At 43.5% G+C, this 71,859-nt stretch overlaps 3 protein-coding genes across 3 annotated transcripts in view; 1 reads left to right on the top strand and 2 right to left on the bottom strand.

Annotated features, from left to right (window-relative positions):
* The window catches only part of LOC146207640 (solute carrier organic anion transporter family member 74D-like), an 18,752-nt gene extending 13,204 nt beyond the window's left edge, over positions 1-5,548 (bottom strand). The window contains exons 1-3 of the mRNA XM_084587130.1: positions 4,834-5,548; positions 4,092-4,178; positions 1,346-1,552 (exon numbers count right to left, since the gene is read on the bottom strand). Coding sequence (XP_084443256.1) covers positions 1,346-1,552; positions 4,092-4,178; positions 4,834-5,548 — 1,009 coding nt within the window. The remainder of the gene's footprint in view (positions 1-1,345; positions 1,553-4,091; positions 4,179-4,833) is intronic.
* Positions 5,549-14,938: 9,390 nt separating this feature from the next.
* LOC146207639 (solute carrier organic anion transporter family member 74D-like) lies at positions 14,939-29,762 on the bottom strand. Its single transcript, XM_084587129.1, has 9 exons — positions 29,035-29,762; positions 28,585-28,671; positions 28,103-28,312; positions 27,529-27,693; positions 26,000-26,198; positions 23,131-23,260; positions 20,500-20,669; positions 18,769-18,833; positions 14,939-15,334 (listed from the first exon to the last, which is right to left on the bottom strand). The coding sequence occupies exons 1-9, from the start codon at positions 29,717-29,719 to the stop codon at positions 14,988-14,990; spliced, it is 2,058 nt and encodes a 685-aa protein (XP_084443255.1). The 5' UTR covers positions 29,720-29,762; the 3' UTR covers positions 14,939-14,987.
* Positions 29,763-39,932: 10,170 nt separating this feature from the next.
* LOC146207638 (solute carrier organic anion transporter family member 74D-like) lies at positions 39,933-67,719 on the top strand. Its single transcript, XM_084589369.1, has 12 exons — positions 39,933-40,130; positions 46,923-47,050; positions 50,826-51,225; positions 54,101-54,429; positions 54,931-55,017; positions 56,153-56,329; positions 57,335-57,499; positions 58,077-58,272; positions 60,383-60,527; positions 61,890-62,065; positions 66,070-66,134; positions 66,228-67,719. The coding sequence occupies exons 3-12, from the start codon at positions 50,933-50,935 to the stop codon at positions 66,596-66,598; spliced, it is 2,004 nt and encodes a 667-aa protein (XP_084445495.1). The 5' UTR covers positions 39,933-40,130; positions 46,923-47,050; positions 50,826-50,932; the 3' UTR covers positions 66,599-67,719.
* The last annotated feature ends 4,140 nt before the right edge of the window (positions 67,720-71,859 follow it).

Below are 71,859 nucleotides of genomic sequence, written 5' to 3'. Positions count from 1 at the left end.
GTGTTTTTTTTTTTTTTGCAACTTTTGCGCCATCCTAAATAATTACAGGTATCTTTCCGGGAGTCGTAATGCGCGCCAGTAAGTAATGAAGTCGAACAGGCTCGTCATGCCGCTTTTTTTTTAACGTCAGCAACCCTTTCAATGAACTCAGTATACCAAGCTTCAATTGGCCGTAGAGAGTATAAAGTGTGCAGCGTTACCAAGTGGAACACGGAATTGCGGGTCACTTAATCTGAACTTCATATGGAAATGGCGTCACCGACATTTATTCCTTGATCCGCCGTGGTGGCTTAGCGGCCACTGCGGTCGACAGCCGGTCCCAAAGACGCCTGATACGCGCACGCACAACACGATGCCATACCATACCATACCGTACCGTGCCTTGCTCATGCTGTGTACAGACTTTCCGAAAGTGTGCTAATGTGAGGTGACAGACTATGGGGAGAGTGTACCACGGTGGTAGAGCTCATATGCCTGGAGACAATACTTAGCATTTAATTCATTAATCCCAACTCTTGGCATTTTGCTTCAAACCGTATGGGCAGTGGCTTAATCGCCACGGGCTTGTAGCTGAAGAGTACTCGGGATGGGCATTTTTTCACGAGAGAACAGAGATATTTAGGGTGCGAACGGGTATTGAGGACGAATGTACAAGCTAGTGCAGTTCTTTTTATCTTCTAAGGCAAATTCATTGGTCTCTACATACAAGGTGGCTATTGCGGTGTGTTGATACCATACCATACCATACCGTACCACAAAGATTGCGAAGTTGTAGCGTATCACAAAGGTGCTATCGCAAGAGAGATCGTTGAAGTTTCAGAGATTGCGAAGATATAGATCCGACATGTGTTAGCACGCTGTACATCACATTATTAAAAAAAGAACATGAGTGTTTCGTGTCATCCTAGAATTCATTTTCTTTTGAATAGTCAGTGTCTGTCATGTTTTTTCCGTGTTTTTTTTTTCTTGTTTATCAGTGGTGGCCGCTTCTACTTAGACAGAGGTGCTCTGAATAAGACAATCAGTTGTTAGCGCTGTGTCTTGTCCCTTCTTCCCTCGTGTTTGTGCTGGTCCTATAATGCCATACCAACTAGCCCACCAGTCTGTGCTATTCCGGAGTGGAGTGTCTCTAGTCATCTGTATTAATTATTTATTTTAGGCATACTTGTTGCTATGACATTTTGCTCGTTAGCAATATGTTCTCGGCACCTCTCTGCATTATTCCGTTTTTTGTGAGTTTTAAATCGACACGTTTTCTGGCACGAACTGTATAAATTTGTTTGACTTTTTCGGCAAACACAAAAGCTTGTATAAGACTGACTGTGATACTGACAAGACTTCTCACCTTTTGCGTCTCTGGCGATCTTTTCACGAAGAGACTTTGGCTCCGACTTTTCAATTTCAGGCCGAGTATAGACTGAGCTCCTGCGGATGTGCTTGGGGAATAGCGACATGGGCAAAGACACCAGCGCCATGGCGCCGCCCCAAATGACGAAGCCCAGCCACCAGGCTCCGATCCAATTCGGATGGGTCTGCTTGATGCCCGGGTTCTCTGTTGTGAGCACGACATGCAAGAAGAAAAGGATTACAGAGAAGAACAAAGAGTGGTGAGGCGATAGTGCTTTGGTTTGGGTGTGTACGTTAGCCAGATGGATACAAAAGACTTTAGCACACCGAAAAGAAACGCTTATCGCTACCCGCCCTCATTTCGAAACGCGAATTGTTACCCGAGCGTTTTAACAGAGATATTCAGTTAAACGAGGCGGAAAGGTTGACGTAGCGGTAAGGGCGTTCCCGTAACAGCGCTAAAAAATAGGACGAGGAAGAGTAATAGGGACGCCATGATCATTGATTGTGTTTCTGTTTCAAAAATCAACTTTCCCTTTATAATTTTTTTTTCTTATTCTCTACTGTATTTATTTTCCTCTTATCAGCGAAGGAAATATTTCGAATTAGGACTAGCTATCGAAGCCGCGTTAATGCTAAACCATATCAAACTATAGCAGCGCCGCGTAGACGTAGCGTGAGCCGGTTAGCGTCAGTTTCGCCAACGTACTTGCGCGTGAGCGACGCGTGAACTTATTCGCCTCAGTCGGGTGGGCTTCGCTCGCAACTGCCATTCACGAGTGCAGGTAACAGCCAATCAATGAACTTGTCCTTTAATGCAGCAACTTTGCGAGCTGGCGAGCGCTCATCGTTGTCTGAAACAACAAGCACTCCGCAGCATTTTATTGAAGCACACATTCTCAAAAAAGCACTCGCTTAGGAAGCGTAGGTTTCAGGATAACATACAAGCGTCTTCTAAAAAGATGCTTGTGAAGGGAGGCGTGTGGGGCTAGTTAGTGCATGAGGTCATTTTAGTCATTTTAACAGTGCTGGGATCAGCCTGCCCAGAGAGATCCATGGTAGGGCAAAGGGATGAAGATCGAACACTTGAAGAACACAAATAAAATTAAGCTCGTTCTTGTCCATATGTTTTTCTCACCATTGATTTCGGCGATGTTTTATGCACGCTTAAAGCTCAGGCTTTTTGGAAGGCACTATTTCCAAAGTTCGCTTTTGTTTTTGTTTTTTCATGACAAGTATCATCTCTATATTTCTTGTGAATTTTATCACCTCTTTGCAATGTTTTACGACCTCACTTTTGTATTTTGTGTTGTTTATTTCGTAAATCACTTCCGGTGTTACGTAAACCTCTGTTTCAGAAAATAATGTCTACATAGCTTGTACAGCTTGAACAACTATATCCGACCGGAAGTCCTCAAGTTTTTCTATATTTTAATTTGCCTTTCCTGCAATTAATTGACCTATCACACTTTTTCTGAGGGTCAAAATTCGCGACGCTGCTATTTCCTCTACTATCATCAGTAACTACCGACCGCTCACCGTCAAGGCAACAGTTTGTTGCTTCTTTTATTTATTATTTTATTTTTTTTTTTTTTTGCATTGGCTCACAGCATCCAGAAACGGTGCGTAAAAAGGTGAGCTTAAACTAATGCTGCGTATAGCTGTGAGTCAAATGTAGAAACAACCGAGAAATCATGGTAGGCAGTGTTGTCTTTCGGGGAGTTCAAGGCGGCTATCGTTAAACAATAAAATGTGCATAGAGAACCCCAATGATATTGCTGTGATGGCCACCACCTGCGCTCTTTTGACAAGGAACCGCTAAAAATGGAGTGCACGTGTTGTCAGCTATAAGCAAAGTGCACAGGAAGAACCTCCCTCATTTCTTTACAATTGTTTCATAAGAGCACGACACCAACTTCGCTTCCAGCTTTGTAATCAAGGCTCCCTCAGTTCAGTACTGGTATAGTATTCACGTTGAGTATAACGGAAACTAATATTTTGTAATACCAGGTCTTTATAATTTAAAAATATGCATCTTTATTTTTCTCTCTCTCTAATCTTCCTTACAACAGTATCGCTTTCAAATCAGCAATATGCTCCGAAAGAAGTTCTGAGAAAAATATGCAAATTGGCTTTCCTTCAACAGAGAAATGTTCAACCGAAACTTATTGCAAGACATACCCATTTTCAAGACTCTTTCAATCGCCTCTACCAAGTGCAGCATCTGGGTGACAGCATACTGCGCAATTAGCCCCCGAATGATTGAACGCGGCGTACACATTAGGCTTCAAGTTTTTATAACAGTCCTACAGCGTCTGAAGGCCTTATTTCTAGGAGAAGATGGAAGAAAATGTTGGTGTGAATTCCGTGCAAAAAATAAAAAAAGAACAACGGAACAGGCGAAGTAGAATACAGATTACAATCGTTCGTCCCAACGTCATTCAAAGTTTTGAAAAGAGGATCAATGTAGTCGAATTACCTCTTCAAATTATTGCACTTCTATTTACCGCCCCGACAACACCCGACATACAATTTCTATTCAACTGGTTGATTTGCTTTGCTTAAATGGCAGTGTCAGCTTTCTTCTTTTTTTTTTTTTTTAACTATTCCCAGGCGTTATATTTTTGCGACTTCCGCAGCTCCCTTCTATAGAGCTCACATAAGCAGGAATGTATCAAAACTTCCAACATACTGAAAAACGAGACTATGAAGACATGGACTGATGATTCAATAGGTTTGCTTACCTAGCGGTGACTCGTAGATGCTTAGGCAAACCGACGCCGACACGTAGCCCAACATGGGACCGACCAGCCGGAGAGACATGATTAAACCTGTGCATAACAAATATGACCCTATTTAATATTTGTTCTGCATCTGAAATTAAATAATTAAAACATTTCTAGGGACGGAGACTGCTTGTTTTCGCTCAAAACAACGTTTATTAACATAACCACACCGCTGCTCTACCGAAATTCCTTAAGAGTTGTCCAGTGACTGGCACCGATACCTTAACTTGCTTTCTAATGTGACGAAGACACATACGCGAGCTTCTAGGACTGATAGTAAGAGCGCATCAAACGTGAGCGAAAGTATATTTAGTTTTGTATGATATTACACTCTAGCTCAATTTCTCTTCACCAGAATATTTTGCATTCTCTACGGTAGAAAAATAAAAAGCGCAGTCTCTCCGTGGAGCCTACAATGCACACAAAAACGCTAAGAAGACATTCTTTACCTAATATTATGAAAACCTATAACTGTAATTGATTGCGCGTATTGGCGCGGCATATCAGCTATAGAAACACAGCAAAACACTAGGAAAAATACGATAACGGCACAGAAAGGGTAGCGGGTTTGCAGTCTTACTGTGTTTTCTGCTTATGCGTTATTATCAGTGCGTAAAATACTAAAAGCACGCTGACCGTTCCTACTTTTGGCCCGACTATCGAGCTCAGTGCGTTATAGAAATAAGGCTTGTGGACTTACTGAAGTACACTGGAGAGTTCTTCTTCTTCACGTTGTCGTCTGTGTACGTTGCCCCAGAAATGTAGAACGCCGTGCCACCGATACCATTGAGGAAGAGAGCCAGGAATAGAAAGAAGACGGCCACGATGGCAGTCGGAGCAGGCGTCTCGTCTTTGACAACGCCTGGACCTTCGCTTTCTTCGGCATGTGTCTGTGTGCAGAACTTGAGTTGACTCGTCGGACTCTGGATTCCGTTCAGAGATACCGCATTTGTCTCCGTTTCAAATGCAGGTTCACCACGGTTAATGAATCCCGGCCCGTAGATGAGGTAAGGCATCACGCTACAGAAGCATCCGAGAACGGAGATCCACACACCAAAGCCGATGATCTTGGGCCGGCTGATCTTCGTGGCATAGTAACCTATCAGCAGGCTGGCGAAGAGCGCGCTAATGTTGTCCGCGATGAGAATGACGCCGAAGGTTTTTCCAGTCAGTCCGAACTTCCTTTCAATCGTGGAAATGCAACCGTTAAGGTAGGCCTTCAGCGCTCCTTGAAAGATGCCGAAGAGTGTGTAGAACAGAAGAAAGTAGTAAGCCTTGGTGAACCGCTGGAGCCAAGCCGGCCTGTATCCTAAGAAGCCACACATGAAATCCGGATCAGTCTCTTCCTTTTCATTAGTGTCATATCCAGGATCCTTTGTCGGAACCACTTCGAACTTGGGCTTCTTGGAAGACATGGTCTTCTAGCTAGCTTGGTCGCCACAAACTGAACACGGTGACCGCTAGTCGAAGACTGCAGAGTGCTGGTCGCAGACTCGGAGCACAAGGCTGAAGAGGCCGTTACGAATGCTCCCAGGCGCAGCCTGGTGGGCGATATTGGCAGCGTCGCGCCGATGAATACGCTGCAAATCTTTGACGGGGTGGCTTTGAAGGGTCCGGTAAATCTTCCGGCGCTGTGTTTTCCGATAGCGACAAAGTAAAGCTTCTCGCTGATAAGATCTAAATACATGTTTCGGCGATAAGCAACTGACTCCTCTTGGTGGAAAGGAGATATCGAAGCACGCGACGACATCGGCAGCTTCTGTTTGGGGGATCGCCTGTGGACGTGTTTCTCCTAATAGTTTATTTTTGTCCCATTGTGACTATCTTGCCTTCAGAAGGTTACACTCGACTGCATTAGGCTCCCCCTGTGTTTAAACACTCACTCGTAAGCGTGTTTGCAAACGTACACACTAAGCTATTATGCCAGTGATCACCTGCCTTCCACGTGACTTCTAGCTTTGTTAACGGGACTGTTTAGACTCCATCACATTTTTGCAATCCGTTAAAGAGGAACGCAGCTTTCTGTGCCTCTTTTGTGCTGTCTCTCAGGAGGAGTTTCATATTGAGTTTTAAGGAATCCGTAGTACAAAAAGAGTGTTTTCTTGCCATTCGATTCAAACTTGCCACTTTGGCGTCGAGAAATTATCAGCTCCGTGAGCATGTGGAGAGCGTTACGGTCTAGCCCCACAGATTTGCAAAGAAAAAACATGATTCCAAGGGTTCTTCTTGTGCGCCTGTGTGAGAGAAAATGACTCTAGGCGGCGTAGGCTGCATTTGATTATTTTTGCCTTTCTCAGCCGAAGTTTTCTTTTTGCAGCTATAATGCAGCATTAGATCTATAGAGGCTGCAGGTATAACTTTTCTGCGGTATGCCATGTAAAACAAGTTTTGATTTATAGCGCCCTGTATATACATCTTAATGATTAATGTCAAACGAAAAGAACCCTGTGCTTTTGAAAATGTTCTTTCTACTAAGGTATTGGATACGTTTCCGCTTTCAATTCATGCCAGCCTCCTGAAAAACGATTAGGCGTTCCTTTAACCCGCATACAGTTACTTAAAGACTCCTTATGCTGTTCACATGTCACTGACACTAAATACTGCAATCGTTGTTGAAACTGTATCTGCACTCAAAAGTTTGTTCTTAGCCGCTTGCTTGCATTGGTTCGAGATCTCGCCCACCCTAACACTGGCTTGCTGAAGGCATGTAAAGCTTACAAGGAAACGCGGTGTGCTACTTCCTCTCTTGCGCAGCAAGGATCTCCGTTACAAAGGTAATGATAAGGTGCACGCACAATGTGTTTGCATATATTCGCACCTCTCTTCTGTTCACATGCCGCTCGTCTTTCGTTTCCCTCTTTTCCTTCTCTGAGTGCGGAGGAGCACGCCAGGCTCAGTTCCAAGATCGATGCGAGTTTCCATTTCTTTCTGCATTTTGCTTCTGTCAAGAATGAGCTTTCATGCTCAAGTACAATACCAACTACGGTGTGCTCAACTGCTAGCCCCGAGATCGTATTGTTATCAGGGCGTTTAGCGTACCGTACTTATCCTTTTGTCCAATAGGGGGCCTCGCTTCTCAATTATGCACTTGAGATGCGTGCAATCCACCGAACTAGGCTAGTCAAACACGATGCCAAGCGGCTCCGAGGGCGCTTTATATCTTTGAGATAAGGCTCTTTCAGTGCGGCCGACATATGAAAAAGCGCGTCCTTTAATCATGTTCGAGCCTTGCTCAGTCGATTTCGCATATTGCACGGGACAGTTGTCCGTGTTTGCAAAACTCTCAGCGGCTCCATGTTACGCAGATCAAAGATGAGCCGGGAACTAAGATAAGTATTCACGAGTCATTCTTGTAAGACCATTTTTCTCAAGGGTCCTTCTTGTTGCTGTTATCTTCGTCTTAAGCGGTTGAAGGTGCTCGCGGAACATGCCATTTCAGAGCTCGAACCTTCTTCTCGTGGTGAAAGTTCAAGTTAAATCTTCGTACTAATCATAATTCAAGAGAGTCTTCATTATTATTTAGACTTCTTTTTCGTCGATCGACGCCACTGACTTCTGAAAAAGAAATAGTGTTGCTGAATGAGCGAGCGTGGTTTGAGGCCATTTAATGTGGCTCGGAAAATTTTCACGGAACGTTAACGGAAAATTTTCAAAGTATTCTTCCGTTTGAGTCTTTATGCTAGGAACAGTAGAGCAACTCTTCATGGAGATGGGGAACGTAAGAGACGGAAGCTTTGAAAGGATTTTGCACAGTATATAGTCACATAAGGCATAAGGCAATTTTTAAAAAATGGACAAATAACTGCTTCACGGCAGTTTGTTCATAATATTCGTGTTTAGAGTTTATTGTAATACCAAATGAACAGTTGTTAATATCTGTGTGCAGGAAACTCTCCGAGCAACCTGTCGTAGCATGCGTTTATGCTTAAAGTGATAAGGAATCGAACTGGGGCTTTTCTTAATGTATGCATCGCAGTGGTCAGGTAGGTACGTAGTCCCTTTTGCAGCCTTATACAATGACTGCAGCTACAGCCTTCCTTCTCTGGTTAGGCTTTGCCCTCAGCGTGAAACGGGCGTCCTCAATGCAAGTTTACTATAAGAATTAAGCTATACGGGTTACGATTCTCATTTTCAGAAAGCTAGTATGGAAGAGAGTCATAGTTTCGATTAAATTTGAGATCCCAACTGATGTCACTATTCAACTGCGAATGGTCTCAAAACGCGAATGTAAAAACAGTAATAGAAGTATTGCAACGTAAGAAAATAATGTTGTAGCAAAATCAACAAATACGTCAGTTTTTAAGACAATATAAGCCAGCCGGTTTGAACAACCACAATAAGCACAGCTTTTATGAATACAATTTTTTCTTGCCCGTGCCTATATATCTATATATTCTAATTCAGAAATACATTTCTTTCCATTCATCCGTCCATGCACGCTACAAGAAAATGAATCGCTCTATGTCACAATCACTGTTACATCTCGCCAGAACAAAAATGACTCTTCGTAGCGTGAGCATCCACCATAGTGATAGCTGTAACAGATGCCCCTAATAAACCCAAAGTTTAAACTGCGTTGCGCTATCATCACCGCGTTCAGACAGCAAAGATTTGATAGCAATAGATGAGAAAAACAAAACTCAGAATGCGGTCTGCTGTACCAACCAGGCGACTGCTTCAGCAGCAGACACTTTCAAGGGTTGCAAAATAGAAAAAAAAAAAACGAGAAATCGACAACATTGTATTGCCCATTTTATTTGCCGCGTACGCCGTAAACTGCTACAGTATATCTACATCTTTCAGATGTTCCTTTTCTTTTTTTTTTTTTTCATTTACTGTGCCACTCATTCGCACGATCCCGCCACTGATATCTGACGCGGCTCTAAAGTTCAACAAGTAAATGTACTGAAACGTGCAACATCCGCGTACAATTTTTTCTCCCAATATTTTTGGATGCGAAAGCCTAAGATTAGAGGAAAAGTTAGTAGCTCGTTTCTTTTGGTTTTAGTTTATCTCATTTAGCATTTGCGCAGGAGTGGTATGTGACCAAAATTGCAAGGAGGCTGCGGATGTACCGTAATGGAAGGATGCAGGTTAGGTTCGAGCAAACCACATTTTCTTAACATCTACATGTAATGCATAGCACTGGAATGATTTTGCGATTGACTTCCGTCCGAATGAGGTTGAGCGCTCAGAGTTTGATCCCACGAACTTGGGTTCAGTAGCCAAACCCTCCAAGAGAAAGCGGTGACCAATTTTCGCGCGTTTATTAGTCTCCTTAAAAATGGTGGTGGTCTCTAAATTTATAACGGGAAAAAGCGAGGTTTCTAGCTAACATTTCTTTAATTATCGAATGTCAAGAGCTCAGCGCACAATTAAGCTAAATTGCTGAATTTGTAGACAAATACTCCCAAATTAAAACCTCTCAAACGTGTCAAGCGAAGCTCAATCATTCAGAGGATTTGGTATCTTTTCACTAAAATTGTGTCCGCGGACAAACGCTCTAGTGGATTAGTCAGGAGGTCACAACGCTACTAGCTAAGGGTGTATATCTCAAGACGTATCTTATTACCATCAGTTTATTTTTGCGATATTTTCAATCATTCCAACTATGGGAAAGGAAAAAAAAAAAGATGCTAGATGCTTCGCAATGTTCCGGTCAGCTGTGCTGTTAGACATGTCTAATCTCGATATCATATCGCAGAGATTTCGGAAACGAGCACGTCTGATGCTTTCTGTGCTGGAGTTCTAAATTCTGTTGTGAAGGCGATTATTTTCCCTTCATACGCCTTTGTGGTTTTTGCCCAGGAGTTACCCAGTTACGATGGAGAGCAACCAAAGATTTATAAAAAAAAAATTGTCAACGAAAAATTGTTACTAACCGTATGCAAAGGCGAGTTTTCTGCATTCAGGGGGTAATTTATTGAAATGGCTTTCAACTTTCTTTAAAAATTTGACATACAATAGTCCGCACTCCGTTTCGGTTGGTTGCTGTATCCAGAAGTCTTCGACATTGACATAACATGTAGAGGATTCTCAGCCTTAGCTGCCGCATACTTGCTTCGTTTGGAATTAAGTTCAAAAAGAAAGTAACTACAATCAACAGCACTTCGCAGTCGGGTGCCGTCGCTTTTTCGGAAGCACCTAGTTAGCGCACACATGCACACACTGTTTTCATCCTGCAGCAGCAACGTCCAATGGACAAGAATGTTTTCAGACCACCAATCGCCTTCCAGATCTCTTTTCACTACAGCTATAGAAACGTTCTTCACTGAAACACGAAAAAAGTAATTTGCGCCGCTGTTTAGAGGCGCTGTGAAAGCGATAAGGTGGCAGCGTGGACAGCAAAAGCGCGCCAAAAAGAGGCACTGTGAAAGCGATAAGGCGGCAGCGTGGACAGCAAAAGCGCGCCAAAAAGAGGCACTGTGAAAGCAACAAGGCGGCAGCGTGGACAGCAAAAGTGCGCCAAAAGCAAACAGCACTGCCCCGGTACTGATTTCAGAAACAGTGACAAGAAGGATTTGCTGCCCCTTCCTGCAGCTCGTGCGCAATGCGCCTAGAGTCTCGTTAAAATTGCGTGTTTTAAGGGAAAATGTTGAGAGCATTAGCACATTTAATAGATTGCAAACAGTGCGGCAGTGAACATGGTTGCTTGAATCTGGGGCTAATTACGGATGAAGCGAAGTGAGATGGGGAAACCAAAGAAATGTACATAGACCTTACACGAGAGAGACATTTCAAACTCTTACGAAGGCACAATGTATTCGCGAGATGGCCAAATAGAGACCTTTTCAAGAAATTGAAGCTTTTTTATGTGTTTGGATCGAGCTCTTTCTTTGTGATGGGCTTTCTGTTGCGTACGAGCAAACGTTCGTAGCCTCCCTTACAATTCATATTTGCGCTAATGTTTTCGAGTGTGACAATTGTGATGATATAGCGTTAAGTCTTCCCTTCAGCGGAGAACCCGAATAGAAGATCCTGATTGGTTGAAAAAGTGAATGTCACATCTGGAGTGGCGGTATTCGAAAGCAAATGAAGTGCGCTGAAAAGGAAACTTTAGGGGCCCTAGCTGCACGCTAATAAAATAATTAGATCAGTATGTTGGCTAAAATAGCTCACAAATAAATCTTATTTTGGCGAAATAAAAAAAAATTATAGGAAAAATGCAGCGCAACAAACCTACAGCGATATTGTTGCAGGTTTAAACACAACCGCCAGCTTCTTACTGAATTTCACCTTGGCGTTACCCATTTTTTTTTTTCGAATTTAAAACCACATCGCACATTGACTTTAAAAGCAGCAACAAGTTTTTATTGTTAAAAGTATTGCGTCAAATTTTCGGGTTGACAGTTTTCGTTCGTAGAATAAGCATCGCTGGCGACTGTTGTGCTGGGGTACCTCACTGTGAGAGCACAGGGCGAAGGATTTTGCGTAACTGTAACCGCAGTCTCCTTCCAGCCTGCCAGCTTTGGGGAGTTTCCACCAGCCGTAACACAACTGCCACTTGAAATTGTCTGAGTTCTCTCTGTCACCTCTATCTAAAGGCGCGACGTTTTCCGCAAGAAAAATGATAATTTAGATAACCAAACGCAGTTTCTTTATGTTTGAATCGCCGATACCATTCGGTATCAGCGCAAAGCATATTTAAAGAAACACGAATAGTATACTTTTGAAGCTGATCAATATTGGCAGATGGTTGCACTCTTGAAAACACGATAATATTTATTAAAACAGAGCTTTGGTAAGATAGAAAAGACCAGAAAATAGTCATGACCAACACTGACCGTTTAAGCAAGTACAATACGACAACACAAAAATGTTTCTTTTGTTCCGATGTCTGACGGCCATTCACTTCCCTGCCGTGACCACAGAACACCCTTCGACGCAGACGGCGAAAAGAAATGCGAGAAGTTAAAATATTCAATTTTTTGTTAGCAGGAAATGCATCATTTCTTGTTCACGCAGTTACAGCATACTAGAAAAAGCAAGAAAATTTTTCAATTTTTACTATGCCCAACAATTGCAATGTAGTGGTTCCCAGCGTCTATTTTTCCAGCGGTAAATACATCATTTCTTGGGTATACAAAGTTAAAGCATACTAAGAAAAAGTAAGAAAATTTTTTAACTTTTATAAAGCCCAACAACTGTAGTGCAGTGGTCCCCAGTGCCTATTAGTACGGCAGTGGCTCAGCACAATTCATGTCGGCATTGTCGGCGTCGGTGTTGCGAGTGAAACATCACGAGCATGGATCTTGAACGTACTATGTGGCAGCTGACCTGGCCGGCACTGATTGGACGTAGGGCTGTGTGAGGTCACGCGACCACGTGGCACGGAGGATCTCTGTGGACCTGCCAACTCTGGCTCCTCATTTCAGATGGGAGCGTGAAGGGAGTCGAACCCTTCATGTCTCTTGCATTCCTAGTCAGACCTACAGGCTCTGTATCCACGTTCGTACTTCTTCGTTAAGCGGGGCTTTATGCCCGTGTCCGGTGATTTATTTATGAGATAATACGGGCACGGATTATGGGATTAGGGATTACGTGAGTGAAGGAGTGTATGGGCGCGAACGACTATTCGCAAGGTGGGCCGCGGACGGGATAACGCTATAGCGTCAATGGTAGCTGTAACGTTCTGTCACGTAGTACTTTTACAACGTTCGTGTTCCGAGTACGCGTGTTGCAGCCTTCAATTTAAAGGTCAGGTCACGTGTATGTTTTAGGCTGAACGTAGCAACACACCTTTAATACTTGAACTCGAGTGCGCAAAATAGAATAAGGAGGAGGAGGAAGATGAGGAGGAAAGGCAGGGAGGTTAATCAGTAAAAGCAACCGGTTTGCTACCCTGCACAGGGGGAAGGGGATGAAGGGATATAAAAGTTGTGAGAGGGGGATAGTTGAAGTTAGTACAATCACGTAACAGACACGCCACATCGCATCACGTCACAGTCATGTCATAACAAACTCGCAGTCTTTCGATTAGGCCTGTGGTTCCCATAAAGCGGAGCAGTGCCTGGGAGGCCTTCACCGCAGACGACCGCCGTGGCCAGGGACCTAAAATCTTAGTTTCACTCAATGGGCGTCCATCTAGATGCTGCCTTTCCTCACTGTATATCGGGCACTCACAAATAATGTGGCCTATAGACTCGTCGCATCCACAGTTTGTACATGAAGGGCTGTTTGCCATGCCTATCATAAAGGAATACGAGTGTGTGAAAAAATAGAATAAAGTGGTTAAACTCTGCCGTGCGATATCCATGGCGCTAAACAACTAATGTTTCTATAGACGTGCGCTGCTTTCACAGAATACGAACTTTCTTGGAGATCGAGAATGACCCGGCTGGCTATCAGTAATCAGTAACGCTAATAGCAACAGTAATCGAGACTGAACGAGATGAATTCGCACTCTCAAGCAATAACCTGTAAAAACATTTGTGTCCTAAAGTGAAAAAAAAAAATTTTTTTCTGTAATTTTATCTAAAATTCTCATTTTTTCATAAACACTCGCAAAAAAACTTTTTTTTTTCAAGCCATTACAAACCGTGTGCCTGAACGAGCAAATTTTTCGACTTTTATACATGGTTCGCACTATTCGTTAACAACAGTATTTCCGTGGGCGCAAGCTACCTTCGCTATTCGAAGATTCAAGGGGAGGATTGGCTTGGCCTGTACGAGAATATAGAGTGTTTTTATCTTCACGTGCCCTGTATGAATCAGCAGTGATCAGAAACTTCAACCGCACAATAAACTGTGAACAGCTGTCCTTGATCTATTGATACATTTTGCAACAGATAGCCATCTGACTGTCAGACGAAGTGGCTTCGTCCTCGCTCCATTTCCTCTGGTTCGCCGAGAGCCCAGAGATCTAACTAGTTAAAAACCGGCCTTGCTGAGTTAGGTGAAAATAGGGGCAGAAACAGAAGTAATGTTTCATTGATTTTTCTCGGCATCGCCTTGCTATTAAAAAAAGAAAAATGTCTTCGTATCGGAAAAACACCAGAGTGCGTGTTCCCAAATAACTCTCTATCTGGCTATAGGTCATCTACTGCACCCTTTATCGCTCCTTAATGCAATCAGTCATCTTTGTGGGATCTCTCGGGAGTGGTTGATCGGTGAGTTGATCTTTATTCGATCTGTGTCTAGTACTGAAAAAAGCTTTCTTTCTTTGTTTGTTTCTTTCTTTTTCTTTTTTTTTTTTTTTTTTACAACTGGTGTTCGAGTTTTTTATCTATTTCGTGTAGGTCGAGAAAACATGGTTTCACGATTATTTGTGTAAAATATTCACTTATTGTAATTGCGCACTCTTCCTTATGTCAATCTGTCACCCCTTTGCGAAAACTTTGGAGTTCAATGCTCAGCACAAATTCCACTAAATAGCTATTGGCGCGTTCACCCGTCCAATTTTGTATTCGCCCCGTGAACGAGGTGAGTTCGGAAGAAATTAACTTTTGATTCCTGGCTGTATAAGTGTAAGAACTTTGAAGGCGGCTGTGCTCTAATTGCTTGCCAAATTGTCGCCTTTCAACAGCAATGTGCTGCATGTTATGGTCGATACAGTGAAACAGAACCGTGAGTCGAAAAGGAGTAAGCACTTAGAACAGGCAGTCCGTAAAGTGCAGCCTCAGCCTGCGAAATCTGGAAAAAGACTATGCACACTTCGAGAACGATAACTGCGAATTCAACCATGTTCGTGAAATGTAAGGTAAAAAATATATATATATTTAGTCGTTTATTGTATTGTTCGGGCATAGCCGTCTCCAGTCACATGATGTGTCTTCCCAGCATCTCAGATTCCACCCGGCACGTAGCACCGATTTAAGAGTTGAGATTTTTCCCAACGATTCCCCGGCGAAGTTTCTAGTAAACTGGCTTTTCGCCGTCGGCCGTCATTTTGCGCATGGCGTCTTCGTTGAGGTCCACCATACGCAAGCAGTTGCCGTCCCACACGGAGGCAGCGGCCGCGGACTCCTCGACACGTGCGTCGGCTTCGCCGTAAAGGTTGGTGACACGCTTGCTGTAGTAGGACATAATGAGGTTGCTGACTAAGCTCAGGCTCAGGAACGCGATGGTGACGCCGTGGAAGATGACTCGTAGCTTGTCGGCGTCGTAGAAAGAGCAGCTTCCTCGGTGGCCACCTCTCTCGTCCCACACCAGGCAGGTCGCGTCGAACAATGCCGAGTAGATGAGTGGGTAAGGTATGGCCGCTGCGATGGGCAAACAGAGGCTTAGCCTAGATGCCAAGGTAAACACTTTGTCAAGGGCGCCAAACTGTCGGAGCACTCGAATAACGCGATGATAATTACTCAACCGTGAGGCAAGACTATTCCCCCCCCCCCCCCCCCCCCCCCCCTCTGTCAGATGCACGTGTGGCAATCTGTTGATACCTCCGAGCGCACTGATTGCTATGGCGTTGTCGGCTAGGTGATAAGCGTCTAGCAGCGAACTTTTAAGTAACTTTTTTTTCTTTGATGCGACTGCTAGACAAATGCTGGGATAATGATTTGCATTTTGATGTGGGTTTTTTTTTATAGCGCAAACAAAGACAAAGACAAAGACAAGAAAGGCGAGACGTACACACACAAGCGCTGTGTGTGTGTACTTGTCGCCTTTCTTATCTTTGTTTTTGTTTGCGCTATAAAAAAAAACCCACATCAAGATGAACTACCAACTCGCCCAGCAGGAAGTTTTAATGATTTGCATTATTCGTGCGCATGTTATTTCCGACCACCCTTTATCTGAAAAGCACACAGGAGTGCGTATTACTGATAAAGTATCAGAGCAGGGGGTACATATGTCGCAAATAAATGACACTTGCAGTGGGTTTTCCCAACAGGGGTTGTCAAGACACACTCCGTCCTCCATACTGTTGTATTATATCCGAAGACAGTGAAATATTCTCACTTGTAGTGCTGTGGTTCTGCGTGCTATAATATTTCGGGTGTCTGTGCTCAGCTTCCGATGACTGCTTGAAACATATGTGAACGGAAAGTATAGACTCAAATGAAATGCATGGAATGCGAAGATGCCCCAAAGCAAGGGTGTCAAGAAAGGTGCAGATTCCGGCGACGACAGCAAAAGGGCGGATGTCTCGGCTAAATGCTGTCGACCTTGCCTTGTAACATATTTTATTGAGTTAAAACTGTTAATCACCCGACGAAGTTACGTTAAAGCTGTAAATAAAATGAAATGAGGAGCCGCTAAAAGGAAACATCTGTAGTATGCATATATATATATATATATATATATATATATATATATATATATATATATATATATATATATATATATATATATATATATATATATATATATATATATATATTCTGAACTGAAACTTCTCACTGCGTTCTCCGCTTTTTAAAGAAACTTCTGATGCGTCAGAAAACAATATGTCATGTCGGCCTTGTTCAAGCTCTGGCTGCGTGAAATCATGCACCTAGACACATTCAAACGAAGGCTTGTCTCATAAACCTACGAGTTTAGCGATTCCTTGAGAGTGCAGTATTCATGCTGTAAATCTATTTGCAGAATATACCTACTTTATTTGCGTATTTTGCCGGCCAACTATAACTTATTATCTTTGCGCATCTTTTTACAACGAAAAAGAGCACAGCAGACTACGCTTCTACGGTTACCAGTAAATGCGCCCTTCAATGCTTCTTATCTGATAACACATTAAGAGCCATCAAGCTGCTAGATCTCATCATGTAGATATTTCGTGCAACACGGAACATGAACTGTACCACGCATGCTTTTTTTTAAAGCTTCACATCGCATTCTTTGTTTCGACATATCCCTTAACATTCTTTTCTCGTGAGTACTCCTACGTCTCCAATGAATTGGGCGTGCCAGAATCTCCAGGCACGGACAAATCAGCTTTTATCTTTTTCCAGAGAGTAGTGGAATCTCCAAGGCTACTTTTGTTCGATAAGCTTTAGAAGCCATAAATTTCACGCACTCTAAAAACGTGAAAAAAAAAAAAAACCAAAACAAACAAACTGCGATGAGAAGTTAGTGACACATAATTGCTTCATAAGCGCGGGTCACTTCCCCGTTTACTATCGCCTCTGTTCATTGTAAAGAACAGTCAGGAAACTTCGTTTAAAGTACTGAACCTCGGGTAGCGTTTCCTCCTGACTTACTTGTCATTGATCGAACGGCGTACGCTGGCTTATTACTACTAGCTGTTCGGACGTGAGAATTGAAAGGTACGGCGAACACATTTGTGCAAGCACTACAGTGTACCCGGATACATCGAATAACTTGTGTTCATGCCAGTGACGCATTTTCGCAACGTCGTTCCGCCTGACAGTGCAGAGCTCACTGGTCGGAGTAAACGAGGTCAAATATCCTTCGAACTTAACCCACTCCAACCGGTGCTCTGGAACTGTGTATCTTAGCATGTCTACTACTGTTATCAGTACAACGTGCACAGGATAATAGCTGATTAAAATTAAGGTACATGAGATTTTGAGTCCATTTCAGAATCTAGGCAAGAAAATTGGAAAGAAGAGGTGGTTAGTTTAGCCATGGTTTGAACCTATTGATAGAGTGAAAGCTGTGATTGTTGCAGCGATAGCTTCTGTAACGCCATCTTTTCAATCAGCGTTTTTTAATATGTAAAATGGCAAATTGGTTGACCATTAATTTGCTACTTGCCTATATATAATCACTTTGTGCGTTCCTCTAACATCTCCCACGAACACACTCTTTAGCTTGTAGTAGTTGAGAAGCCATCCAAAATAGTAATAGTAAAGGCCCGCTCAACCAAGCCTTAGCAGTTTGGCCGCGTGTCCTATTTGTAGCATGTCTGACTCAGAATACAATGTCCCGGAAAGCTGGACTCTGATCCTACCCTCCCAATCGAGTTGGTAGCCAAATCGGCCGACTCATGTGGTTGTGTGACGTCAGACAACCTCACAACCAATCAGCGCATGACCAGGCCTGTCACCTGCTACCACTTCGCAACACCGACGATTCCAGATTTTAAGGGGAACGGGGCTGCGAACGGGGGAACGAGTTTATCGCCTTAATGTGCAATTAGTTCTGTGAACATGACTCACGGTTACGCACGAAGTCGCCTGACTAGGCTTAGCGTGGGCGCTTGTTTCCTACCGCCGTCGGCACCTGCCGTGTATAGTGCCATTGGGCAGGGGAGGAGGAGAAGGCGGGCCACAGGATAGGTTTCCAAGCTCACCACGCTAGAGCTGCTGCCTCGTTTCAGTTAGGTTGGCTTCATCGCTTTTATAGTAACGAGATGTATAAATGACCACAAAAGACCGAAGACCCCCTTCAATCATAGCAAAAATGTACCCCGTCACAGGTTTCTCATAACGAGCGATGCCAGCATGCAGAGGCCGACGGCTGCGCAGCCGACCCGCATCTACACATGGAAAGTCATCGAATAATATTTTTAGAAGCGCCGTTTGAACAGACACCGCAAGCAGTTAGATATATCGAATGACCAACGAAATTACATTTCTATACAGAGCACGACTTTCCTATAGTTATACACAGGGATTTCAAGAAGGTAAATGATATAAGAAAAACAAATAAATATTTGGGTTTCATAAATGAGGGCTCAAATTTGTGCCCTTCACGCAACGTTTCCCAAAAAGGTCAACAAAAGGGCACCAACCTAGCAAATTAAAGGCGGCTCCCATCAATCCCACGGCGAGGCCCTTGTCAGCTGGGTCTACACACCTGAGAGAAAAGGAGATGTTTGTGAACACCTTTATTAGACATCAAGTACTTTGAAGAGGTGACATATACTGCATACTATGCCCGCAAGGCGCTGACTCCTGCACTGGTGGGTAAGGCAGTAACCAACCAGATAGTTAATGAAACACAACATATCCTTCAATTTAAAGCCATTTTACGTGCTTGAACTGAGCGTTTTCATGTTTCCTACAGCAGCAAGTTGCCTGACGAAGCATAGTAGAGAAGAAATAGCTTGGAGTACGGTGTATGCTGATGTTATCTCACTGTAAACAAGGACCGAAGAGAATGGATATGCTAAACTGGAGACGTGGAGAAAAACACTAGAGGAGTGAGCTTTGATAATCAGCACGCGCAAGGAGAGTGCCCTGTAATCTCGGAGACTTGCATGCGGAGAACCGGACACCATAGTCAAGAGAACAAAGCATTTTAATTGACTTGGCTTTACAACCGATGGAGAGGAAGACACAATAGTCACTCGTGTATAAGGTTCATGTAGAATGGAAGAAATGAATTGCCTTTCATGTGTACTTTGTGATAAGATATCTGTTCAGCTGAAGGCGAAGTATATAATAGTGGTGAGGCCATAAATGCTACTTGAAAATTACGCAGTAGCCCTAAAGAATGTAAGCACGCAAAAGATGAAAACTTTCGAGATGGATGCTTGGAACGATGAGAAAGAACATGATCTGAATGAGCACACACGAGGGACAATTTAAGTGACAACATAAACTTCAAGAGAGAAGGACATAAATCATGATGATTATGTTATAAAATAAAGAATGACGACAAATGCATTGGAAAGACACAGGAATAGGTGGCAGGCTGATGTGGAGGAAGATGTAAGGGTGAACAAGCTCAAAAGAATTTAATAATTACACAGTTTTGTCGCACAGGGCTCATCACAAACAAAAATCCGAATATGAAACCCTGTAGAGGAGTTGTGGAGAAGCATTGAGCTGGGTTGGTACATTTATCTATACATATCTGTATACACAGTACCTATCTGCAACCTTGCAAGCACTACGAAGAGTTATATCAATTCTCCTCAGTTCCGAAAACGTTTAAGTAAATATTGGCAGCAAAACGTTAGATGTCGCTACAGAAAGTATATTGGGAGAATGCGAAAGCGTTAGCGCTGACGCGACGTTTTTTGTAATTTTTAATTGGTAATGTGTTTATTTTTATTTCATAGTTTTGTACTATTATTCCGCCATATTTGTTTTGTTGTTTTATTTGCTTTTTATTATTATTTTGTTTGGTTTTTACTTTTTACTCACCCCTATCAGTTATTATTATTAGTTTTTATATTATTATAATTATTAACAATTACCATAACCGTGAATTATCATTACTTAATGTTACACAGGTTACTCATGCTTTCGTAATTGGTTTACAGGAAAAGAAAGGCGCAGTATCTATCCCACTTTCTTGTTGAACAGTGAACACCTCAACCACGCCGTAAGAGAAATTCATACTTCTACACCGCTCAAGCCTCACATTTTGCGTCCATTTTATGCCTCCCTGTTTTGCCCTCACGAACATAGCCCATTATGGTTTTTGCCTTAATAATCTAAAATGTGTACATCCTAATCCATATTTAGACGCTTAGAGGGTCATTATTTTTGTAGCTTTACAATAAAAAGCTGACCTGAAGCTGACGATCATTCCGCCGACCCTTGGGAGTTGAGAAAACAGTTTGCTGATGCAGGTCAGTGCGACGAGGATGTAGAGACTGCTACAGCCAAACTCGCAGAAGCCGTCCATCACCTCGGCTTCACTGCTCTTGTTTCCCTCTAAACAGCTGCAGTGAATTGTTCCCTGTGCAAAGCAGGCATCCCGTTTTGATGACAGTAAATTGTGACAATCAAATGTACAATCATTTGCGTTTGCGTTATCAAGTACGAGAAAATTATGGAATACTCGAAAAGCTGTCCGTTCACGGGTCTACATCTGTGAAATCATGGACTGCGACATGGTCAAGCGTTATCAAGTATAAATTTAAATGGTGGTTTCACCCCAACGCGATAAACGTACCAGCAAAACCAAATTTCATTTTCGCAATAATTCAGCGTTAAATGTTTCGGCATATTCACAGACTGTGTCTTCTTAATTTCCTTTTAGACTTATCGTGCGTGAACTTTTCCATGAATGTTAAGCTCGTAAGATGACTAAGAGGGGTTTTTAATTCACAATCATTGCTGTTGTTTTATGCATTGCTAAGGCAATATAAGGCTATTGCCATATTGTCATTTTATACATGCGCAAACAAGTCCCGTCCAGCGAAAGAAAAAAATAAGCTTTGCTGTTTGCTGGGCTTAACGTTGCGGGGTCTACATGTGTGAAATCATGGACTGCGACATGGTCAAGCGTTATCAAGTATAAATTGAAATGGTGGTTTCACCCCAACGCGATAAACTTACCAGCAAAACCAAATTTCATCACGGTGGTCAAATGAATCAATCCTCTGCAAACAATTTTGTTAGTGTTGTGGCCGAAAGATAACGAGATTGTCGCAGCCTATTCATTTACTGGTTTTCAGTCAGCGACTCAGCGATAATGGTTTTACGCTGTTCTAGCATTTACAAGGTACGTGTAAGATGTCACTTATCCTTGGGGTTTCACGAGAGTATCCGATATATTCGTTCGGTATATCATGGCCACCCCAGGTGGTTTAAGTTATTTCGAAACGTTCTTCTTCTGTGTATATGACGATCCTCGTTCAGCACCAGTGCGCGGAATCCCAGAGCTTTTCTTTGAGTTACCTAGATGAAAAACTGGCCCTGCGGTATAGTTCATCCCGCGGCGAAAGGAGAAGGAATGCAAGAAAGATGTGGTTTAGAAATTGACTTGGCTATTGTTGAATAGAAAGCGTAGTGTCAATTCTGAACATCCATTATTATTCTCAAGGTAAACCTCTAATATTAGTTACTGAATGTTTCAGCACAGGTTTAACATCGGGCATTCACTCACACATCACTTTTTGAAAGAAAAATTCTAAACTGAAATAACTTTATCAGTGGGCCTAGGAGCTGAGGAAAACGTCCTCTGCTCCCAATAGCTACCAATTACCAGGCCGGATCTAGTTTTTCGGTCAAACGCTAACCAAAGCGGATACGAAACCGCATCTTTTAGGCATTGTCATGGTGGATGCATGAGTGGCGCCTCTGTTCTCTTTAAGTAAGTCTGAGAAATTCTATAGTAATCCCTACATACCCTGTCTTGTCATGTGCTGTTATGAGAACCCCTGCAAAATATTCGTCTATCCAGTGACTAATGCATTTGCGGACGCAAAGTACGTGTTGCATATTGTGACTGTGTGCCGTTTTCAGAAGTGTCGTTATCTCCCGGACCGCGAGTGATCTGATTGATGGAAACGCCGGAACCAGAAGTGGCAGTGACATTCGGTTTCGTTTTTCCACGAATCAGATGAATCGAGGTCAGAGAGATAGCCTGGTGGACCTATGTAGGACACAACAAAATCAACTTATTCTTTGCAAGAGATCACGATGTGTAATACGTCTCACACCTACAGATGCAGGCAAGAGAGAAAAGATGCAGACAAAAAAGACGGTGAAAGTATCCAAATATTTCACCGTCCGAAGGAAAGCGTAGTTATCGTAAATGGCAGCCTTCCAAGGCATTGCGTAAGAGCGGCCCGGGCGGCTGCTGAACTATCTAGCGCCGTCGCTTATCAGTCAAAGGAGTCGAGTAGCCCGGACACTCGAAGACAATGTCTTGCAGGAGACGGAGTTTCGGCGCTCGCCTACCACCAAGTCGCTGCGCGGTTATCAAAACACGCGGATGAGAGAGTCACATGCAGCCCTTCTACAGCGCTGTGACGACATCAGCCGCGACCTTGTATTGGTATCATCGAACGCTAGGCTGGTCGCTGCCTCGTTGCTATAGTAACGGTGTAAGTGATGTCTGTAATTCTTTGGCATGGCACATAAAGCGCACTCGATCTTTGGCATGGCACACAATGCGCATTCGAGTTGCTGTGGCTGTCTGGACAATTCGAGCGCTAAACATGTCGCGATATCACTACAGTCACGAATAGCTTTCTGTGGCTATGCAATGGAGGCTATGTGCGCCAAGCACTGGCTTCCACAAGCGAGGCAGAGACAAAAGTATGTAAGTTGGCGATGCGCGCTCTTAACTTTCACAACAAGCCATGGAAAGCTGTCCTCGAATATAGAAAATGAGAATGTGGTTTCTAGAAAATGTTTTCTTTTTATCAACTAGCCTGAAACGTCATTGTAGGGTGTTCTTTTGTGCTTACGTTTCCTGGTTCGTAACATCCGGCTGCACATGGAGAAAAGTAGGTGGCCTTCTGCGAGACGTGGCAGACGGGCTGGAAGGAGGTCCCCGTGCATCCGCAATCCTGGTTGCAGGGATTAATTATAGAAAAACTGGAACGTAAATGAGGTGCACCTTAAATACCTCGGTAGTATTGTTCGAAGGACATGCCTTCAAGTACACAACAATGAAAGAAGGAAAAAAGATCTAGAAGACTAAAACGCTAGTGCTAAACACGAACACACCAGCTGGCTCACGCAGAAAGAAATTCCTCGTATAATTTGCTTATCTTTTTTTTTTACTTAAGGCGATAATATGTTGATTAAAATCAGAAAAAGATGCCCAACGACTGACCCATTCATGTCCATATCACAGCTTTAAAAGGACCATGGAAGTCATTTAGTAGAACTAACGCCCTTTAATTCCATCAGTACTCTCCGCAGCGCAAGCTATTTATGCTACCATTAGTAACATCGAAGATATCGACGATCGAAACGACCCTTCTCTCTCCCCTGAACTCAGCGCATGCCGGTGCACAAGAAAAAATGAAAACAAGTAGCGACAAACTTCACCGTGCCCCGTCCTGCCCACGTCACCTAGAAGCGTCTAATAAGTGGCCGCACGCAGAAAGGCTGGTTCGTGGTGATGCAGTGGTAAAACGCCAGACTACTGTGCCGGAGTACCCGTATTCGAACCCGACCGCGGCGGTTGCGCTTCGTTTTATTTTTTTTTTTCTTTATTGCCTGGTCTGGACGCATTGCATTTCACGAAAACAAAATAAAAAAATCACTCAAATGCAATTTACATACGTTATTTACATATGACATGCTAAAATTTACGCATACACAACAAAGGCCAGCACATGCCGGCCTCCCTGGCAACGAGGAGGTTAATTCCATAGCCCAAGGTCTTACATTCCGGGCTAGAGAAATGGAGCCCTCTCTACAGGCTAGGGAGCGACTGCTCTCTTTCCGGGATATTCTCGTGTACTACCGGTACAAATTAAGGGAATATACCCTCCAGCACCCTCTCTCACCATAACACAAGCCGTACACTGGCGAAGCTTGCAGACTCGGACTGCTCCATACCCTACACTTCTACATGCCCGTTACCCAGACCAGTTTTCCTCATCATGCAGACTCTGCGGCAAACCAGGACACTTCCTACACATTCTTCTTACAAGTCCACCTTTCCTTATCCCCCATCACCGAACGTCACAGTGTCCTACAGGGAGTCTCTCATAAAGAGCACTTCAAGTCAAGACCAACGGAAAATAATTTCCAATGCTATGAGGAGGATTGCTCTTCAAGGACTTTCTTTTGCCTGATAAGGGTGTCTCTCATGTAGTAAGGGAGCACCCAAGTGCCATGCAGGAGGCTTCGCCCCCACTATTTGTTCCAATGGCAATAAAATTTTTCTACCACCACCACCACCGATGGAGGCGAAACGAAGAGGCGTCAGTGGGCTGTGCGATGTCAGCGAACGTTAAATTCCCAAGGTGGTCGAAATCACTCCGTAGCCATCCACTACGCCTCCTCTTTCTCTTTTTCCACTTTCTCCCACCCTCCTTTTTCCCCTTACGAGCCGGTACATGTGTCCACAGAAACAAATGTGGCAGATACTGCGCCTTTCCCTTCCTGTGAACCAATTAAAAAAAAAGACAATAACAGGAAGTTGTTGCTCTCGAGTGGTCATCAGGAAAGCACTAAAAATTATTTGTAATAAATAGGCGCAACGCAGAGCGTTCAAGTTTTACATTTTTTTTAATTGGTTCACAGGAAGGGATATGCGCAGTATCTGCCACACTTGTTTTTTTTTTTTTTTTTTTTTTTTGGTGCGCTACAGGAAAATAGGCAGACACTGCTTGGACCCATAGCCAGCGGCTAGTAAAGGGTCCAATGGAAAAAGTTCATAGGTTGCAGGCACCCAATCGTCAAAGTTAGAAACATCAGAAGTAGTAACTTTACAATAAACATAACAAAGTTAGTTATCGCTTATACATTCGTAAAACTACCAATGAAGAGAAGAAAATATAAACTAAAACCTCACAAATCAAACAAAAGCGCGTAGAACTTATACAAGAAATAAAGCAAAGAAAGATGAATGCATAATGTCACCACACTATAACAATACATAATGTCACATGTCGCAGAGAAATAACGCATCAGATACAATACAGGTATACGTAGGGGTTACATGGGTAATACCAGGCGAACAATGTAAGGTTACAGTAGGCAAATGCAAGTATGGACTCAAAGTGTTTCATTCATTTTAAGGTAGTATTCTTTGAACGCTTGAACTGCGCTGTAAGGGAAGAGAGGGAGGTGGAAGTGGAAGTAGATAGAGAGAAAGAGGAATCTTAGCGGAGGGCAGCGGAATAATTTCGACCACCTAGGGATCTTTAACGTGCGCTGACATCTAGAATTCCCATGAAGACCACCTTTATGGTGGTGTTCATTTACCGCAATTTGTGTTCAGGATCCCTTTAAACGTCTGAGACTCGGTGTTCGATATGCCTAGCATGCGAGAAAAAGACAAAAAAAAAAGAAAAAAACTCGAGACTTGTCGATGCTTGCCTATGGCTTAGAGACAAGAGGTGCAAAGTTATGTCGTATATCGAATAAAATAATCATTGATTCAGTGATAAATTTGTGTTTATACGATTTTTAGATGACCTAGACATTGCGCCAATGCATTTATGCGGAATATGAGGAACTTTTCGAATGACTTATAGGTTAGTAGCGATGAAAACCTCTCTAGACTGAGAGAAAATACTCTTATATAAAAATGCTTCTCTTCGGAACAGGTAAACTTGCATTATTACTGCGTCACATATGATACTGAGTTCTTACCTGCCAGAATTGTGCGTGGTAGTTCCGGCAAGCTGCCATCCAGAACAAGACAGCGTCATGCCGGCTACCAGGAAGGCTATTTCGACAAAGTCGGCGGCTGCTTCCATGAGGCCTATTGTCCGTGCCTTGGGTTTTAGGAAGCGTATCATGAGTCCTCCGAGGAAGAGTCCGAGCATCATAGACAATAATTTGGTCGGGCCTGTTGTAACGGGGAACAACAGGCGGCATTAATGGCTGATGAGGAAAATAAATGTGTTAATTAACCTAATTGAACGCTTTCCATCAAATTGTTTTGGGCACAAGAACCCTGAGAATATTAGATCTCCTCAGTGCTAAGCCATGCCTCTTGAAATACGTCTAGTTTGCACGTGTACGTTCTACTGCTGAAGAGTCCTTACCACTTGAAGGCTGTTCCCCCCGGCCAAGGTATATTTTCCCACTCACAGCGAAGATTCGCAGGTCTTCAATTCTTTCCATTTTTCTATTCTATTTTTTTTTTTTCGTTTTTGTTCTTTAGCAGAATACGACTGGCTCCTTTCCTACAGTTCCTCTACTCATTTATACGCATTGAAAGGCGTATATAGGTAGAATCGGGCGACGCAGATCGTCTTGACTGTGGGGTGGTTCAAGTTTAAACGAACATTATCTCCCTGTAATCTCAGCAAAGGAGCTACAGTGCCAGCAACAAACCGCTTCCTGTTACCACTTTTTCCCTGCCACCCATCCGCGCACACACAAGAGATACTCAGACTTAATGGCAAATGTATTAACTTTGAAGGATGAGCTGATCCCACTTATCTTTTTCACTACTGTTGGCTCCTTCCAAACTCTGCGCCAGTAAAAATACCTTAGCAGAAAATTTCATTCCATAAGCTGATTTGACATGCTTTCGTCAGATTCAAGCTAATACATTGACACCGCAGGAAACACGCAGCATGTTTTTTTTTTTTCTTCCAAAAAAGTGTTCCCGTTATCTAAAGTTGGTTTGTGTCTTTCCCGCTATAGCTAAATATATTCTCATGACAGTTTTTATTTTTCTTCATCTTTTCTTTGGAGGCAATGTTTTCGATGCAATAACTTTATTTAAATACGCATTCGTAAGTAATGGTTTGGTTTGTGGTTTGTGAGGTTTAACGTCCTAAAGCGACTCAGGCTATGAAAAACGCCGTAGTGGAGGACTCTGAAGATTTCGACCACCTGGGGTTCTTTAACGTGCTCTGACATCGCACAGCACAGGGGATCCTTGCTTTTCGCCTCCATTGAAAAACAGCCGCCGAGGCCGGGATTCGACCTCGCGTCCTTGGGAGCACTAGTCGAGCGCCGTAACCACTGCGCCACCCCGGCGGGCCGGTCGTAAGTAACGGTTTTCTCACTTCAGCCCGTTTGGAGGGCCCTAGTCATGCATATTTAATAACGTCCAAAGAAGCCAGGCTGCAAAACAAAGTGTAACTCGTGATCGGAATTGTTTTGTGTAACAATTAACGCTTGGTTCCGGCTATTCATCAGCAGGGAATGAAAATCCTACGTACCTGTGAAAAGGCTGGCATTCGAAGCCGACACTCTATAGTGTATTTCGACATATTTGGGGAACATGGTGATGTAGCCACCTATGCCGGTGCACGCGAACATCATGGTCGCTATCTTCCACATCAATACAGGATTCTTGCAAAGCCTCGCCAAAGACCGTCTGAATTCTGCACAGGACAGCGGCAAAAGGAGCCCGATTTGAAGCAACTAAAGAAATACTATTTCAGTCACGTAAATTCCTTGAATACATTTGCTATCTCTTTTCCAGATAGCCATTTGCGTACACTTGAGCAGAAAATATCGCAAATATAAGGGTTTTTTTTTCTTTGCTTTTTTTCTGCGTGAGCCTAGGAATCAGTCGTAATTTCCCTGCACATGCTATTGCTATAAAGCATGGATAGATATGCGAACGCAATGAACATGCAATTCCGAATAAACACTTTAGGTGTTTGGAATATATCCTCTGATTAATTCTCTTTCCCCAAAAATATGACTTAAACAAAGTAGAAAAATTATTTGCCTTTAGCTGTTCAGACGGTGTTCAAAGAAATGACTCGATTGTTAGCACCACAGTACCTATCAGATCACTGGTTAGTTTCTCTTTCAGTTCGTCGGCAGCGAAGTGATCAAGTTGCTCTTTATCGGCCGATATCGACTGCCTCTTTATGTGCTTCGGAAAGAAAGCCATTGGCAGCGACATGACAGCCAGAGTAGCACCCCATATAACGAAGCCAAGCCACCACGCTCCAATCCAGCTGGGATGAGTTGCTGTGATGCTCGGGGTTTCTGCAAAAGTAATACGAAGACTATGAAGACGATGGTCAAATTCGTATACGCTTATCAAAACTGCCGCTTTGTATGCTCTTGTGAACATTATACGAAGAACACCCGCAGCCCAAAGGTTCATTCATTCATTCATTCACTCATTGAATTTCGCTCACTTGTTATATTCTATTTTTCTTATGTGGGTTACAATAGCTTAGCAATCATTCTTAAACGACTGTGAACGTTTAATGCTCACTGGATGTGCGACAATTTTGTACATCGCAAGCACTCACCAAACGGAGACTCGTAAATCCCAAGACAGACAGATGCCATAACGTAGCCAAGCACTGGCCCGAGGAATCGAAGAGAAAAAACAAAACCTGTAATGCAGACAGAGTGTGTTCTGATATATATATACTCACGCTGAGACAAGTCGAACATTACTAGAGGTTATTGTTTTATCACATGAGTAATAGTGCAGCAACACAATCAACCGATTCGGGTGTACTGCGGTTTTCTTTGCTTTCTTGGGTTATTTATAACACTACAGGCACGTTACCCCGCAAATATTATGGGGCCATTCGGGTTTTCTGAACTTATACACATTCACTTTAAGCTTTTTTCAGCTGCTTTACGACAGCGTACATGTGCAACTGTACGACTTCGTCAACTTTCAGTGCCATTAAAACAACTGATAATTAACCCACGAAAAAAAATATGCCTAAGTGCACAACATAACTTACTGAAGTAGACGGTCGAGTCGATTTTCTTGGCGTTATCGTCCGTGTATGTCGTGCCGGATATGTAGAAAGCTGCACCGCCGAATCCATTCAGGAAGTTCGCAATGAAGAGGACACACACGGCAAGGACGGCTGTGGCGGCTGGGGATCCGTCACTTTCCACTTCACTCTCTTCGCTGCGCTCTCGTGTACAAAACTCATTTTTAGAAACCGAATTCAGTTCAGAAACCTGTTCGTATTGTCCAGACACCGTCCTATGAACGTCGCCCACGAACCCTGGCCCGTAGATGAAGTAAGGTAACGCGGATAGTAAACACGCCGCAACAGACATAAAGACCGCGAACGCTATCATCTTCGGCCTGCTGACCTTGCGAGCGTAATAGCCGATCAACAGGCAGGCAAAGAGGGAGCTCACGTTGTCCGCAATGAGTATGACACTGAACATTTTGCCGGTGAGCGCAAACTTCTTCTCTATGGTGGTAATGCACCCGTTGAGGTAGGCCTTGAGGGCCCCTTGACACACACCGTAAACTATATAGCACACGAGGAAGTAGTGAGTCTTAGCGAACCGCTGCATCCAAGGTGGTCTGTAACTGAAGATTCCACACATGTATTCCGGATCTGTTTCTTCAGGCGTCGGCTCATCTGATGACGGGATGGGCTTGAATTTGGCGGTTTTCGGGGCCATGATATTGCGTAATTTTCTCTGCGGCACAGACGGGATGGCACACCTGAAGCCGTGGGTCACAAGGTATACGACGCAGGAGGCGATCTCCTTTCAAGCCCTCTCACCAGACCGCTGGGCATGTATTCTGCGATAAAAGTGAGGCAAGTCCTATCGGCGTGATAAGAAAACAACTGTATTTGCTCTTCGACGTTCGGTGCAGCCGATCGCAGTGTGCACGTGCGGTTATCACAAAGCTGTATCGTGTATAAGGTGTCCCCGGTGCAGTTATCTGGGCATAAGCGGGGAATGGAGTAAACAAGTTGACTGAAAACTTTTGAGAGAACTCTTTCGCCGTCGTTATGTGACTTAGAGAAGCCTTTGGAGACGCGCTTTCGCGCTCAGCACACTTAGTTATTGTGCTCTAAATACCATGTGCGCGCAAACAAAGCTCTTTGTTCCATTTCAGATTCTCCAGATTAAGCATGTGAAGGTGGTTGCCGAATCATATAGAAAGTCTATCAAAATTATAATCACTGAGCCAGATTACTTCGTCACCTTATTTACTAAAGAAGATTAACGCGCTACGCCTTTGCGAATTCACGGTCTACATTGAAGTCTAGAACAGAGTAACGGCACAAAATCAACACGTGAACATTAATAAGAATTTCAACTCAGGTGAGCGTTCTGGTCTGAGGAGAGCTTTGCTATGCCGTTAGTGCTTCAAAGAGGTTGTGTTGAGCATTTCTCCCCGTTTCTCTTATGGTTTGTTTTACTCTATGTATAATGATAAATGAACACTACGAAAAATCTTGTTTGAGTCCTCAACTCGTGTATTTGTCAGTCTGTAGCATTTTTTAGCAAAAGAAATCGATATCTATTTTTTTTTTATTCTTCTTCTTCGATTAGATGGACTCAATTAATCGCCTTCTCCTAGTTTCCTAGCCACAATATTGTCACATAGCCATGACGACAGGCACAGTCCAAGATGAGTGACTATGAGGCTGCAGAAGAAGTCAAATATTTACTGAGTGCCTAACTTAATTACTCGACGTCGACGAGGGAGCAGAAACTTCATTCGGCGGAGTGGAAGGCCAAAATCTCCTTCGCTTTGGGCCGCGCTAGGTTTCTAAAGAGAGCATATAATTTTCGATATGAAGGGCATGGACATGACAATCCCTTCCAAAAGCAGGAAGCAGCAGCGCTGATCATAATTTTTCGAGAGTGCTCCGATCCTTTGTTGCTTAGCAAACAAACTGATAGATCAATGTACAAATCTGCACTGATAAGATTTCACGATTTCCTCTTACCAATGTCAGAGAGTAAAAGAAACAACGCTTTGCGGCAATACGGAGGCCTATCGTATCTTCGTGGTTGTGTTTTTTTTTTTAACATATGACAGTTTGAATGTAGTGGCAGGCGAATATCTCTACTTAGGGCAGGTATAGTAACCGCAGATCCGGACCATAAGAGGGAAATAACAAGAATAATAAGTTTGGGATGGAGCGCATTTGGCAAGTACTCGCAGATTGTGACTAGCAGCTTACCGATATCGAGCAAGAGGAAAGTATATAACTGTTGCATCTATACATGTATTCACCCATTGGACTGAAACGTGGAGGACAACGCACAGGACTATATGGAGCAAAAAATGGTAGGGCTAACATTAAAAGATAGGAAACGCACAGAGTGGATCAGAGAAATAACTCAAGTTACTGACATTCTAGAGGAAATAAAAAAATGTCCACGATTATGTTACTTCCTAATGCGAAATTTGAGCGCAGCTCATCAGCTGTTTCATCTTTTCGATAAATTGAGGCAAAACGAAGAGGCGTCCGTGTGCTGTGCGATGTCAGGGCACGTTAAAGATCCCCAGGGGGTCTGAATTTTAAATGACCGATTTTCTCATTTCCAAAAGTGACGCAACTGAATGCGTGATAAGATGCATCAAAGTGGTACGCTAGAAAATAATTAAAATGGAATGGCATTCCTAGAAAAAGAACTTTGATGAGGGGTGCATAGGAGGGTGTACCTCACCCTCTTCCATGGCGTCTGCTACTTTCAGGGCAGGCAAATATGTTATATCTCCTCTGCTCTGCTGTCTTTAAAATTAATAATTGAAGACACCAATCCAATAGTTCGATATTTAAAGATATGTGTTCCAAATAAACGACCTTTAAGAATTTTGACACTAGTTATGTGTGTAAGCTGACTATATAGAGCTTGTCTCAGACTGACGCTCATTCCGCCCACCCTGGGAAGTTGTGCCAGCAGAGTGCTGATGCTGTTCAGTACGACGAGGATGTACGGGCTGTTGCAGCCGAGTTCACAGAAGCCGTCTGTCACCACGGCTTTTTCACTGGTCCCGTTTCCTGTGACGCAGCTACACTTCATTGTGCCCTGAGAAAAAAAATATAAAAAAAACAGGCTTCCCGTTCAGCCAGCAGTTAGTAACCACCTTCAAACGACAATGTTTCCGAATAAAGTCATACTGTAGCGCTCAAAACTGTGTTATGAGACCGTATAAGTAAAACAAAAAAAGGAACCAAAAATGAGGGTGGAATCGTCAAGTGGAGCTATGAAATTCACATCCAAAGTCGTTGCATTTTTTTATCGATGTAATGAGAGGCTTAGAGGCGTCACCAGTATCCATTTTTCAACCTTATCTGAAAGCTCCAAATGCAACCCCCCCCCCCCCCCCCCCCTCCTCCCAAAATTGTCGTTTTCATTTCCTTTATCACTTTCTCTGCACGGATCTCTGCATGCATCCTAAGCTTATCAGGATTTTAGGGGCTGTTTTAACTACGGAATTCTTTCTAGACATAGCTCAGGATGTATACCAGGTGTTTCAACGAAGCCGGCCATTATGTTTTTTTAAATAGGCCTTTTGAGATACAAATACGGCTTCTGCGGTATAATGATTTCGGCAGTGTCGGCGGGCATATCAGAAAACAAGAAAATAAAGTTAACTAATAAGCCAGCTATCTAATTTCTGATAATTAACTTTTAACTAAAGTTAACCATCCATAGTTTTAATATGGAATTATCAGCTGGCCATTAGTAATTCCATATCTGTTTTTAGAATGTAGAATAGTCCATTAATTTACAAAGTTTGGCTATCTCGAGGCAAAAAACGCGCTCTTTCACAAGCCCTGCCCCCAGCGCCGTGAATCAATTGCTCAACCACGTCACCTCCTGTATCCCGCCACTTGCGCTGCAGTTCTTAGTGCTACTTGATGTCCGAGCCGCGGCTCGGACGCTGTTAATAGCAGATATGGCACAAGCAAATTTAAATAACTAAACCCTGATTCGAACGAAGATCCTATTCCTAACACATTCGGGCATTGTGGTTGACAGGCGCGTGTCACCACAGTCACGTGGTACGCACCATCTTACTGGTCGAGGTCACCCTTACGCTTCCTAGGGCTGCAAACTTCCCTTCACTTCTTTCTCCGGTGTGAATATGCGTTGGTAAAAGCAAATAGTGTATCTTTATATCGTATAGCAGGGAAATTCGGCTGCCTATATTACCAGCGCTGTAATTCTTTCCTTGTGATATGAAAGAGCACTGAACAAGAGTAGAGGGGGAGCTTCAGTCCGCAAGCCGAGCCAATGTTTAGACAAGTGGACTAGTCTTCGTCTTGGCGAAGAGAAGTGTCCTTGTGATAGTTATTTCTTTATAATACACTCGTGCCTCATTGCCACGAATGCCTTAATTTGGATCCATATCAAATTTGTCCATTAAAGTGAATAGCCGATAATAAAAAACAGCGAAGAAAAAAATGTTAAAACAAATGTTTATGGTTATTATGTATGATTCTGTGCATACCTATCGGAATGAAGCGGAAATCAAACGAATTCCTTGAAGACTAAAAGAGCGTTATTCTAGTGGCGATTAAATTAACGATGACACTACGCTGTCTCGAGCAAATAGATGTCCATGACACGTGTGATGGAATCTCATATAGCTTGACGACCTACCAAGCAATAAGATTTTCTACATCCAAAGCTTTCAAAGTTGATCTTTCAATGCGTCGTCAGCTGCAGAAATCTTTCTCTTCATGCACATTTGTGTTATGTTAGATTTTATGGCATATAGGCAGCTAAGGCTATCATGCGACGACTGATGGCATTGCGCATGGACTGGCCATCCTGGCAGTGAAAAGGCTTATACCGCAAAAATAGGAGGCATACAGTTTGGCATTTGCGCTTTCGTACATACTTTCACAGACTTCTTGCACCCAAATCTGAAAAAGGATACTATGTGATATTGGAATTACCTTTTTTATCACCTCAGTCCGTATTACCACGACATAAATCTTTGAACACATAGGATCTGTGCATTTTGATCTTGTCCATTGTCCGCACAACGATTTTACATAATAACGAGACTAAAATTCACTGAAATCTGAAAAAATTTAATCTCTGAAAAAATGGTTCATAATTCGGGCGGTTGATACTAATGTGGTCATATGAATGAGATATGGCTATAGTTAAGTTTTTGGGAGAAAATTGAGTGTTTTTGAGTGCTAATATTTGACCTCTGAGCTATGTTGTACGAATACAGACTTTCCCCCTCCTAGCACTAACACACACACACAAATATGTAGCACCATCCAACGATTACCTGTAAGGGTACCATAAATCAATAAAGAGCTCTTCAGAAAATGCCTCTTGATGATAGCTCTTGTTTTCTTTTTCTTTTTTTTTAATTTTTATAAACTTCATGCTACTCTACGGGGTTCTCTCCTATAACGGTGACCCTTGCATATTATTCGGCTATCTCGTGCCCGGTATTTCTCTGAACTCGAGGGACTGGGACATGTTTCAAGATGTAAAGGGGGTGGGGGGGGAGGGGGGGTGGCACAGCACGGGCGATGCACTGGACGGAAGTGACCAGATAAAGCACCAGCCACGCTCCTCCAAACAGGGCTGCTGATCGCAGCGTCTGCGTTAATGTAGCGGTGAATCTTCACCGGAAGAAAAAACATACACAAAAAGAACGCCGCCTTTACGATTGCAACAAGCTGATGTCGCACGGCGCGTTTTCCCAGCGCAAGCTGTTCGCATGGCCTGAGCTGTCTCTTCGCATCGTCAGAAGCATCACCGAAGCACTTTATTCCTATCGTGCCCTTTGCGTCAGTGCCGAAGCTATGTCCATAATAATTTATTGAGTTGTTAATAATTTTGACGCAGTTTATATCCTAACCACGTAACGAAGAATAGGTTGAATTTTCACTTTATGCTGAAATGCGGTGGAGTAAGCAGCACATCACTTAACCATTGAGTAAAGGTTATTCCATCGAAGGCGCTCGGGAAGCACACTTTTCTGCCTCTAGATAGTGTAAACAGGGCACAAAAAGCGATTACCCCGTTCGATAAATCAAACGGCAGAAAATATGAAAAGCTTCGGAGCATTCTTAACCCTTATTTAACGAAGGAAATGCGACAGCGCCTCGTACCGCTTATATATCACACCAATCACAAACGTGCAAGCAACTGAGTGGGGAATGGGATAAGCAAATGCACAAACGTACGAACGAGTTACGTGTACAAAAACCGAAACAAATGCTGCCGTGATCAAAGGTATTTTTCTTCTACCTCAAGCAAGCCCAACAGCCATCACTATTTGCACGAACGACTGCACGATACCCAAAACGCGTAAATATATTTGCCTACCGCCGCCGGCGCTTCCGTCGACATAACAAGCCTTCGGAGCACAGCTCTTGGCGCGAAATTGGGGAACTAGTTAGGTAAAGAAACATTAACGCTCTAAAACAGGTTTCAAAGAACTAGGCACTGTGCATGGTCTGTACAAGCAAGAAATACCACCCTTCATTCTTATCGTCGTAATCACGAACAAAAATTCTCAGTGCGCCATTGCAGTACGATAACATGTGCAAATCATATTTTCTAAGAACCTTTAATTATTGGAATTCCTTACCCGCATTAGTAACCAGCATCAATGATAGCATTAGGTATAAGAAAGGCGCTCACGATGCTAAGTAATGTGTTCGTTAACTGATTTATTACGCTGCTCTGGTGCACCACAACACATTATGTCCCTGACATCCCTAACGTAAATTCAAGAAAATTGTTTAATCATAAGTTTCGCCTCTATTGTTTTATATTGTACAAATTATGCTTGGTGTTCTTGTACTCTCTATCCTGAAGACAAAATAATCAGAGTCAAAATAAAAAGAAGAAGAAGCAATCAAAAAGAAATGTTATAGAGGAAGTGAGAGGGGAGGGCAAGAGGGGAAATTCAGTGGGAGCTCGCAGAAGCTCGTTAGAGAACCTGTAATTTAAGGTAGAAATAAAGCAACAGGCGAAATAGTGACCAAACGAGCCTGCGTGCAGAGGGCGAACAAATGAGCGGACACATTGATACGCGAACTAAATAGTCAAAGTTAAAACGATCAAGACGCGCGATGGTTAATGCTTTGTTGTCAACGGGCCGCCGCCGCTTATTCGTGCAGTAGGTTCAAATTGCGCGCGAAAAATCCTTTGCCTTCTACGCCTTTGTTTAAGGATGTACGACTTCATTGATTCGCAAAACTGCGCTTAATAATTGGCCTAGACAAAACCAACGCAGCATGAATGTTTTCCTCTCAGCATCGGCCACAGTTTACGAGAAAACGACCCTCAAAAAGCGCGTATTCCCCATAGAAAAACATTGGCGCCCCCTACATCACGGGCCGCTGAGCTAACTGCCATCTCGTAGGGCTTAGACGAACTAGAGCACTTTATCTGACACCGACGCGGTCCGCTGTGTCCCCACCTATATATCTTACACCGTGGACTGGGACCACATAGCAGCTTATCGGTATCAAATCATTCTTTATACGGAACCAGAATGTCTAACATGTTCTTTTTTTGTGGGATTACAAATGATGTAGGCAGGAAAGAACCAGCACGTGAAACCATTTCCAGCTGAAGAAAAACGTGGTAGAGATGGTGGTAACAGTACTTTATGTCGTAAGAGTTTCGTTAAGACGGCAGCCTTCCCCAATTTGTCGAGTGTAGCGTCCGTCTGGCTGTTAGGCTATCTAACCGCGCCGCTTATCAGTCAAGACAATCGAGTAGCGCCGACACTCGAAGACAATGCCTTGCATGGGATGGAGGCTTGGCGCTCGCCTGCCTACGAGTCGCTTCGCGTTTATCAAAACACAAGAATGAGAGCACCACAGGTAGCCCTTCTACAGCGCAGCGAAGAGGTCGGCTGCGAACTTTTATCGGTATCATCGAATCTTCGTTGCTATAGCAACGGCTCAAGTGATGTTCGCGTGTAATTCTTTGGCATGAGATATGAAGAGCGCTCGAGTAGCCGTGGTTGTGTGTTGACGGTCCAAGGGCGAAACAAGCCGCTTATGCACGGTTTTAATGCATGTAAACAAATGTGCAAATGATGACAGTCGGACCCTAAGTGCTTCCTCCATCACTAACTCGGTGTTTGAATACACGCCGGTAGCGCAGGTGCTGACGAGACGTATTTGATAAGGCATCCCAATGTTTGATAAGGCGCCGGTGCACGCGAAACGTTAGATTTAAATGCCAAACCCTCTCCCGCCCCTCTCCAACCTTCCTTCGTTTGGCGTTTTTGAATTAAAAACCCGCCCTCTCACTCTCCTTAAAGAGGAAGCGATTTGGAGCTCAGGGCGGTATTTCCAAAACGAAAATTAATCGGGAACGCTTAAGCTCCGTCTTAAGGATCTTAATTCTTCTATCGCTTAATGCTCCTGACTACTACATACTCATTAAAGTGCAGTTGTAAGGTACAGCTTTACATGGAAGTCCACACGACATCCATGTAATCTCCTCACAAGTCCCTAATCCGCACAAGGATATCTTGGCTGGCCTAGTCGGTAATATTTCTGATTCGAAAGTGCAGGCCGTGTGTTCCGAGTTCCACCGAAAAAATTTGATTCCTCTTGAAATGCCTGCTCAAGCGAAACAAATTACTTTTTACGTTAAATAATCTTACACAGATTGTTACCTTTCGAACGAAAAACACGGGATATTTTATTCTACCTCATCCCATGCGCGACTAATATGATATGGCGTAAAAGGCATTTGTCAAAGCCGTAACATAGGCGATGTCATGATTGTGGCCAAGAACTTTTTAATACGCTGGCATCACTGGGAGTCGTTACACAATTTTAGCGGTGTGACTGTGATTTTCATTCGTGAATGAATAAGAAAACGTCTCCGAGAAAACTCTGTCGGGGCGGATTCACACCCGGAATTTTTCGCGGGAAGCGAGTACAGAACCTCATAGCCATGGCGGTGCCATGGTACTTGAAGGATAGAGAACCCAGTTACTGTTCATTAGAGAGTGATAGAAATGCGATATCAAGCGATATTAAGTTGATCGAAGGTGAAAGGACGGGTGAACAAATGATGGTATAAATTTACAAGAAGATAATATGCCGTTGATAAAGAGGTGATGGAGGAATTGTGTGTTGTCAACATGTCATGGTAGCTTAACATGCCTGATGAGGTGTATTGTGGTTGCAGTCATGGTTGAACGGTAGCTAACAACGAATAGAAAAGCACATTTGCAATGGCCAATAAAATGTGTTTGCACTGGTTTGCAAAAAAGCCAATCAATTGTTATCATTGTCCAATGCTTGCTGGCGTATTCAAACCATGCTCAAAGCATGACGTCATTTTTTTTTTTCATCTCGTATAGCCTCCGTAAAATACAATGAGTATGATAAAAATGGCTTTTGGGCTTACGATTCCTGGCTCGTAACATCTGGCTGCACAGGAGGAAAAATAAGTGGCATGTTCTGATTCGTGGCAGATGGGTTGAAAGGAGATGTCTGAGCAACCGCAGTCCTGGTTGGAGGGATTAATTACAGAAAAACTGGAACGTAAAAGAAGAAACACACAAACGTCCGTGTTATGTTTTAGGCCGGGGAAGATGCCTTTGAGTAGGAAACAAACAACCAGCGAAACAATATTGAGAAGGCTAAATAGCGTCACTGAACACATGAAGAAAGGAATACCGCGCATTGTTTGCTTCTCTCTCGGAATTAAAAAAGTAGCAAGCTGATTACAACAATCCCCATCTATTGAATGACATCTCTGTGTCCTTATAGTCATGTTAGATCTCTGATAGGGTTTGTCGTTCTGGACAAGATGCAATAATTCGTGTAGCAATCTTTCTTGGCGAACCCACACCACCACAATCACATCATCTGCCAACGGATCTCTAGATTTCCCAAAGCGTATACAGAAATCCTACATTGTGTATGTCCGGAGCCGTATTACGCACGTTAAAGAATCAGTGATTTTTAAACTTTCTCATTATGCTTACATTCCTCTGTCGATTTTGGAACATCGAGGCGATTTTTTTGAGGGGGTAGTAATGCCACGAAGAATTCAAGTCTCTATTTCTTGTTTCTTTACAAGCCACCGACATATGGCCTTCTCACTGTGATTGTAGCGCCCGTATCGATTACGTACTCTGTTATTACATGCTCGTTGTCGCGAGACGCGGCTTTATCATTTCCTTTCTTGCGGGAGACGCTTCGAGATGCGTTCGAGGCATCTTCAAAGCACTGTGTTTTTACAATGTTCCAGATTATGCTAGTCAACGTTTGAGGTTTTATCTAGATGTTTCTTCGCCGCCGCCATTAATTTGAGCGCTGACGAGAAAAACGGACATTCTCTGTTCGACGACCAGCGAGCACGTTTGCTGCTATCGCCGCCGCCGAGTAGATTAGTTCATTTGCGGGCGCAACTCAGCCCAATAAAGAGTTCATTTCAGTGCTACACCTACCTGTCTGTTCATTTTTGGCCAACGGTATTGTCACTACCACGTGACAATATTATAGCTAAGGGCTATAAAAGGACAGAAAACGTGAAGTAGCAGTCCACTGCCTGCGCTTCCAAGACAAGGTGCCGTCTTTTGTGTTGTTGCATAACACGTAACATTCCTTGCTTTCTCCGGTTCATCACCCAATTTTCTTTTTTTTCTGGCTTGCAGTTGTTCCTTAGGAGTACGTGACGAGGCTACCGTCTAGGTCTGTGCAAACTAAGAGGTCATAAAGCCAGAGATTAGAGCAACTCAGAACTACTTTTCTCGTAATCGTGAAGATAGGGGCCTAAATAAACAATGTGCCCCGATTACACCGGGTGCTTATCAAGCTTTGACGTACGTGCACCCCAATTAGGCAGCGTATCTGCGCTCTCCGACCCTGCCCTCAGCTTGCCGAGTGCCAAGGACTCCAAATTCCGGCGACTTGTCCGAATGCGGAAGAGTTATAGCAACTGCCACTGGGCGACTAGCTCAGCGTGTTCCAGCATTCCTTCCTTGGCAAAAGAGTAAAGCCCCGAAGTATGCGGGATTTTGTAGTAAGGGTCCTATGCGATCATTTGTAGCTTCTTTCTTGGCCATCAGGAAAGACACTGCAAACTTGCAAAGAAGGTAAGTTGTATCTTTTGGCTCCTTTCTCCAACGTGCGTGCATTTGTGATGCGTAGAAAATTGTGAAACTTCTTCCTATTTGAAGTGCACTGTTATTACGACACATGGCCCAGTGCGGCTAAGTCGCCAATCACCATTGCGACCTCTAAAGGGGTTTGGCCTCTTTTGTGAAAACGGGAAGGTGCACTACTTTTCCCCGCCGGGGTGGTGCAGTGGTAAGACACCCGACTACTGTGCCGGAGTACCCATGTTTGAACCCGACCTCGGCGGCTGCGTTTCGATGGAGGCGAAACGAAGTGGCATCCGTGTGCTGTGCGATGTCAGTGCACGTTAAAGATCCCCAGGTGGTAGAAATTACTCCGTAGCCCTCCACTACGGCTCCCCTTTCTCTCTTTCTACTTTCACTCCCACCTTCATCCCTTCCTTTACGGCGCGGTTCAGGTGTCCACAGAGTAAGTGTAACAGATACTGTGCCTTTCCCTTCCTGTGAACCAATTACTTATTTATTTATTTTTATAAGGTGCACTGCATTCATTTAAAGGTGCCGATGTATGCGGTGTTATTGGTGTGTTTTGTTTTGCCACTTCCATTTGTGACCCTATAAGTGTGCCATTCTTAATACACGAAGCCGCGAATAACACGTTACAAACACAGTGAAGACGACGGGACGAAGCATCGAAGCGTATGCTTTGTGGGTTCAGTAAACTTCTAGTTGGAAGTAAGGCGCTTTGTCCCGTCGTCATTACTGTTTTTTTCCCGTGGTATTCGCGCCTTTGAATATTAGGAGTGGAATGAAACCAACTTGCACGGGGACAAGTTCTCTTAACCTATAAGCGTGAGCGCCGTTGTAGGATCAGAAGTCTTATCTTTGTAGATAAGCTCGCATCAATCGCTGACATTGCATCTGCAGCGGGGAGGGGGGGGGGGGGGGTCGATGTTCTTTGTTTTATCTACTTTCACTGCTGTCGCTTGCGCTGTGGAGAAGTGACCTCGTAAACTCGCTGCCCGTGTCCAATACATTATTATCGAGATTATTTTATAATTTCCCTATCATTTTCATTTTATGTGATTTATGTGTTTAACCTATATACTTGAATCATTTTGAATAGGTGCTCCCCATCCAGGCAACGAAATTGTAGGGCGAAAATTTGTATGCTCGATATCCATGTGCTAGTGCTTGAAACAACGAGCACATTGCATCAGCCAGTGATATGATTCTGATGTAATTACATATTTGCACCCCCCTCCCCCTTGTTTTTCACTGCGACCTAGCTCTCATAGTTTATTCCTGAACACGTCTGTGAAAAAAAAATGTTAATTTCTTTTTTGTTTATCAGTGCCGGATAATTGTAAGCATAAAAGCCTTATCGACATGAAGCTTTGTGGCCTGTGCTGCACTGAGACCAGGGAGCAGCTTTTCATCAAGAACGTAAAGCGTAATTCCGGCAGGAGCATCGCTTCAAAGACAGTTTTAAAATCCGCACCTGACCATCATTTGCTAACGTTTATCGTTCATCATGCGCAATATTATTAGGCATTCATTGTATGGAGCAGCAATTATTCAGACCACACGTTCATCCCCGCTGACGTTTAAGCTGCGCATACTGATGGCGCTCATTCAGCGGCACTTCCTGTCAAAGCTCGGGAATTCATTTCCTGTCGGATAGCTTCAGCCGATATGAAAAACTATGCAATAACGGTCAACCTCACTGCGTGCATCTCTGCGGGGGGGGGGGGGGGGGGGGGGTGGTGAAATGTTACGGAGGGTGTAATAAGAAACTGAAAAATAAAAAATAGGAAGGTTCATAATCTTCGCGCCTTTAACAACTCCTTTTTATTCCGCAGAGTTAGGTGTTGAGAGACTGGAACAGAGCTTGGCAGAAAAAGTGTCTTTAGTTCGTGTGGTTTTCGGGGGAAAAAAGGCGAAGTACCCATCTCAATTCTTAATTCTCTGTGGGTGTCTGCACTTACCATGAACAGCATGCATCTGGACGTACATACATATGTCATCGGTTCGATCGCTATCTGAAATTGATTCCAGCTCAAATTGACTAACACCGGTTAGTCAAATTAGAGGGTAGTTTGCTAAATGGGAAACGAAATGGTACGCATCACCCTGAGTGCTACTCAAATATTTAGGGCGTCACTAACGTTTCGATACAAAATTACGTGCTCATTTTTTCCGACACGTTTTTCTGAATTCTAGGTTAAGGTAATGCCTTTTAGACCAAACGAGCTGTATACGCTAGTGCGTAAAAGTTTCTCAGCCTGGGCCACTCAGTATAACAGGGTTAATTGAATTGGACATAAAAAATTAAGGCGGATAAAAATGAACTTTACACAAACAGCAAAGAAAATTCATCAGGGACACACAGCACTGCAACTGCCTGTGGACATGAAAGCTTCGCCCGCCCAAACAGCCACCGCGACGCCCCATTCCCACGCTTGCTCCTGTGACGCGCGCTGTCAATTGACAGACGTTCGCAACTCTGAATAAAGTTCTGTGTCTGGCAGCGCTGCTTAACATAAACAAAGATGACCAACCGATGCAGGTTCGGCGGCATTGGTTCTGTGCTTCGATGTCTAGGCTGTGGAGTGGAATTCTAGGTGGTTTGCCGAAGGCGAGGTAACTATAACGACCACTCACTTTTTTTTTTTTTTTTTTTTGCTGATCACATTGGATAATCGCAATATTTAAATCGTCACGCAATGAAGCTCTGTGCGTTGGGACATCCACACCGCAGCGTGAGCAGTGCCAAACAGCTTTCAATATTGAATACCTTTTCGAACAGGCCAGCGTATGGGAGGCATGTGCATATGTATTACCGGGTTCTCTGAAAGGGGCGAAAAGGTGCGAGGGAGGCTGAGATAAAGGCTGAGAAAACAAGGCGAAGATAAATCCTAAAAACATGTCCTGGGGATCCGCAATCTACGTGCTTCCCTCAAAACAGCTTGTTCCATGAGTCTACGGTCCAGTTTAGCGCGCACCGTCACTTTGACATATACGGTCATGCTGTGCGACAGAGCTGTTCGAGCGCACTAAAATGTTAACCGTATAGGGCTTAATTATCGAGGGCAATCATCTATCACCACAGCGTAAAGGCAACTGATATACTACAGCAAGATCTGGGCAAATTAAGTTGTCAGTAACAGCGCACCTAAAAAACGAAACCACGTTATAACAATATGGAGTCAGAGGGAGGAGGCACATAAAGAGCCTTCAAGATTATGAATTTTAAAAATGAGCTCGGGCTTTATGTCTCACTATGAATAGTGGCATGGATAAACTGATGATTTCGATATAATCATCAGTTAATTCAAATGATGGTTGTTTGATTGAGGACAAGGTAATTCTGAATGCGTCGTTTGTATAAGTATGTAAATCATTCACTGCTACTTTGCTATATTTGGTAAAGTTTGAATCTCATGTACTTAAACCAATTAGCACGTTGTAAGCGGGAAACGCCACAGGCAAATTTCGCAGTATTTCTAAGCAAAATGAAAACAAAAAAGCTACTGACGGCGGCTCAGTTCCCCGCTAGTCGTGAGAGGCATGTCGCCGAGAAAACAACCTATGCTTGTTTAGATACGACAAGCTGGAATGCGGAAAGTGAAATGCCTCATAGGAGAGCGATCACACAATAGGCCCCGCCCCGCTCGTTATGCGCGCGGTCAGAAAATGACCGCAGGGGCACTGGCCCGTTAAGACGCGGCCTGATCGGCAAAGCATTCAGCCGATCGTTGTAGACTGGTTCCTTATACGCGTTTGATGATGGCGTCCTTAGTCTCAAGAACTTAAAATGCTCTACGGTCAAGCTGTCACAGCTAGGAATTTACTGTTTATGTGTGCCGACATTGCTAATGCGAACGCACGACAGCACGAGCGTGAGCTGCGTGTTTCGTGTCTTAGGAAGGACCCCGCCGCGGTGGCGAAGTGGTTAGGGTGTTCGACTGTTGCCCCCAAGAATATGGGATCGAATCCCGGTCGCGGCGGCCGCTTTTCGATGGAGGCGAAAAGCTATGCGCCCGTGTGCTGTGCGAGTTGATTGCATATTGAAGAACCCCAGGTGGTCAAAATTTTAGGAGCCCTCTCCTACGACGTCTCTAGTAGCCTGTGTCACTTTGGGACGTTAAACCCCATAAACGAAAACCTATCCAAATATTATAAAGGTCAGGGGAAGCTATTTGCTACCAAGGAAGAAATAATAGGCGAAAGATTGTCCGTTTCACTTTCATCCCGTTCCGCGGAGAAGAGAAATACATCATATCTCTAGCGCCGATTGCTAGAACACGACTAAAATTTATGAGACGATCGATATGCCACTGTGCCGACACGCGCTGTAGAACACTCGAGAATTGATTTTTTTCGTTCGGTTTATTTTTTTTTCCCCCCAAGGTGTCGTGAGCGCTGTTCTGGTAGGTTTGCATTACGGTAGCGCTGCTCATCAGCAACGTGGATTTTTTTTAACTGCACTTTCACCCTCGCCTCCAGGGGCCGAATGAATGCAGGAATCTGTGGTTATCTAGCTCCCCTCTTTGTTCCCTTTTGTTAATAACGTTGCAGATTCTTCGCGAGCGTATTATTTAAAGAGTGGCTTCATTCCTTGTCAAACGTCAGACTACAGCTACAGTTCAAGTGTCAAGTAATCTGTACGTTGCACCACCATGCTTGCTGACTTGCTGTGAGGTTTCAGCAGCGCTTCGCAAATGCCGCTTCTATCCTGCATTAGAAAAACTGCCCATTGGATGTCGTTGGACGTGAAATTCGCAGGGCGCAAACTACTCCCACGAATGCTCTCTACATTCAGAACTGGTATAGCCCAGAGAACACTCGATGGAGTTCCGACACTTGAACAAAAAAATAGCCATACAGGAACGATCGGAATGCTTAAACGCCGCCTTTTAAGGGCATAACAGGGTATCGTTAACAACTCCCGTTTTGCACACCCTTTTCGGATCCTTGTCGGCAACCGTTCAATTTTCTACTCGTTTAATAAGTAGTATTTTAACTGTGTATTTATTATTCCACATATACTCACTGTCATGCAGTCTTAAAACACCCCATTAGATCAAAGACGACCCGACATGAACGTAAAGTATCTCTTTATCCAAGCCATATTAACATGTCAAGATGACGTAGGGACAATGTGCCTAACTCGGAATCCAAGGGTCCTGGAAGGCTTGATTCCGATCTCGCCTTCCTATCTCAATAGAGAAGGCCCAGTTGCCAGAGCCTGGGAATTCGGCTATGTCACATGGCCTCGTGACTTCTCAGCGCACAACGAACAGCCAGTGCACGGGCACGTCAACTGCCAACTGTCACAGGCCAGGGCCACGCCCATGAAGAAGGAGGCTGTTAATGCTATTGCGAAAAAATGTCCTATCTGGCAGAAAAACCTCTAATTTGAACACCTTCGCCGCTTCTTTAGAGGGATGTAGAATGATGTTGCTATCGATCCATTCCATTCCCACCACCTGTGTGAATTCTGGACTTGGAGACGTTATTTTTGCATGCTGATTTCGTTATCCAGTAACAATATAGATCTAAATTGTTCTGATACTTATCGAAATGCTTATACCTCCAGTTTATATGAAGTTTCCAATGCTTTACAATTACGCGTTAAGTCAAAGCTAGCGCAGCCTTGCGGAAAATATTGAACATACGATGGCGCTCTGCCCCCATTCATGCTTTTAAACATTGCCGAAGTGGGAGCAGTGTGGCAGTATAAAAATTGAGATCCTTTCCTCCACAGTCACTCGCATGATTGTCTCCCTAAACATGCTATACGAAGAAATTGAAAATATTCGAATTAATTTAAGATTTAGGTTCTAAGTTTCGACGAATTCATCACTCACACAAACATAGCAGGACGATATAAGAGGTGGCTAGATATATTAAAAACATTTCAGTTTCATAAAATGACCAAATTGGACAAATTTAGCAAATTATTTAAAAAAGCTCTCATATACTTATACGCATCCAGTAAAAAAATTCAAAAAATTCAAAATCGTTCCGTCATCTGTTGCCAGTATGCTCCTTGTATTTTTGGGGCACAGATATGAGCCCCACCGCGGTGGCGCAGTAGTTATGGCACTCGACTTCTGTACCCAAGGATGCGGGATCGAATCCTGGTTGCGGCAGTCGGTTTTCGATGGAGGCGAAAAGCAAGGCGCCCGTGTGCTGCATCATATCAGTGACGGTTAAAAAAAATCCCAGGGGGTCGAAATTCCTGGAGCCCTCCACTACGGCGTCGCACACAGCCTGAGTAGCTTTGTGACGTTATTCTCCATAAACGAAACCAAACCTTCTATAGATTGTATGTGTTTGATGTGAGGGATCGTACAACACGCTTTCTGTATTTTATATAGCTAGCACTTGATTCGAGAAGTGCGCGCTGGAACTTGTATTCTTCAGTACTGGGAAGGTGATCTTTCATTCGGGCGCAAAGGAATAATATTTGCATTTTAAAATGTTCATCCCTGGTAAGCTGCTCATATTTCCTGTAATATACTTCTAAGATACTCTGTAATCCGATTGATTAATTGTGCGTGGGGATTGCTGGAGCCCAACGCTCTACTTATGAGGCAGGTCATGATATACGACATATGCGACCGCCACTGTTTTGTCGCATTGATCTATACTCGCTGCTGAATCATATGTCTCCCTTATGCTGACTCCGTGCGTCAGTCCAGATCAGCAGCGCGGCCAGTTATCGTCTAGGCATGCTGATAAGAAGGCCCGAGTGCCGTTCGAGTGCTTCGACCGGGACTGAGAGCGTGTTTTCTTTTTTAGGGCTGTCCAGGCCGGAGACACGGCGTAGTGCCGTATCTCTCTCCCCGATAATCGGAGTGGAAATCGGCAGCCCTCTGTTGGGACGCCCTGACTGTGCTGCGAATGGGCCGGCCTGTCGTCGCCATAAAGTAAGTGATCCTTCTAAGACGCTAAACGCTTTTTAGCAAACATAAAAGGAGGCGGGAGCCGCGGAAGAAACCTTTTTTTGCTTCCAGGAGGAACGCCCTTTGCATTGTGAGGACTGTTCGACGCATATCAGCCCGGGCAGGGCCTTGGAGACTGAACACTGTCATGTTAAGATAGAGTGCACCTTCGCTTCGGCACTCCGTTTTTTTGTGTGTTTGTGTTTTACCGCTCTCTTTTGACGTGTATGTAATTAACATTACTGTCTAACTTATTCTGTTTATATTGGAGCTCAGTGGTGTAGCTGGATCTGAGATCAAGATTAAAATATTTCTACTTTTGATGTTTTATTACTCGATCATACCGCTGAGGGTGGCCATCAGGAACAGTCCCTTCGAGTAATTACATGCTTGGCGTTCTCAGGAGGATAAGGAATGTAAGGAATGTTCAAATTTTTACTACTAACGCTTCCCCCCCCCCCCCCCCCCCCCCCCCTCCATTTGAGCATGCCTGCTGTCCAACTTATATTACTAATAACTACCCCATCTTCCGCACTCCTTTAGAGCATGCCTGTCCAGCTTATACGTACCAAGTGGCTTCAAACATTCAGGAAAGGTTAGAAGGCATATATATTTGGTACCCATCTAACGATTCAGAACGGCACTCGCCACAATTCTAACGCTCTTAGTACACTTGTCAAATGTAAAGAAAGTTTATTGCATTTAAGTAATAGGTACGCAGTGTACGACACTGCAACAATACACTCTCAAAATCTGCTTATATTATCGGTGAGTTTAAATGTATATATGACTTGGCATGTTTGTTCATTAGTCTTTTCTTTTTTTTTTTTTTATCAGGCGAAGTGGGCACTGCATGTTCCATCCAAAGACTGTGAGCAGATTCGTTCAGGCTGGTTTGAATTTGGCGCATATTTAATCTATTTTATTACTTATAATAAAATGCCGCTAGAGATAAAGATCAACCTCAATTCGAGCACGTACCTAATGTGTCACTTCACTGCGATTTTAAATTTGCCTCACTGTTACGATTTCTAGTGCATCGTACAATGGCTAGTTTGAAAGACAGGTTGCAAGTTTTTTTTGTTTTTTTTTTCAATTATGCTGAGCTTTCTCCGGAATTCTTGCTGAACAGAGCCCATTCTGGATGAAGTACCTGTAAGCCCTTTCTAAACCCTTTTAAATCAGGAGCAGGAGACATGTGTACAGATATTATTGTGGCAGGCGACATTTGAGAGTGCACTTATAGGGGACCCTCTTGAAGGCTTCTAATGGCTCCTCCAAGGTTCTGACGGCGCCGAACGCAGCTCTTGTCTTCTCAGCTCTACTCTCGCAGTACTCTGAGCATTATTTCTATATGTCCGTTGTCCAAAGTCCCCACCATTCAGCCTAGCACATAAAAGCTTTTTGATGACCCGTCATCGCGAAAGAAAAGTGGCGAAAGCTTTGCCTTTCCATCACCTGTATCTTAGCTCTATCTGGAAGCAATTACATGATGTCTGCAGCATCAAAATATGAAAAAAAAAAGACCGGCCTTAACATTTTCACGCTTTTCTGTTGCTTTGCACTGACGCGCACTAAGCAAGATTTATCTAGAGTGTCAGCTTACTTTAGAGCACAACAAACCTCGAAGGTACGTAGTAAATCATCAACGAAGGCAAACACGTCGATAACCTTGGTCACAAGTACTCAGACCACGTTGCTTACCTACGAACCGTGTAATTGTGCACTTGCTACTGGCATGAAGTTCAGTAATGGTAGCCCTCGATCAATGTGGTCTACCATAATGCCTGACGGGAATGCACTCAAAAAGACAAGGATGTAGAATATGACAGAAGTACAATGCATCTCGTGCCTTCGTCTTTTTGAAAGCTTTCGAGACTTACTTGAAGTTCCAGGTTAAAAAAAAAAAAAAAAGAACTGTAAACGTTTGTTCTCATTTGCGAAGGAAAACTTTTTCTCCCTCTTATGTATTACTGAAAGTACCTGTACCAGTTGGTACATAGCTCTTGGCAAAGCACCGCGCAGGCTAACAGGAGACACGCAAAAAGACACAGATACAACGGTGCGCCTATGTTCTCCTTTTCGGTGTCCTATTACCCTGCCCGCTGTTTTTTTAGACAACTTCCGTTAAAAACGTTACAAATATGTTTGAAGTTAACCCTGCAGACATTTTGTGTTTTCGACTTTTATACGTTTGTAGTGCCGGTATGCGAATAAACAGCTCAAAAGAAAAAGCCCACAGTGTGACCACAGGAACTCTCGGGAAGTAAGGGGGAAACATGTTCATTCGAAGTGTGTGTGTGTGTGTGCGTGCGTGCGTGCGTGCGTGCGTGTGTGTGTGTGTGTGTGTGTGTGTGTGTGTGTGTGTGTGTGTGTGTGTGTGTGTGTGTGTGTGTGTGTGTGTGTGTGTGTGTGTGTGTGTGTGTGTGTGTGTGTGTGTGTGTGTGTGTGTGTGTGTGTGCGTGCGTGCGTGTGTGTGTGTGCGTGTGTGCGTGCGTGCGTGTGTGTGTGTGTGTGTGCGTGCGTGCGTGTGTGTGTGTGTGTGTGTGTGTGCGTGTGTGTGTGTGTGTGTGTGTGTGTGTGTGTGTGTGTGTGTGTGTGTGTGTGTGTGTGTGTGTGTGTGTGTGTGTGTGTGTGTGTGTGTGTGTGTGTGTGTGTGTGTGTGTGTGTGTGTGTGTGTGTGTGTGTGTGTGTGTGTGTGTGTGTGTGTGTGTGTGTGTGTGTGTGTGTGTGTGTGTGTGTGTGTGTGTGTGTGTGTGTGTGTGTGAGAGAGTGAGTGAGTGAGTGAGTGAGTGAGTGAGTGAGTGAGTGAGTGAGTGAGTGAGTGAGTGAGTGAGTGAGTGAGTGAGTGAGTGAGTGAGTGAGCTGTAGAAGCATCTGCATTCGCACTGCAATTACGTACAGTAAAATGAAAAACGGGGAAAAGAATAAGAAGGCGCTATCGCGTTTCACTCTTAAGCTGAAGCATAACCGGCCTCCTAGATTGTGGTAAACATTTGAGTCAGTGGCTGCATTAATTGGAGATTTCTGTAGATAATGCCACCTGTTTAGCATATCCAGTCTCTGAATTGGGGAGAACAAAGTACCTGTATATACATGTTTTGAAGGCCTGGTCTATTTCTACTGTAAGCATTATCTACTGAAAGCGCCGGCACACTAGGCCGAGAAACATGGATATCTTCCTGAGAACAGCCTAATGTTTTCAACGCCCGAAGTAGAAGGAGCGTTATAGAAGACCTTCACAAAGACCTGTCTATGTGTTTGAAGTCATTCTTGGTGCACCGTCTTCTTCGTTCCGTAGCACATTTGTAGCCGGACACTGAACCCTGTGTATGCAACTGCAACGTTGGTAGAGAGGTACGTGAGTGCTGTACAAGAGCGGCGCTCCGAATTTGCCCTGACACAATTACGAATACATATATGAATAGGTAAACGCGCGCGCATAACCGTCTTTGTGTGCGTATACGCTGACTGTGTTGGCATAAATTTCGAACAAAGCAGCTCTACTAAATTTTAAATTATTTTCAAACTAGTCCCATCCCAATTATGTCTTACTCCTTAGCTCTCACAGGCTTTTTGCATTTGCACGAACAGCTTTTAAAACACCAACTGTATTAATAAATAGGTTCGCTGAAGACATGCACAGCAAATATAACATTTAAGCTCATAGGGCCCGAATATGTTTTTATCTAATGTGCAGTTCGAACTCGCTTTGCTTTCGAGTTGATAGTCATCATGTTTTTATTTCTAATTCTTACAGCCATCGTCATTGCCCGTGTACCATCAGAGTCACCTGAGCAAGAAAGGGACAACTATTTTGGAGAAAAAGTAAAACCTTTAAACAGCCTTCTTCACGACTGTCGAGTCATGGCTCCAACCACGGAGCGCGGCGGCAGCTCCAAGAAGGCCGAGGAGAAAGGGGCATTCCGAACGTTCCTGGCCTTCTTCACTAAGCCGGTGTGCTACATGATCTGTTTCTCGGCGCTGGGCATCCTGCAAGGCTGCTACTACTCCTACCTTATTGGCGTCAACACGACGCTGGAAAGGCGGTTCGCCTATGGCAGTCGTACAGCAGGTTTCGTGTTTTTCGCGGACAACTTCGGTCCTATTCTCCTGGGTGTCTTCATCGGCACATACAGTCCAAAGAGGCACCGGCCAAGGTAGGGCGCCCTTCTTTTCCTCATCATTTTGGGAAAGACAGTGTATGTCAGACATATAATATGGTAAAACAACCATAAAAGAGAATAAAATAATATGCCTCTATGTATGTCAGACAGGCGTCTACAGAGTGAGTGGGACGCGACAAATACAGGAAGATGAGAAAGAGAGCGACAGTTCTACTTTATACTAGTGGTAGGTCGGCAAGAGGCTACAGGTATCGACACACCTTGTCAACGCCTCTGATAGAGGTGAGATGTAGGAGGTTGTTCTTTTTTAATTACGTATATTTATTTACGCAAGCGGAAGCTACTAAAAAAAAAAAATAACACTGCCGCGCCTTTTCGTAACCATTATTGTCTTATTTATTTATTTATTTATTTATTTATTTATTTATTTATTTATTTATTTATTTATTTATTTATTTATTTATTTATTTATTTATTTATTTATTTATTTATTTATTTATTTATTTATTTATTTATTTATTTATTTATTAAGCCGATGCAAACACCAATATCGGCTGTTGAGCGTTGCTGTAGGGGGTTACTTACAAACACGAAGGCGAAAAATTGCTAACAAAGCACGTAAGGTCTGTTGTTGTAGTAAATGTTCTACTCTTACCGTCACTGAAAGAGAATACATTCACCAGCAAGCATAAAGCATATAAACACAAAGTTCGCTACACTTTGCATAAAATAGAATCCTCAAAGTATTATTTAAGACACAAGCATGTGATCGTCTTTATGGCAAATGCAGAACTGAGTGCAGACACTATTTCATTTGAGGGAAAGTATCATTCTGCAAATTGTTGCAGGAAGAATTAAATAGCTTATATACATTTATGCGATTTAATATTGCATGAGTTTTATTTAAATTGTGTGGTATCATGAAGTGAAAATAAATTTGTTTGAGTAATATACTAATTTTCATAACTCCTGTGTTCCCGCTGTCAATGACATGCGAAAAGCATTACTGACCATTTTCTTGCGGGCGGGTCGCCAGTTCTGGAATTTCGTTGATTTGAGAGCCGCTATATTGTAGTATTTCTTTGAACACGCTTTTACTGATCTTGGAGAATATTTGTGAAAGGTGTTTTTGCAAGCATTTCATCCTAGAGGATCCGAGTACCAGGCCACGAGAAATCTTGTGCCGTTAGAACACCAGAGGGTATCCAGTATTTCACGGGTGCACCGTTGATTCCCTTTTGTAATGCCACCACTAATTCCTTTCAGGCCTTTAAATGTGATTAATTCGTCCTTCAGCATCTCGTCCAGAAAGGCGTGTTGTCGGGCTAGTTGGTTCTGCATAGCATATAAGAGAAATGCGCAATAACTTAGACAGGACACAGAAAGAAACACATACAACAGTTCACGAGCGCTCGTGAACTGTTGTGTGTGTTTCTTCCTGTGTCCTGTCTAAGTTATTGCGCATTTCTCTTATAAACATTTCGTCGTTGTCTTCAAGGACGGCGTCCGCATCTTACTTGCTAGGGTTGGCAACTGACAGGCAGAAGGAATCAATATTTCTATTTTTAAGGCAAGGGAAGGAGAGGAAAGGAAGAGAGAGTTGAAGGAAATGGTAGCCTAGTGACTGAGGTTTATGGCTGGAGAGGATACACGGCCGGAAGGTGGCTGCGCGAGAAGAACCCAGAGAAGACTTCCATGTTAAGGCCGATTGTCAGAATCAGGGCAAGCTTAGATTTCATCAAGTAAAGATCAAGTAGGTTTTCGGAGGGTCCCGGTATAAACGTCCCCGGAACAAAGGTTGCGGAATTAAGTAAATGTCCCCGGAAAATATTGCCCCGGAAAAAAAGCCCGTAGATAAAAAATCCCCATTTAGAAAGTAGGAAAACATGTCCCCAAATGGATGTAATCAAAAGTGCCTCAAAGTCCAGCTTTCGTCTTGCCTGGAGCCCGGATTATCAGTGGGATTGAATTTCGTTCATTGTCATTAACGTTTACAGTTTTTATCTTGCATCTTTGTTTAAGGTTTTTGCCTGAATCTTATCTGCATTTTTGAACCTCGGGCATATGTGAATTTCTCGAAAAGAGTACTTAATGGTGCAAGAAAATAGGCTTGAAAGAATAAGTCACCTATTTTCATATTTACACCTTGCTGCCATTCCGTCATATTCACGCATTTCGTTGCGCCGACCACGGGGATAATTGCAACGTGAGCCAATTTGTGTCTGCCACAAGAAAGTTACGAAACTAACTTAATGCTGTGAAAGCGAACGCATTCATGGCCCGTTTTTCGTCATACTGAGTCAGTCCTTAAAGATTTTCTACTAGTGTCGTCCCAACGCATTGTTCTGGCCGATGTAAGGGACCGTGGTCATACGCCACTACCACCTGCCGCCACTATCGCTATCATTGCTACTGACAACATCGCGCATTCACTAGGTCCACGTTTCCTGAGCTTGTACCAACGATGATTTGTTACCTATAGGTCGCGTGCACGTCTCGTTATCCGAAGGCCCTGGGTTCGACCCGCACTTTACCCAAATTACCCGATTTGATTTCCAACTTACTTATTAAAGCGGTAGCCTAACATGTTTCATACAACGAAGAACATATCGTCGGAAGTAGAGACACGTAAAGTCACGTAACGGGACTTGACGTCATAAGCCAGAAATCATTTGTCGTAATTGGGTATAAACTGGGTGAGAGTGTGGTGTGTCATAATAAGAACTGATAAAGACTGGTTATCCGTCGCTCTTCGCTCTACATTTGTGAAGGCTCGTGCGCGTAACAGTTGCCATAGCAACTGTGACGACAGCCGTTGTAGATCGAGCCATCGAAGCAGCATCCATCATTGCTCTTTCATGCTGAAGATCACCACACCGAAACAGCAGCCGTCGTCTCCCTTTTGCAGATGGGTGGGCGGCGCAGCTGTTCTAATGGGAGCCTCGTGTCTGCTCGCTTCTCTGCCCTACTGGCTATTCGGCAAGGCGGACGAGGCGTTCAGCATGACGGACCCGGAGGTCGAGTCCGACCTGAACCACTTCTGCCACGACCAGGAAGAGGACAGGCGCTACCGAGAGCTCAACTGCGCCCAGTCGCGCAAAACCGAGACGCTTCCCGCGTTGCTCCTGCTGGTCAGTTGCAACTTCCTCACGGGCATCGGCACCGCCGTCTACTACTCGGCCGGCACCGCTTACCTGGACGACCTCATTCGCAAGAAGAATTCGGCCGTTTACATGGGTGAGGACACAGACCCTGTTCTTGTGGATAATGAAGCGAGGGTGAGGTTTGCATAAAAGATAAAACATTTAGAGGCAAGGATGAGAAGTCTTTTATAGTTTCCCACAGAAGGTTCAATAGCAAGTGTAACTGTGCAACGAGTGAGGCCGCTATTTAGATTCCTATCTTTCACTCGCTGCTTCGATCAACTATATCTGTGTACGAAAAGCTTGTGACAAAATGAAGCCGTCCGTTATTTTTAACAGAGCACGCGTGCCATTAACTTTCTGTTTCTGCCGTATGGGCATACAAATCGTTTCCGATTGCATCGACTACTTTTATAACCTTGATGCTTCCTCTCTCGTGCCGTTTTACACACATCCATAAATGCAAAAGCCAAGCATTACGGAAGCTGAGATTCGGATACCTGCCAGTTTGCTGTGCGTTGCACTTCAATGAAAACAAAATAAAGCATAGTTTCATTATGCGTCCTTACAAAACGCCTTTTTGTCTTTTTAACAGCTATCATGACAGTTGTTCGTGGATGTGGACCATGCCTGGGATTCATCCTGTCAGCCCTTATTCTCGCGATATACGAAGATCCATACTGTGAGTACCTACTCATGACACGATTCCTGTTATCTTTTTTTTCGCCGTCAATTACACTCTTAATCCGGAGTCGTGACCGGCAGTATCCTTGCTACGGAAAGGGACACTGGAATGATTGCTAAGGAAGTGTAAATACAAATTAGAAGAGGTTTAATCCGGTTAGATCAATGCCAGTGTGCCGAGGAGTATTGGTTTGTTTCCCGGTTGAGGTCAAGGTCAAAGGTTAACTCAAAGGCAAGTCAAGACCTTATTGCAGTCATGATAGGTCATGGTCAGTCGTTGGTCAGTCATAGACTGAGCTAATCCAGCCTCAGTTTGAACTACTCGCGTGGCGTCACGTGGTTGTGACGTCAGGAAACTGCTCAGCCAATCAGAGTGACTTCACACGGTATTCGACGGTTCTCAACTCACCTCTCCTAACTGAAAGCGTTGCCCGAGCTGGCAACTTATTCCAATTTCAATCATTTTATCTTGACCTTGCGACTTCACACCACCAGCTGACCAACCATTTCCCTGGCCTTGTCACCTACCAAGTTTCACCTACCCCCTACTAGTTGCATGCTCGTTATTTTTTGAGGCTGCGAGCTTGAGACGGGCAAAGCTACGGTCCCAGTGGTTGCATGGAAATAACCGTACTTAAGTTGCTAGTGTGTGGATTATTATGACAACGGCTTATTACTTTGCGAAACAGCCTAGGCAATCAGATCGAAGGCGCACACAATTGCGATGCTCAGCCTGGGGATCCAATGATTGTACTCAGCACACTAAAGCTATTCCCTGTTAGGCCTATACAGTTACGCGGTGGACGATAACAGAAAAGTTCGAAAAACATTTGTGATGCTTGGGGGGCTATGAAATAATTTTTGTACCTTGCTTGTTTACCTGCCCCAGCACTAGACTTATCCTATATTATTAGGTGGCGTAAGTAGCCGGAATGCAAAGACAACCATTGAAAGGTTTCTTGGTACCTTGGCCGTTTGATCAGTGATAAATTCTGAACTCTTTTTCTATAAAACTATATCTTCCTTACCACAGTGTCATAGCTGGTAAAATGCAGGCATCTATGCTTAAATAGACGCGCACTATCTATCGTGCGAAAGTATTACGGATATCTTATTTGAATTCGTTTGCTCAGACAATCCAGGCTTCGCGGATGAAGACCCGCGATGGATAGGAGCCTGGTGGCTAGGTTTCTTCATACTCGGCTTCCTCCAGCTACTGTTCGCCCTGCCGCTCTTTTTCTTCCCAAGGCGCCTTGCCGAAGAAAATTCCGACCAGCCGACCGAGGAGGAACAAGACATGAGCCTAAAAGGTTTGACAGTCATGTGACGAGTGTTGACACTAAGGCGCCTGATATTTTCTAAAGCATTTTATGAAGCTTTACAGGGGCATTAAATTTAATGCATAGGGCATTTTGGTATTGTGCATTGTTTATAAAAAGTGTGCAGCAGACTGTAAGAATAGCCGCATCACATGGAGTCGGGCCTTTATTTTCTGTACCATTATCAACGCAACAACAGTTGAATTGCTTACGTGACTCCGTTAAATAATTTCTCTAGAACAAGCATTTTAAGGTTCAGTTGAACCTGAAATTAGTTCAATTATTTTTAATCCGTAGAGTACAGAGTACAGAAAATATGAGCGAAAAATCCCACTATAATGACGGGGAAATTGCAATAAAGAACATAGCCGCTTCTGCTTAATTCAAGTCTCTTAGCCCCAAAATGTCAAATGAAAATCCTGTTTGGAACATATGCAGAGTGAAAATACAGTGCATCTGTTTTATCATATAGCTCTCAAGCGTACGAATATTGGATATTTTTAGCTGATAGTTCTCAATTATTCCTTATTGAGCTTAGTTTGCAATTTGCTCTCAGTGACAAGGAATGTACTGACTAGAAAGCGCTGCCTAAAACATGAACACGTTGCTGTGGATCTATAGTAGCTTCATCTCTGAATGAGTACAAGACGTATAAACCGCATGTCGCAAATTCGCTGTAGTGAGCATTAAGCAGTACAAGCAGCTTGTGACCGCGGCTACGCAGCACAAAAACTTTATCACCTCGTAATGCTTGAAATAAACAACCGAAAGAGTGAAGGGTGGGTGATGTCGTGATCTTCTGTCAGGAAGCGAAAATAATGTTGCAGTATATGAAGTCAGATCACTCATCGAGCAATTATATCTCTGAGGTGTGTCACTAGGTATATATCAATAAACGAGGATGTAACTAAAGGTGTCAACTTTTTCTGGAGTGTCTCATGCATGCTAAAATTCATTTATGTGGCACTCATACGAATGTCATGATTTCTTTTACAGAAGCCTTCGAAGCGTCCAAGAGGCTTATAAAAAACCCCATCGTAGTTGTACAGATGTGCGCACACGTCTTCAAGTGGTTCGGCGTCCTGGGATTTTGCACATACGTGCCGAAATACGTGCAAGAGCACTTTCAACAGTCACCGAGTGCGGCTTCAATCCTAAGCGGTATGCGAGCTTCAACCGCTATTCAGCCTTCAGCAGCGAAACTTGTGTTGTGCTCAATGGTTTCTTAACGCGCCTTCGCGTCAACCTCCGACCAGCCTTAAACCTCCTCTTCGCGCCTATACATCCCCTGTGTAGCAACTAGAGCAGCCCTGAATACATTCAATATCTTCAGAAGAACAAAAATTCGATGTAAGACAAAGGGCGTTGCATGTTTTTAAAGGAGAACATTTGGACGTCGCGGTACCTGTTTGTTTCAGTCTATGCTTCAGTTTGAATTAGTACAGATCTTCCACGAACACTCTATGATGCAGCCAATATAGTGCCCTGTGAGAAGATATGTCAGAATAGAGCGTGTATAAAATACGTGAGTTGCATAAAAAAGAACTCCAGTTGGTCTTGCAAAAGTTAATTTTGTACCTATGATCTCGCTTTGTTTGCGTTATTTATGTTCATCTCATTTAATGTTTTGCTTCCAATACATTTCAAACACTGATCTTAAATAAGAGGTTCACATGTGGCGAACAAAGTTTGTTGATACTTGTTAGAATGGTCGTATATCTTCCGATCGTTTCTGCAGGAACGTTCCCGATCGGATGCGCCATGGTTGCCACACTGGCTGGTGCTTTCCTTATGAAGACCTTTCGGCCTTCCGCGCGCATACTAACGGCCATCATTTTCGCTACAGAGCTCATCACTGCCCTAATCTTTATCTCTCTGATGGCTTTCAGTTGTCCACAGCCACCTTTGAGAGAAAAGGGCGAACTCCGATCAAGGTATATTTATCTTTCCGTCAGGTTTCCACTAATTCTTTCAGAGCCGGGTATACTTGCGTTATTGTTATGTGCAGAGGGAGATTAAAGGCCAACGCCTTTGGCGTCTAATTATAACCATCATCTGTCTCTATTCTAATTATCAATATTCTTCTTGTCGTCTAGCAGTCCTGCACAGACATTGGTGCTACTATACGCGCTGCTTTTAATTACTAGAAACTTTGAATATCCTTATCATTTCGCACACACGCCTGCTGGTGGTGATTTCACGTTTTTGGTTATTGTTTCAAACATTTACCCCCCGTTATTCAAAAGATGACGTGCTTCTTAAACCGCGTCTAGTGACTGCGTTGCTTTCTGCTGCGCTACTTATAGTATTCCCAAGTTTTACGGAAATAATCATGAGCACTATATTTTATCGTATTTATGCGCATCTTAGTAAACATAGCTTTTTCATTTACGCATATCTCAACTGAAACGAAAAGAAAGAAAAGGCGGGCTTACACGATATAACGACAACAAACATGGGCCGTGTATATATAGTATGGTAACATCGCTGCCACACATATACCTATTGTTGCATTCGGAATCTAAAGCAGCCAAGCAAGTTGGACAGTGAACAGGACGGTGGAAGTTAATTCTCAACAACGTTTTTATTTTACAGACACCTAGTATATATTTTGCATCTACCTCTGAGTAAATAAGGGACATCGATATACCTTTCACTTATATCAATATAATTATCAATGGACACCGATATAATATGCAATTTGTGAAAGCCAGATTAATGAGATTTCATATGCATATTTTGATGGTATACATATCTGAAGCTATGCTGACGAATGAAAAATAAAACAAAGTGGCTCGCCTTTGGTTTTCGTGGCGTTCAATGTCGCAGTATAACATTGTATCTTAAAATACGAAAGTTGATTAGTTAATTTTAGGTACTCATAAGCCTAAATCTATAGCTGTGCATTTCTCATAGCCTGAGTCGCCTTGGGACGTTAAAGACTGTAAACCAAAAATATCATTTAGCGCTATAACGTACGTAATTTCTGCCTTCCTATGAAACGCACACAAGCACAGGTGTCGTAATTTTTTATATTTCAAATCTGTAAACAGTTGGTGACCGCAAATTGTAAACCATTCCCTAGCTAGAGGAACGAAGCCCCCCCCCCCCCCCCCCCCCAAAAAAAAAAAAAAAAAGAAATCGCCTCATTTTTGCGCAGGGCGAAGACTGTGTGCAATGCCTCCCTCTTTTTTCAATATACGATATGCTTCTTAGAGTGCCCTTTGATATTGACATTTCAACAAAACTTTGGCCTCAGACAGACGAAGAGCATGAGACGAAGAGAATGATAGGATAGGATAGGATAGGATAGGATAGGATAGGATAGGATAGGATATGAGAAACGAGGATAGGATAGGATAGGATAGGATAGGATAGGATAGGATAGGACAGGACAGGACAGGACAGGACAGGATAGGATAGGATAGGATAGGATAGGACAGGATAGGATAGGATAGGATAGGATAGGATAGGATAGGATAGGATAGGATGGGATAGGATAGGATAAGATAGGATAGGATAGGATAGGATAAGATAGGATAGGATAGGATAGGATAGGATAGGATAGGATAGGATAGGATAGGATAGGATAGGATAGGATAGGATAGGATAGGTGACATCATAAGTTCACCGAGGCCTACCTTACCTTGCGGTTTTCTGGTTTTTTCTCTTTTAAAATCCTTCTAGTTGGTATTCTGAGAAACGGTTTTAGTACCGGAGATGTGAGGACCACAAGATAAACTTGGAATCTGTTGCCGCTTATTTCTCAAAGTTTGCCTGTGGGCCCGGATACATCATATTAGCCACCGGTGTAATAAAACGCTGGTGACAGTCGGTGGTGACCAAATCTTGTGACCAATCTTTTGACCGCGCTCCCTAAAGTGCGAATTAGGAAGCGGAGCAAAATGTGGCGCGGTTACGCTCTTCTGTTAGCCTAATTTTCTCCCTTCATGCTGCATTCAGAGAATTAATACCTCGATATTAAATTCAATTCAGCGCTCTTCCAAAACTTAAATTTCTTTCATTTTCAATTTTCTTTTTTAGATTAGACCTGGTCAACAGCTGCAACCAGAACTGTTCATGTGCTACAGAAGTGTTCCACCCGATATGCGAAGGAAAGACTACGTATTTTTCTCCTTGCTTCGCCGGATGTTCGACCAAAGGAGTTAACGGCACGGCCGAGAGAGGGGTGAGAATATTTTTCTAAATATAATCTCATTTTTTCCTGCTTGTTTTTTTTTTTTTTTTTTTTTTTGGCTGTGCGCAAAAAACAGAAAAAAAAAGCTTACAAATATTAACAACTGGTTCAGTATTGTCCCGAACTAAGAGTGATCCTAAATATAATACAAAAATAAATATTCTACAAAAGTGAAAAAAGTTATTAAACTGCTTAATGCTCTTATTTCTGCAGCGCTGAATTACGCGATCATGAACCGTTTAGACTAAAACAAGTTCGGCGCTTGCGTGGTACTACTTGCATTACAAATTGTTTGTCCATAGTTCCACAATGAGAAAATTGGGAGTTTTGCCATGCTTGAAGGTTAATGCACAAGTGAACTGAAAAGTAAATGGAAGGCGCGAGAGGGTGGCAAAAAGTGTCTCAGCACTTTCGCCCGCTCTGTTCACTGATTATAGCTCGATCGCCAGGAAGCGGCGCGCGCTATCAACACACCGTTATTTTAAGCGTGCGGTGACAACTTTCGGCAGATGGAACGCATGGTTGTTGCTTCTCAAATCCGACACCACGGATTTCTCTGGCGGCACCTGCGATACGTTTGAAGAGCGATTCCCGCCGTTTAAAAATAGTTAGAAGCTGCCGCATGCAGCCTCCATCGTTCCTCTCAGAGAGCGGTGCCATGACTGGTGTGTCATGGTTTGTGTTTGTCCTGTATTTTGTGTGGTAGCATCCGGCGCGTGCGGCCTCAGGGATGCCCGAGGCCGCATGCGACCGCTGCTTACTATTTTTGTAATACCCTAGTGCCGGATTCGCAGTTTCCACTTTGTCGAAATAAAGTGTTGACTGCTTTCCTTGCAACTTGGTCTGGGATGACGGCCGAATATCGCGCTTCATCTGAATTTGAAGCGAATTAAAACACAAAATGGGCGATCGCATAGCCGTTTCCGTATCACTCACGTGACGTGAACGTCATAACTAGAGAACAGAGGGCTAAATAGTTTTCGGATGGTAATGACGTAAGGACACCGAATCAGAATACAAAGCGTTACCTTTTTAAAAGTCAAGCAAATTTATACAGTCATTACGCTGAAGCATAATTTAAAAATATATATAGAAAGAAGGGTGAGCATGGTGCGAGCGGCAGTCACCACCCAGCTTCAAAGAGAACTTCCTAACATCCTTACATTCATCCATTCTCGTAAAAGTGCTGCGTCTCAAGTTGCATACAAATGCGGAACCGTACAGATTACTGCCAACCGCTCGGAAATCCATTCGCTAATAGGATTTAACTTCCCATGTTAAATGCTCGTAAGACTGTGAGAGGTGCAATCTATATAATGAGGTTCATTCAGTTCTTTTTTTTTTTTTTTTCAGACATATGACAACTGCAAGTGCGTGGACGCCTTTGACAATGACGGTCCGGCTCGGAGGGCAAAAGACGGATTCTGCAAGAGCGACTGTCCTTTCCTGACCTTCTATATTATGCTGCTGTGCATCGCCTATGGGTTCTCCTTCAGCACGAAAGCGGCTCAGATTGTCATTCCACTCAGGTATAACTCTTGAAAATAGAACTTTGTCGAGAAATACAAGATCGTTTGATGAACTTCCGTGGAGTGCTGTGCTATTTTAAGACTACTTTTTTAGATATATTTCACGTGCTGGAAACAACAGGTTACGATCGGCGATCGTATTTCTCTGTAAAAGAGTAGGTCATGTATGTAACCGTGCTGAACTTCATCTTGCTTCTCTTAGGCAAATACTCGTTAAGCGACTTATGTGCATGAAAGTATTTGCAGGAATGCTTCGCACGAAGGCTTCAGTCACGGTGTAAGATATTCTTTCACCGTGGCTTCAGTCAATTACAATTTTTGACGTATTTCATTTTATTAGGATTTTTAATTCAATAAAGGCTGCATTCATAATTTTAGCTAGTCATTAAGGACCACTGATTGCAGTATTACAGCCCTGCAATCCTAACAAAATGTTCAATTAATGAAATGACCTTCCAAGTAGCGAACATGTCGCGCCACCTTCCCAAGGGTCCTCTAAAAACAAGTAGGTTTCTCAGACAACAGATGGCGCATGTTTCTCCAACAAAAAATTTGCCTCTCGGTTGGAGTGGCTTCATAACAAAATGCGTCTATTTTTATTGTGTGCTAAGTACCAAGTTTCGGCTGCTAGGGTGGAAGGCATGGAGTCTACTGAGCTTTGTCAGCACATCATTTCTGCCCTGACTCGGCGTCTGGGTCATGTTACCTGAGCACAATTAGTGCGATTGATTTCAGCCGGGTTGTCACAGTGGCAACAAAACATTATACAGACGTTTTTTTTTTGTTTTTTTTTATACACAGATGTTCGCGCGATGGCCTCGGCCTTGAGGTGCAGTGTGAAAATAACTTTATTGTGGAAGGGCTAGTCAGAAGTTGTGAGCTGCGCATGCTTCCCGCTCCCTTTAAAATTACCGGCGTTGCCCGTCGGTGCACAAGCGCCGACGAAACGTGTAGTGATTCCAAATTACGATGAGTCCGACAATCCAAATTAACTGCCGCCACATTTCACATTTCAACATTATCGCTAACCACTCAGGCGATGCAGCCTCGCACAATCTAAATCACTTCAAAATTTCTTGAATACTTTCTAGTTCTCTATACAGTTTCGTGACAGTCATCGAGTACAACTTGCCCTTTGTTACATATAATTTTTGTGTAAATTTTCGCATTGGAAAAATTATGTACTCGTGACTGCTGCGCGTTGATGGCCATATGGCACATCGAAATAAATGGTGCCGCACGTGAAGTTTGCGCATCCTGCTAATATCAGATTCTCGAAACGCACAAGACTGAGGGTTTCTTTCCCGGGCTGAATATCAGAGCTGCAAGTGAGTCTCTAGTTGCCTTTCACAGTTTTAGTCATTAAATGGCGAAACACAAAACCTGGTAGGAATGTTAGTGCTAATTAAGAGAACCCGACGTTGCTTTTGTGTTTTGGTTATTTGCGAGCCGGTTCCTGTGCAGGATTACATCTTGAGTAGAAAATGAACAAGCTCGACAGAAACGTTTTTGTATGGCTGCTGCTCTCTATTACAGCAGCATCTTTCAGGGTCCCTGAAGTGGTGAGCACCGAGGATATGAGTGTGACAAAATGTTTTATTAAAGATAATAATCTGCAGGAGTTAGATGGACAGTGCCCCTAACTCAGCGTTCCGGTGGCGGCCGCTGACTTGCGGTCTAGCTGGGTGATCCAGGCTTACTGGTGCAATTTGTCGCTGATCAGGGCTGTCGTCCGATGATGCACGTATGTCGGATTGGCACTATTAACGTTTTATCAGGTTTGTCCTGGCATTCCCAAGAGGTATGGTAGAGCGTTAAGCTTGCTACTCACCAATAACAGTAGTTTGGCTATTATATTGGGCTAATTTTATATGAAGATTAGAAATGTGTTGGTCTGTATTCTCTTCCTGTCTATAGCGTCCGAGGAGATTAGTTGTTTATGCGGTGGGGGAAAATGTCTTCTTTCGAGAATAAAATGTTCAAGTCTGTCAGCATACGGTCCAGTGAGGTGAGGTAAGGATGGGGATTCGCCTAGTTTATGAAAGCTCGGGTTGGCTTGGTCGCCACCTCGTTACTCTCAAGGCTTTAGTTTCCAAGAGTCCATGTTATGCTGTATGAATGAAAGAGTGCATTTAATTACGCGCTCGCCCATCCGTGAAGCTTTCCAGTAAAGTAGCCTCTGCAGGCTTGTTGAGAGTCCATCATTACATTCGATGACTTCGCCCGTTGATCTTGATTCTTGATGGTGATGACTGTGGCCAGTGATTCTACTTCCGCAGTATCCTTATCATAGGTCGCAGTTCTGATAATTGGCTTCTTCTGAGTCTCCAACGCAGCTATCGTGAACCTGCTTGGCTCGGTAAAGGCCCTGACACCCACGTAGACCGCTTTCTTGTCTTTGGGTAGTTATTTTGCGAGGGCTCGGACTCTTGCTTTACTTCTACCCTTCTGCCGCTCGTGATGCATGTGTCTGCATAGGTGTCGAATTTGCGCAGATCTTCTCATTCTTAGGTGTCATATTTGGGACTTGCCCTTACTAGTTCTTACTGACTACTGTAGCCCCAATCTCATCAGATTTTCAGGATATGGACAGCGAAAAATTTTAAGATATTAATCTATTCATCATCATCATCATCGTCACGACTTTTCCGGGTGCTTTATGTAGCAAGAAAGCAAGCAAGCAAGCAAACAAAGAGCGAGAAAGCGGTCAGAGCTACAGGCAAATAAAAATGGTCTCTAAAAATGTACGCCGGAGGGGACTGAAAGTTATGGAAAAAAGTTTGGGACCATGCTCTGTTCCCGTGGCATGGTTGTTTACTTTTCTTAAATTTTGGTCTCTCGCTCCTCCTCCAGTATAAGGAGGCTCCAGCAGCGACGCGCCGCCTTCTCCTGCCTGGTGTGTAACCGCCTTCCTCCCCTACGAATCTCACCGTGCTGGTTCTACCAGCCAATGGCAGAATGGTAGTATCTGAACGAAATAAGCCACATGGCTCCTGGCTCGTTTCGCGAGAGAGACAGGCACCGGACAGTGACCCGAGGTGCGGGAAGGGGAATTCTTATAAAATATTTGCAAATTATTCTCTTGTCTTTGAGGACTTATTCACGGTATCAGAGTCCTTCAATACTTTTGAAGGTATTGAATGATTCTGGTGGTATGAATCCTCAAGTACGCTTTTCCACACAGTGCACGCATTTTACAGCAGCTTTCAAAACCATTTCAGGCACCATTGTCATTGCTGCATGCAAAAAAAGTGCTTCAAAGATCCAAAAGCTATCAGAATTTTTAGTCTACAGGTCATTTTACTGTTTTCTTTATGCTCAAATAACAAAAATACAACACGTAAGAAAAACGACGTGCGTCGGCCAGCTTTTATGTACAACTAGGACATATAAGACTGATCCCTAAAGTTAACAGTTCTGTTCTAAAACTGTACGAAATATGCAATGACTACGCGCAGTATAATTTATGGAAACACAAAAATGTGCTGTTCTTTCGTACAAGGTGTTAAAATATGAAGAATGATTGCGAGGGGAATAGCCGTGTGCTCCAAATGAATCATATAATAAACATGTACAAATATCGCACATCGCAACGTGAATTTGCTTTCTCTTTAACAACGTTAACAAGACGCATAACCAGTATAGTAAATGGACAGCAGTAAATACTCAACTCAAAACGGACGCTTGATTTTATTCGTGATGGCACAACTGGAGCAGGGGTAAAAAAAAGGTAAAGAGAGAAAATTTCATGGTTTCGAGACCCGGGACTCTTGTCTCTTACTTATTCTCCAGTGTTTCAAGTCTTTATAAGTTCGCATCAAGGAATAGTATAAACAAGTGCCCTCTTTTATTTAGATCTTTCAATACCTTCCATCGAGTCTTGGGTATCGCAAAAACAAAAGAACATTGTGTTACCTGTTTCAGACGTTAAATTACGGCAGTTTATTACAGAGACATATTCACCCACACAATCGTAGCATAATATATGCTTCCTTCCTTTTCAGATGTGTCGATCAGCAGGACAAGGCATTTGCATTAGGCTTCGCTGAAGGAGTCCTTGCACTGTTCTGTAAGTCACCATGCGTTAAAGACAGCGCAATTTCGCTCATATTTTCTTCATACTGGGTAACCAATGCGTTCTCGAAATTTGTTAAATCTGCAGCGTTCCTGCCCTACCCCTTGGTGTACGGCTCTTTGGTGGACTCAACGTGCGTGGTGTGGGAGGAAAGCTGTGGCCAGCGAGGCAACTGTTGGGTGTATGACCAGCGAACCTTCAACTACTCACTGCACGGAACCACCTTTGTCCTGCTCATGGTTGGCGTGGCACTCAACTTCGTGGTGTTTTTGCTCAGCGGACGTCTCGGCAACCTCTACGGCCGGGAGAAGCGCTTCCTGGCCGACAGGAGGCGCGTACCGCCGCCAGGAGAGACTGACCTCCACTCTTCGTCCAGGAGGTCATCGAAGGGGTCCTTCAGAAAGCTGACGCGAAACGAGATCTTTCATATGGTGCCTACAAATGATCCCGACGAGTAGTGAAAATGATGCCTCGAAGGAGGCTTTCTCTGAAAACAATCCGCAGGAGAAGCGTCGATGCCCTGCCCCTGCTTCATGATCGCAGGAAAGAACTGCCTGCAGACTGCGATGTGTAGGAGTTAGCAGCAGCAATATTTCAGTGCATTTCCTTATCTCAGCGTTGCGCGAAGGCTCGGAGGGTGGTTTCTTTGAGAGACAGCATAAAATCAACACTCAGTAACATACAATATCTATCATCTTTAGTCAGAGATGAGCAATCTTGGGCAGCCATTGTTTTTGCTGCATCACAAATGTCGCTAATCCTCTCTGTGGTTTGGTCTTTTGAAAAAGAATCGTTGACAAAAAAGCATGCTTTTGTAGAGCTACGTATGCGAAGCTGGCTACAGAGGCAGTTCCTGTGGACAGGGTGCTTGCTGCCTTACGGTGACCATTGGGTGTGTTGTGTCATCCATGTGTACAGAACACTCTTTACCGGATTGTGAACTGATAGAAACAAGGAATTGTTTCATATTTTTCTCAATTCCTTATGGATGCCTAATTTTTATGCGCGTGCCATCTTTCAGGCGTCTTTCATCTCATGAATTATTAAAATACGTTCTCTCTCTCTCTCTCTCTCTCTATTGTGCGATCGTAATGCCACTTGCGCAGCCTTCCACTACCAGTGGCATTTCCAACTTTCCTATTGCTTATTTTCTTTTCATAGAAACAAACAACTGGCACAAAAGGATGATTATATAGGCTGCTGAATGCCTTAGCTTTCAAATACGCTCGGCCAGCCGGCACGTTAATGCCGGAAAGATCGCTTTTAAAACACATTGGTTCCCTCAATATACAAATTAAAAAATAAACGCGTGTCTTAATAGTAACGCGATGACACCTAAGCCCGCAAATAATTATGCAATGTTACTTTCCTACATCCCTTTCACAGAACATGCAACATAACTGCGACGCAGTCATAGTAGGCAGTCATCAGACAAAGCAGCAAAATTAACAAAAGACGCACATACAGTGCAAGTAAACTCCGCATGGATGTTTACTCTGCATCAGTATTATCAAGTACTGTTTAGTGTTCTCGTAACACTCTTCTATAGGAAATTTTAATTGGGATAAAGAGAATTATTCACACATTTCAGTATATTTCGCGTCTTTGTCTACTCTTAGGTGGTGCCTTCTGCAGGAATTGCCTGGGAGAGTTCGCATTTGCCTCTGAGTTGAAATGATCGAACAAATATATCGCGGCTCTGTCCACAAGTTGTTTAATGAACAGAGCTTTTATTGGTAAGTTTTGTGTAGTCGCCCATGACATCTATCACAAGCAGTATTCAGTAATGGGTAGAATGCTACTGACGAAAGCTGTATGATGCAATAAGAGGCTATAATATTCGTCGGAAAACGCCATACACTTCGCAAACGATGTCCCATGCTGTCATATTTTATGCCAATCTATATTTATGGGACAGAACTGTACAGGGTTATCATAGAGCTTTTTCAGTGGGATCGTCTTTCGCTAGGGAAACATGAACTAATGGATGTTACAATGTTACACGTCTCTGCCTGAAGATCGAGCAACGCACCATCAGTTTTCGTCCTCAAGTGTGGGAGGGTGCAGATCAGAAGAAATTATAATTGGGAAGAATATTGCGAAGCAGAAACACCGAAACCACAGAAGCCAACAAGCACGCATCCAAACAATTTTCAATATAGGGAATCCTTACGTGGCCGAAACAAAAAAAGGAGCGACGAAACGTGACGTTGCTAATTATCCAGTACAATTTCCACAAGTCACGTTTTACGCAAGAGTGCGTTACATATATTTAAAAGAACAACATAAACTAAACTAACAAATATATTACTTGTTTATCGATATTTGTGTACATACACAGCCGCGGCAATCGTGTAATGTGTCGTACATTAACATCGTTGTTGTAGTGTGTTATTGTTTCAGTCTAATCAGAGGATCGGCCAGGTACTTAAGTCATCTGACTGAAAGTTTATTAAAACCTTGCGAAATTTTGCATCATTCGTTGAATTGGCTCAGACTCGCGTAAAAAATGGGGCGGAGATACAATAGGATTCATACAGCGGTAACAGGTGTTTTCGAAGTATGTTACAGCTCACGAATGTTTAACTATATACATAAGTAACATGTTACTGTGAGTTTTGAAAGCCTAGTCGTCATGTTTTATTATTATATCATTTCGAAAGTACGAGCCAGGTCTCTATTATATAAACTTCCAAAACAGCCTAAAACTTGCTGTCTTCGGCACCACACAAGACCTTCGGCAGAGACCTAAACACATGATCATTAGCCGAGTCCTACAAGTACGGCCGACTTCCTGGTAACCAATTATGTCAAACCAGCCACAATGACCACGTGACTCACAGTCACAATGTAGGCAGTGGAACGGTAATACAACGTTCCCGCTAAACAATAACGGCTAAAGAGTTCTAAACTAAGGGGTGCGCATGTCTTGTGATTCGATATTAGCCTCTATTGTCCAAACATGATGTCATAGGAAATGAAAATATGTTGAGAAATTTTAGGACGATGTTATACACGTAGGGTATCAGTGCTAAAGAAGGTTCAAAGCAAAGCGCATAAAGTTTTGAAAGGCATCGAAGCATGTATGCCAGTAAAGATTGTCCGGTGGTGTACCAAAAGACGAGTCTTAAACCTAGTTGCAGTCCTAGTTATACAGAAGCCGTCATTGTGTTTGAGTCTTGGCAACCAGCCTACTACTTGCGATTATTTGCATGTTTATGCCGCTGCCGCTTCTTGATCTTCTTCTTCAAACTGGAATTCTTCGTACGCGCTGTTTCAGCGAGCGATGAAGGAGTTGCCGATGTCGCAGGAAGGTTAATATTGCCCGAGTCAATACCAGAGGACACGTCCACGGAACGAAGTCTTTGCAAAGAAGCCTGCTGCTTGTGAGGACTAATACCTTCCGACGTTTGCGCAAAGATCGGAGTGACTGCGCCACTGCTCGCGTGTTCCGAAGAAACTGGCGAGTGAACGCCACTCGGCGCTGCGCTGTTTTGTTGAAGCGGTGATCCGGAGGTGCTCGTCAGGCTCCTCGGAGTTGGGGGCATTGCGGCTTCCAGATCAGAGACATGCCTGTGAGGCCAAGCAGTCGAACCTATTGGACTTGTCCGGGTGGGTTTTGGTGTGCCAGGTATTGTTTGAGTCCACTCGGTGGCTTTCAACTCCGGCAGAGGTGCTGATTCAAGGGAACCGTCCTCCACGCCTGGAGATGGCTGACGGCCAGCGGCATTTGGGAGTAGAGAAATACTCTCCGTCTTGCAGAGGTCGCGTTCTGCGGGGCTTCTGTGAGTATCTTCCTCAGATTTAAGCTCTAACCCAACGCTTCCAACGTTTTCTCGGGCAGTTTCAGCGCAAATTCGTTTCTTCGGTGCTGACTGTGGACTTGCGCCTGGAGTGAGTTCCGGTGCTGGTTGCACAGCATCTGGAAGATTTTCAGCTGATGTTACATGCTGCGAGGCCCCATTTAGAAGGTACAGTTCATCCTGTCTCTTCCGTTTCGCAGCTTCTCCTGGCTTCGTTTCTGACATTTGACCAAGCGGCTGCTTCGAAGTCATCACAATGGTGTCCTCTGCTGGAAAACAGTTATGAAGGGACAAGCTTAAAATTTTCACGTTCTTCGAGATACAAAATGCAATGGTCTCTGTCTGCAAAATATTCGTCAAATATTTATGAGGTCACACTGACAATGTTCAAAAAGAATTTATCTATTATATTCTTGGTGTCCAGTTTAATTATAAAAATACCTTCTCGCGTTATCTAAGATGTCCCAAAACAAGACCCAATAAGGCTTACTTTTTTTCTCCGACGTGTTCTGTTTGTGCGGAAATCCCCATTTGAACGGTAGATCTCATTCACGCAGGTTCCCAAGTTTGTCTAACTTTCAAGATAGCTGGCACATATATTATTAAATTTCTGAAGCGCAAAACTGCAAAATATTAGGAATTACAAACCTGACGACCTTTCACCTGACACCACAGGCGGCGCCGGCTTGCTGCCGACACAGGAAATACTCGTCTGCTCGTCGACAGTGACATTCGCTGCGGCCAGTCTTTCAAGCATGGGTGACCTGTTGCCGCCGCTGCTGAAAAGATCCATGGCCGCAAACAAACGAAACGCGGCGGACATAGGAGCAGTGGCAGTGTCTGCCCAAGCCTCGGCATAGGTGTCCCTCCGACTCTCCTTGTGGCGTCGGCCGTCCGAGAGCTGCATCGGTGCGAATCTGTTGGACAAACACGCACGTTCAATGAGGTGGTAGTGTGGTGAACGCTTTCGGAGGATATCTTTCGTCATAGTAAAAGTATGGTTCGTCTAGCTTATTGTTCAGGAAATTTCGTTTCCAAGAGCAGAAATACAGAGTATCTGCGACGTTTATTGGCATTCGCTCTGCGGCTTCTAGAGCAACCATTCTATTTACAAACATCGCCGTCTTGATAGGAGCTCAGCGATTAGATCTACAAAATTTACAAACATGAATAAGGAAATAAATAACTTGGCAGAAAATGCTATCACTGCATATCCAGCTAACTTATTATTATTGTATAGACAGTTCATTTCACGGTTAACTTCTCTTTATTTATAAAACAATTTATGCAATAAACAATAGTGAAGGGATGGCTTTCGGCGATCTTGTTTCCTTTTCCTAGCTACCAACTTCTAAAGGAAAAGGGGCTGCAAACGCAGAGGTCTCAATCACCGTGTTTTTTTTTTTTTTTTTAAACAACACGCAAATGTTCGACTTATAACTTCAAATAGGGCACAATTACTCGAATAGGTTCTGTTCAGTCCTGATTCGTTCGGGAAGGTGGGCCTCCTTGGTCTCCGGAAGCTTGGTCACAAGGAACCCGGTTACACCGCAGCTCAAGGAAAAGACGGCGAACACCGCCAACCGCCACTCGTACTTTTCCTTGATGTAAAAGCACACGTTGGAAAAGAAATGAGAAATTATCCAGCGAGTGCACACTACAACAAAACACAACAAATTACACAGGGAGTTAAAATTTCTGCGTATTTAACTGTTTGAGTGTTTCAGCACATGTTAAGGGCCGCGCATTTTTCAAGTCTTCCCGCGCGAAAAGTAATCGAATGGCGCCTTTGGGACTTGCACAACTTGTGACACATTTCCCTCCTTCGAGTTAAACAACAGTGAGTACTAGGGGGGCACCACATTCTTCCCACGTATTATTTATATATAATCACGTATTATTTATGTATAACGCGT

Source organism: Amblyomma maculatum, chromosome 1, assembly GCF_055883805.1.
Source record: "Amblyomma maculatum isolate TAMU_Amacu chromosome 1, ASM5588380v1, whole genome shotgun sequence".
Taxonomy (NCBI): Eukaryota; Metazoa; Arthropoda; class Arachnida; order Ixodida; family Ixodidae; genus Amblyomma; species Amblyomma maculatum.
This window is presented reverse-complemented; position numbering and strand designations above follow the sequence as displayed.

Coding starts and splice junctions, on each gene's coding strand:
- LOC146207639 (XM_084587129.1), bottom strand. CDS start 29,719: ATGGCCCCGAAAACCGCCAAATTCAAGCCCATCCCGTCATCAGATGAG. Junction 18,834..20,499: donor GGAATGATCGTCAGCTTCAG/GTCAGCTTTTTA, acceptor CTTTTCTCTCAG/GTGTGTAGACCCAGCTGACA. Junction 15,335..18,768: donor AGCCGCCTTTAATTTGCTAG/GTTGGTGCCCTT, acceptor TGCCCATCGCAG/CGGCCATACCTTACCCACTC.
- LOC146207638 (XM_084589369.1), top strand. CDS start 50,933: ATGGCTCCAACCACGGAGCGCGGCGGCAGCTCCAAGAAGGCCGAGGAG. Junction 51,226..54,100: donor CCAAAGAGGCACCGGCCAAG/GTAGGGCGCCCT, acceptor TCCCTTTTGCAG/ATGGGTGGGCGGCGCAGCTG. Junction 57,500..58,076: donor TGCGGCTTCAATCCTAAGCG/GTATGCGAGCTT, acceptor TCGTTTCTGCAG/GAACGTTCCCGATCGGATGC.